This window comes from Impatiens glandulifera, chromosome 4 (assembly GCF_907164915.1).
Source record: "Impatiens glandulifera chromosome 4, dImpGla2.1, whole genome shotgun sequence".
NCBI classification, from domain to species: domain Eukaryota; kingdom Viridiplantae; phylum Streptophyta; class Magnoliopsida; order Ericales; family Balsaminaceae; genus Impatiens; species Impatiens glandulifera.
In genome coordinates, this window is record NC_061865.1 from 8,921,811 (window position 1) to 8,991,710 (window position 69,900).

At 28.2% G+C, this 69,900-nt stretch overlaps 6 protein-coding genes across 8 annotated transcripts; 2 read left to right on the forward strand and 4 right to left on the reverse strand.

Moving 5' to 3' along the window:
• The first annotated feature begins 9,012 nt into the window (after positions 1-9,012).
• LOC124934660 (RNA polymerase II C-terminal domain phosphatase-like 4) lies at positions 9,013-9,684 on the forward strand. The gene has a single exon (XM_047475180.1). It carries the CDS (start codon positions 9,013-9,015, stop codon positions 9,682-9,684), a length of 672 nt encoding a protein of 223 aa, XP_047331136.1.
• A 6,431-nt stretch (positions 9,685-16,115) lies between these two features.
• On the forward strand, positions 16,116-29,525 carry LOC124933634 (AP-2 complex subunit alpha-1-like). 2 transcript variants are annotated; one of them, XM_047474067.1, is made up of 27 exons: positions 16,116-16,494; positions 17,372-17,503; positions 19,189-19,314; positions 19,573-19,635; positions 19,708-19,805; positions 19,910-20,117; positions 20,276-20,347; positions 20,422-20,514; positions 20,709-20,810; positions 20,914-21,011; positions 21,986-22,067; positions 22,214-22,302; positions 23,622-23,727; positions 23,821-23,886; positions 24,397-24,503; positions 24,581-24,685; positions 24,796-24,916; positions 25,058-25,238; positions 25,366-25,601; positions 26,476-26,556; positions 26,681-26,845; positions 27,763-27,849; positions 27,965-28,090; positions 28,269-28,349; positions 28,445-28,516; positions 28,621-28,700; positions 28,987-29,525. In XM_047474067.1, exons 1-27 carry the CDS (start codon positions 16,363-16,365, stop codon positions 29,114-29,116), a joined length of 3,039 nt encoding a protein of 1,012 aa, XP_047330023.1. In that variant the 5' UTR covers positions 16,116-16,362; the 3' UTR covers positions 29,117-29,525. The 2 variants fall into 2 exon arrangements, with proteins under 2 accessions (XP_047330023.1, XP_047330022.1); XM_047474066.1 differs by having other exon boundaries at positions 16,118-16,494; positions 25,058-25,237; positions 25,362-25,601.
• A 2,898-nt stretch (positions 29,526-32,423) lies between these two features.
• LOC124934661 (RNA polymerase II C-terminal domain phosphatase-like 4) lies at positions 32,424-33,143 on the reverse strand. Its single transcript, XM_047475181.1, has one exon. The coding sequence runs from the start codon at positions 33,141-33,143 to the stop codon at positions 32,424-32,426; it is 720 nt and encodes a 239-aa protein (XP_047331137.1).
• A 5,423-nt stretch (positions 33,144-38,566) lies between these two features.
• LOC124934662 (RNA polymerase II C-terminal domain phosphatase-like 4) lies at positions 38,567-39,304 on the reverse strand. The gene has a single exon (XM_047475182.1). It carries the CDS (start codon positions 39,302-39,304, stop codon positions 38,567-38,569), a length of 738 nt encoding a protein of 245 aa, XP_047331138.1.
• Positions 39,305-41,370: 2,066 nt separating this feature from the next.
• LOC124934275 (zinc transporter ZTP29) lies at positions 41,371-46,589 on the reverse strand. The gene is made up of 12 exons (XM_047474779.1): positions 46,196-46,589; positions 45,601-45,659; positions 44,818-44,910; positions 44,640-44,729; positions 44,468-44,546; positions 43,518-43,573; positions 42,690-42,746; positions 42,567-42,607; positions 42,297-42,364; positions 41,939-41,995; positions 41,744-41,861; positions 41,371-41,656 (listed from the first exon to the last, which is right to left on the reverse strand). Exons 1-12 carry the CDS (start codon positions 46,257-46,259, stop codon positions 41,611-41,613), a joined length of 828 nt encoding a protein of 275 aa, XP_047330735.1. The 5' UTR covers positions 46,260-46,589; the 3' UTR covers positions 41,371-41,610.
• A 12,667-nt stretch (positions 46,590-59,256) lies between these two features.
• LOC124934314 (zinc finger A20 and AN1 domain-containing stress-associated protein 8-like) lies at positions 59,257-60,923 on the reverse strand. Of its 2 annotated transcripts, XM_047474829.1 has the most exons (3): positions 60,744-60,923; positions 60,409-60,486; positions 59,257-60,072 (listed from the first exon to the last, which is right to left on the reverse strand). In XM_047474829.1, exon 3 carries the CDS (start codon positions 60,050-60,052, stop codon positions 59,525-59,527), a length of 528 nt encoding a protein of 175 aa, XP_047330785.1. In that variant the 5' UTR covers positions 60,053-60,072; positions 60,409-60,486; positions 60,744-60,923; the 3' UTR covers positions 59,257-59,524. The 2 variants fall into 2 exon arrangements, with proteins under 2 accessions (XP_047330785.1, XP_047330784.1); XM_047474828.1 differs by lacking the exon at positions 60,409-60,486.
• Positions 60,924-69,900: the final 8,977 nt, after the last annotated feature.

Consider the following 69,900-nt stretch of genomic DNA (forward strand, 5'->3'; position numbering starts at 1 on the left):
AAGAATGCCAAATTAAGATAAATGAGTTTTAAATAAAGTATTTTTATTTTACTTTTAAAAAAATCAAGTATTAATTTATTCAACAAATTTAAAATTTAATATGAAATACAATTGAATACTATTTTTTATAATATAACTATTTTTAAAATATTTAATTTTCCTAATAAAAGTTTAGAAATTAAATCAAGTCGATTTTAGGGCTTTCGTCATGCTTAAAAAAAAGTGTATATATATTTGCTAATTCACCTCGTCTTGGTTTCGATATCAGTACTTTCTATTAGTTTTTTTTGCTCGGCCGCACTACGACATCTAGTTGGCATCGTGTTAATGGATTCCTCACCGACATATATGAATGATGGAGCGCCTTCACAATTCTTGTTCGATTACGCTTCATGTAGGTGTAGGATAAAAAGAAAAACATATCAATTCGAGTCAATAATTTTAGGGTTACATTCATTTTAAAGATTTTGTTTATTTTTTTATATGATTATCGCTTCACTACTTTAATTATACTCACATTTTTCTTTTGTTTCATTTTCTGTACTGATTTTTTTGTTTGTTGTATATGGAACCATACATATACTCTTTTATGATAGAAATCTAAGAAATGAAAACATACTCCCCCATCTACTTCATTGATTCCAAATTCATCAATTAGTTGAAAAACTTGAATATGTATGATTGTTCTAAGCAAATCTTGAAAGAAAGATGTATATTGACCCCATTGATCTGATTACAATTTGGGGGATCTACTTTTAAAACTTAAGATCTTATTGTTTGTTTGTAAATTTGTGGTTTTATTTTTTTGTTGTTATTGGAGGATTTTAATGTTTTTGTATCTTATTTGACACATCAATTTGATTTTGTTGACCACTTATAAGCATATATTACTTGAACATCACTTTTTGGTGTTGAGATTTTTTTTCTCCTCTTAGAAATGTTTTGTAATCTTCACCTTTCAAGTCCGGATCGAAGAAAAACATTGCGATTGTTTTCATAACGACAAATGCTTATTTAATCGGATGTTCCAAACCTACTACAATCGCATATTTCATTATTGCCGATTTCTTCTCCCATAACATAGTTAATTCAATAAACATACTTATTCTCATTCTTACAACTTCTTGGACTCGAGTAGAGACAACTAACTACTTCCCATTAGGGCACTCTTCTACCAATAGAACTAGCTCGAGTGGCAATCCAATGCTTTTCGCTTTTGAATTTGAAAACTCAATTCATAATAGATTACAAGGCTTAAAATCGCGAAAATTTAACTAAAATCAAAATGATATCTTCAATCTAATAAGTTTTACTATATAATGTATATATGCAGGTCCTGTCACACAACATCCAATCACCATACAAAAAGGAGAGGTATGACTTCTAATATAATATGTCCTTGTAATTTTTTTTTCAATATTACAATTATTTATGTTAATACATATATCTTTGTTTCAGGACATAATTGAACCAATTCTAAAATTTGCTATTAGCATTCCCCAATTTGTTTCTGTTTTGTCTGCCAATGGCAAGATTTCATATGCAGAGATAAACTCTTTTGGTTGGTCACTAACATATTGTAATGAGGTTTGTAAGATTTCACAATTAGTTAAAATCTTGTAATAAATATTTTTTCTTTTTGTGACTCGAGTTTTTTCAAGGAGCTAACACGCAATGATGGTCCCTACTTTAAATCAGAACGTTCTATTATATAATATTCTGTACATTGAATTAATATAGGAATTGTATGACTTGGTACAAATTCATGGTGGAATATTTCATATGAACCCAGAATTTGGTCGTGTCGGAGGCAAATTGAATGTTATTTTTCGTGATCCTCTTGGAAATAACATCAGTGGCAAGGTTTCTGGTCCTGTTGTTGCGGCGGAAACTATTCATGTAAGTAAAAAACATATACTTTTCGTTTTAAATCAAGTGTGTACTCGGAAATTCACATGAGTTGTTTTGTGTGATTTGTAGATTGTTCTTCTGAGTTGGAGGAAACAATCTTTGGAAGATTTGCAACCTGAAGAAATAAAGAAGGAATGATTATGATTATTGGTGGTAACTTGTGAAGGCTTTTTTATTTGTAAGACTTGTTCTTTTTAATATGGGTGTTTATTTAGAACCCTCTGTTATGCTTCCTTTTGAGAATTCAAATAATCTATTATGACTAATTTCTTTTGATAAAAGAAATTGAACATTTTGGTATGATGACTAATTTCTTTTTATTTGAATATCATAATTTATTGTTGTTCTTCATAGTTTTAAAACAAATGTATTTTAGGTTAGTTATTCTTGTAGTTCAACTAATAATGCATTTTGCCTGTCTAAATTTTGATTTTTTTTACTTCATGGATACAATTTTTTTTTTAATTTGCTTATTTAGCTTGTATTAATCAAATTATTATTTTTCAATAACAAGCAATTTAATAATATGATCCAACAAATTATTAAACAACCATAAAATAAAATTTAAAATATAGTTATTTTTTTTTATAATTGATGATGTTATAATATTATATATCTTAATTTTTTTTATAAATAAGATACATATTTAAAAAAAAACAAACTTTAAAATAAAGTTTTAGTTATCCCTATTATGCGTGCCTTCAATTTCTATTAATTATGATTCTTTATTATTTTTAGTTTAAACTTAAATCCTTTGTTATAAAATTCGGAATGTATTAATAATTGAATTATTTAGAAATTTTATGAGATTGTTTAAAGAGATATTGATTGACTAAAATGGATAATTTTGTTATTATTTATGTTGAATATTAAGATATCTTTTATATTAAAATTTAAATTTTATAAAAATAAAATAAAAATATTTTAATTCATAAATGAAGTAATTTAATGTTTCAATTATAATTATGCAATAGGTATTTTTCTAATTATTGAGTTTGTATAATATATTGTATTATTTGAGAAAAACCCATATTTTTAAGGGTTATATTAAATTATTTTAAAATGTTACAAAAAAAAATATTTACCACTATAATATCACATGTTCCATTCTTCGGATTGTTGTTATAATTACAATTTAAAATCCTCAATTGTTCTATAATTTTTGAGTAATTTTTTTGTATGGTTAATCACTTATATTTATATATTTGAAATAAATATATTAGAAACTAAAATAAATATTTAATTTGATCCAAAAAATATGATACCTTTAAATTATAATGTTTTTTTTTTTTTAGTAAAAGTCAAAATAAAAATTTCTAAGTCAGATTTTTTTTTGGTATGGAAAGCGATTGACTTAAGTTCACTATTTCTCCTAGGCGAAAGGCCGTCAATTTGGGTTAGGTTCGTTGGGTTGGCCTACCCTGTCAAATAATTTAGACGGATTGAGTTGAAATATTAGTAACCCATTTAGAAGTGAGCCTACACGGGTCAGTCCGTTCGGGTCGTGGGCCTAGGTGGGTCGGACTTGGGTTGGCCCACGGGTTGGTAAAAAATGTGTAAACTCTTATTTGTACTCGCAATTGGTTACATGAATATGCTTTCGGTAATTTTATTTACAAATTTTTAATTATGTTCTTGACTTATTTGTGACTTGTTACTTCATATATTAGTTTATTTTGATTTGAATTTTTAACTACTTTTATTTTTGTGTATTTTATATGTAAATAAAAATTAAGAAGGCAATGTAATAGTTACATCAATATTATCCAAGCAAGAATCAAATGTTCTAGATGATGTTGATGCAAACATTGAACAGAAATGCAATGAAGGAGAATGATTTGATATAAATTATATCTCGATTGATAATATTTAAGGAATGTTGACTTTACTGAAAAATTTATTTTATGAAAATTTTCAAATTTTAGTTTGTCAATTAATGTGTAACGATAGATAAAACTATTGTTTGGTGTGTATTATGACTATTTGATCATGTTCTTGAACTCTTGTTTTCTAGAACTATTAATGATTTTTTATTTGTAGTGAGATAACCCGCGGGTTGGTCCGTCTAACCCGCAACCCACCTTGGGTTAGGTTGAAGATTTTCAGCCTGGCGGGCCGATCTGCCGTCGACCAGTCAAACGATGAGTTTTGATGGGTAGGTCCGCTCTACCATGGGTTAACCCGTCTGACAGCTCTAGTCTAAAAGCATGTTTCAATTTTTATTTATGAATTTTCTCTTAAATTTTGTTTTAATTTAAAATTTAATTTTTACATATTAATTAAATCAGAAATCTATTCATAATTAATATTAACTTTGCAAACAGAGTAAGATTTTGTTCGGGTTTACATAATTGTTTATTAAAATAGGTATTTTTATGAATAATGTAACTAGTATGAATTATAATATGGTTAATAATAAAATAATTTGTTAATTAAACATATTTAATTAGGTATAGTGGTTTAAATATATAAGGAGATTTAATATTATAAAGATTTTGTTCCATAATAGAGTTTTAGTTTTGTTATTTTGTTAGTGTTAAAACACAAACAAGCTGACAAATTCTTTTTACATTGTGAAATACCATAGTAGAACTCAATTATACAAGCCAAAATTTCTCTCTTTTAGTAGAAAAAATCGTTCGATAACGTCGAATAGATTTGTAAAAGAAAATCAAAAAGTATAAGCTATATCTTATTCTCGATCTCGACAACACTCTTCTTTACACAATTAACATAAAAAATTCTGACAACGATGAGATGGGATAAATCTTTACAAAAAAGACTGTACAAGAAAACCTATTACTTCTTGAAGACATTAACATGATTATGAAAATTCGACATTTCAGATTTGATTTCTTAAAAGAGAACAACAATTTATTTCAACTATGAATTTACACACTAAGTATTATAAATTACGCGAAAAGAATGGTAAAATTGTTTGATCCAGATTAGGGCTGCAAACTAGTATGAACTGGAGCTCGAGCTTGACTATTTACCTACAAGTTTGGTTCGACTTGATAAATTTGAACTAAAATTAAATTTTTAAATATTTGTGAAGAAAAAACATTTATTTTAAATTTAGGTTTTAATATTTTAAAAAATTATTTATTATCAAGCTCGAAAGCCATCGAGAAAATTATTATATGAGCTCGAACTCCACTCGAACTTGGTCAAAATCAAACTTAAGTGACCTTTGATCGAGCGACTCACAAGGAACTCACGATTAACTTGACTCATTTACCACCCTAATTCAGATGAAACATTCTTCGAGTATAGGATAATTTCGCTGGAAGATTATACGATTATGGAAAAAAAAGGACTTAACATATCGTATTTGCATAAGAAAAGACGACTTTGAATGTAGACTACACCCTTTTGGTTTGGATTCTGGAGTAATCATGAGAGAACTACACTTTTTGGTATGGAGTAATCATGAGAGAAATTTAATTGTTGATGGTTTTAATTTATTTTGGGAGTATTCTATTTTGATTTAATGGATTGGAGTTAGAAATATTTTAACGCGGTTAATTTGTGTAATGTAATTGAGAAAAAAAAATATTTATGTAATCATATTTTGCGTGTAAATTTGTGTCTTTTAATTACTTATTTATATAATTGTAGAATACTTTAAGTTGTTTATGGGAAAAATATAAACAAAATTTTTATATAATATTTAATTTAATAAAAGAAAATATATTTATATGAAGAGAAAATATATAATATATATAATTAGAGGGAAAATAATAATGAGTAGTAGTTGTTTCATAATATATATATATAGTTTTTATAAATGATAATATATATATTGAAAGAATTGTTAAAATAATCTTGATTTTTTTATGTTCATGTATTTATGAAAAGACATGATTACTAAGTAGACAAACAATAGTTAGAGAACAACTAATAGAGAAGTCCACTTATTTTATAAACATATCATAAACCAAAGGAAAAATATACACATTCCAAAAAAAATTTTTTTTTAACAAAAGTTAATCCCATAAAAGAGAAAGAAAAATATACTATTAAATTATAAAAATACTATTAAATTATGAAAAATTAGATCTAAAATGTTAAAATGTTTTTAACAATAGTTACAAGAACATACCCTTAAAATAATATATATATATATATATATATATATTAATTTCATTATATATAAAATAGACATTAAACTATAACGTTTCACATAAAAAGTTATGGAAAATAAAAAACTTTAGAGGTAACCACTAAAATGCAAGAGTCTTGTTCTCGTGCGAAATATCTGCATATTCAATTTTTTGATTCGAATTTTTTTTTCAAACCCTAACCATCCAGTGTTCCTCATCAATGAGGGTACAAAATTTCCTTTTTAACAGAATGAGACGAACAATTTCTTTGACGAGCATAAGGCGAAATTTTTCCCTATACCTCCTCAACTTTGCAATTCCTCCAAGTATAAGTATGCAATTCTACAAATATCTATTAAATATATGAAGAACTCTTTAGAATTCACAAGAAGGGCCTCCATAAGCTTCATAGGCCTCAAACCTCGCAATCCAAGATTGATGATCATATCAAAATTGCGAAAAAATCAACTTACCGACACATTAAATTTAAGAAATATGTTGGAGAAGAGCTAAAAAATGTTAACTCCTTGTACATATCTAAAAGATTATTTTGAATCAAATAATTCACCAAGAAAAAATTATCAAAATAGAGACCAACTGCATTTATAAAAAAAATATTGTTTATATATATAAATAAATAAATATGTAATATTATATATAAATATAAAATGATGAATGTAGGTGTATTTATAAATAAAAAATTGTTTATATCTTGAATAAATATTTAATAATAAATTCAATTAATATAAATAATTTTTTTAGATGATAGATGATAAGAATTATATATAGGGAAAAAAATTAATAAAGAAAAAGAGAATAGGAGATAGAAGAGAGAAAATACATGTGGATTATACTTGGCGGATTATACTTGGCGTGAATTATTGTGGTGTCTTGTTGATTTTAAAAGAAGATCGATTAAATACGTAATAAACGATTAAATTATCGAGAAAAAATGCAAAACAGTGAACAACGGACAACGGATTGTTGAAACATAACCTAATGAAAATTCAATTATTGAAATCATGATATTGATAGAGAAATTGAGAAGATTACGATTGAGACCGAGACTAAACAATTTTGGGTTATAGCAACTTAATTTTATACTCTTCTCCCTTCATATTGAAAATTCTCTTTTCAGTTAGATTTGATTGAACTAAGATTATTTATAAGAACTTTCTTTTCAATTGTACCTTATTAATCTAAAATTATTTATTTGGTTGAAGAAAAAAAGTCTGATTGATTTAATTTCAGTTATAGTTATACGTTAGTTAGTTTGAATAGTTTGATGTTGTTTCAGATTTTTATAATTAATATTTAATGTTAAACTTAATTAATATAGATAAAAAATTTAGGAGAATTCATTAAGTTTATTTTATTTGAAAGTAAGTTTTATAATTAATATTTAATAAATATATGTTAAATTGTTGATTTTTAAGAAATAAAATTAATATTTAATGTACATCTCAATTTATATAAATATTTTCTTTAGATAGAATTCATAAGGTTTATTTGATTTGAGTGAATCTGATTTTAAGTATTAAAATATTTAATAAAATATATATATATATATATGTCAAATATGTAATTTTTTAAATATAAAAATGATGATTTCTCTCATATTTTATATATATAGAGAGAGAGGTGCATTTATAATAAAAAATATATATATATTTATATATAAATATAAAAATTATAAAGGTAGGTGCATTTATAAAAAAAAAATATTCATATTTATATATATATATAAATAAAATAAATATGTAGTATTATATATAAATATAAAAATTACGAAGATATTTGTATTTATAACAAAAAAAAATTATATATATATATATATAAATAAAATAAATATGTAATATATGAAGTTAGGTGTATTTATAAAAAATAGTTTATATATATATATATATATATATATATAAATAAAATAAATATAAATAGAAAAATTATGAAAGTAAGTGCATTTATAACCAAAAATTATTTATATATATATATAAAATAAATATAAAAATTATGAAGGTAAGTGCACCTATCACAAAAGAATGATAAAATTTGTTTATATCTTTAATATTTTGAATTAATATTAATATAGATAATTTTTAAATGATATATATAAAAAAAAAAAAAATTACTTAAAAAAAAATGTGAAAGAGAAATACCTAATTATTTATTATTTTATTGACTTTAAGCATATTTATTTATTTTTATTTTTATTTTTTATATATATATATATATATATATATATATATATATATATATATATTACTCAATAAGATATAAAAAAAAATATGTTAAAATGACATTCTAACTTATTAGAGTTAATATAAAACAATATATAATTAAAATCTTAAATATAGTTAAATAGGATTCTGGTTGACTAAAAAAAGCGAGTAAGCAACATAGTTGTGGATGGATGCAGCTAATTTTATTATTTTATTTATTTAATCTAATTATTTGAGTGTATTAATATTGTATTTTTTTTATAGAAAAACCCTCGTTTTTTGAAGGGTTATAGTTTTAATTATTTTAAAATAACATAACAAAATATTATAATATACTGGATTGTTGTTATAATTACAATTTAAATCCCCAATAGTCTCTACGAATTGTGGAGTGATTTGGTTTATTTTATGTGCAATGATTAATATGTATATTTTAAATATATTAGAAAGTAAAATAAATATTTAATTTTTTTTGACCAGGTTTATTTTTAGGGTGAATAACATCATCCTGAAAATATGGCTCCTTCAAATTAGAGTGTTTAAAATAAATTAAAAAATTTGAATTTCAAATTTTAGAATCTTTATTATAAAGTCTAGATTTATATTCTCTATTTCATTATTCATTCTCCACCTAAGAAGAGACTAGCAATCAAATTTCTAAAGGCAACTAAGAAGAGACTAGCAATCAAATTTCGAAAGGCAATCTATACTACAAAAATATGGAGAGAGTTGAACTCAATTATATAAATCAACATTTCTCTATTTCAATAGAAGAGATGACTCAATTCCGGCAAATCGATTTGAAGAATAAAATCAAAGAGAAGAAGTTACATCTTATCCTCGATCTCGACCACACCCTTCTCCACTCATTTAACATGGAAAATTTTGGTAAGGACAAGATGTCAGAAATCTTTACAACAAAAGATTTGCAGAAAAATCTTTTCTTCTTCAATGAATTTAACATGGTGACGAAACTTCGACCTTTCGTGTTCGATTTTTTGAAAGAGGCCAACAATTTATTCCAACTTTGGATTTATACAATGGGTACTAGAGATTATGCGAAAAGAATGGCGAAATTGATTGATCCAGATGAAACACTCTTTGGGTGTAGGATAATTTCGCAGGAAGATTGTACGATTAGGGGACAGAAAGGACTTGATGTCGTATATGCAGACGAGAAGACGATTTTGATTGTAGACGATACTGTTTCGGTTTGGAGTAATCATTTGAGAAATTTAATTAATGTTAATCGTTTTAATTTCTTTGGGACCAGTAAATATATGAAGGAAAGAGAATTTGAGGATTATGAATTGTCAAATGTATTTTATTTGCTTAAGAAGACTCACACAATGTTTTTTGATCCTAAGATTGGAACAACGGAAATCATTGATAGAGATGTAAGAGATTATTTGAAGCTGGCGGTAAATGAAATATTTTCGAATATGTAATTTTTTTGATATATTCTTAGTTTTATTTGTATCTCATTCTAATTTATAAAGAAGGAGTTTATATAGTGAATTTTAATATATTTTGAATAAATTATTTTGAGATCCATTATATTATATTTGTAATGTGTAGATCCAACTTAAATGATTTTAATGGAGAAAATGATGAATAACATTTGTTGGTGAAGAAAATTTATTTATTTTGAGTTACTTATTATATTCATACATATTGTTATCAAATATAGAAAAAGAATCTGTGCTCTATTTTGATTTAATGGATTTAAATGGTTAATTTGTGTATTAGAGAAAAGAATGAAAGAACTACTTATTTAATCATATTTTATATTTGTTAATATAAAATAACATATTATTCACCGTTACATTTTTTTTTTTACATAATCTCAAATATAATCAATATAATTCTTGTTAATTAAAAATTAAATGAGTAAGCGACCTAGATGTGGATGAATGCAACTAATTTTATTATTTTATTTATTTAATCTAATTATTTGTTTGAGTGTATTAGTATTGTATTTTATTTTAAATCCATGATTTTTAAGGGTTATAGTTTTAATTATTTTAAAATATCATAACAAAATATTTACCATTATAATATCTGGATGATGATATAATAAATTATTTAAATAATCTTGTTAGGTTAGATTAAAAAAACCATATTTTTAGATAAATATATTTAAAATATACTAATATATATTAAATAAAACAAAGTAAAGAGTATTGTATTTATAAATAACTAATTGTGAAATTGATTACATGATATATATATATATATATATATATATATATATATATATATATATATATATATATATATATATATATATATATATATATATATATATATATATATATATATATATATATATATATATATATATATATATATATATATATAAAGATGGTGAATTTTTAAAAATTATTTAACTAATCCCAACAAAAAAGTAGTCTTCCTAAATCTAGGCATGGTTTTAATTTCTCTTAAATATTGTTTTAATTTTGAAATTAAATTTATATATTAATCATGTAATTATTATTACGAAAATAAAGTAAGGATTTGTTCTGTTTATTTTTATAAATATAGATAACCGATATCAAACACTCTTAGAGCTTGTATGATCTTGGGTTATTGTTTTTTATAAATTATTTAAAATGATATTGTTTGATTAAAAATAGTTAATTTAGAATTATTTATATTAAATTATTAAAATTAAATTTTATAAAAATTAAATAAAACAAAAATATATTTATATTTAATTCATAAATTATGTGATTTAATTATTAATTAAAACCTAAAAAGTATTTATTTAATTAGTATTAAAACTAACAAAACAATATATAGAAGATATAAAAAATTATAAAAACAATTATTATATATATTAATAATGTTAATAAATAAATAAAATTAAATGATATGATTGATTAAATAATAGATGATAAGATTGTAATTTGTTTTCATAAATGATTTAAATAATCTAACTAATATTTGTATTTTACATTGTGAATTATTAACTTAAGTTAATTATATTCTCTAAATCTAGGCATGTTTTTAATTTTTATTTATTGATTGAAATGAATGAGATTATTTATATTAAATTATTAAAATATTTTTTAATATTTAAAATTTATAAAAATAAATATTATATTTATATATTTAAATTTATAAATTTAATGATTTATTAGTTAAAATTATAATGATGAATTAAATTTATTTATTTTAAAATATCTTTGACAATATATTTTATTTGAATAAGTCTAGACATCCTAAATAAAATTAAATAATCCCATTAAAACTTAGATCTGAAAGAAAACTCATGTTTTATTTATTTATTTATTTACTAAAAATAATATATTTTACTTTCATAATCCATAATATATTGTCATAAATACTCTCAAATATTAAATTAAGAGAAATTCTATGACCAAGTCCAATCCTAACTCCAGTATTAACTAATGGTCAAGTATTAAATAAAATATTTATTTAATATTACAACAATACAAAAATGTGAAAGATAGAGAAATTTATTAAACAAATCTTTTATATTAATAATATTTAAAATAAAATAGTTTTAAAATTATTAATCGAAATATTTTATTTCCAAATAAATTAATAATATGTTTTTATTGATAAATAAAAATATATATATTATAATTTCAAATAACTTCAAAATTCAAATAAAAGTAGATTCTCTATTTTAAAGTATAGTTTTAATGGTTATTTATCCTCTTTAACTCTTTATTCATTGAGTCTATTTTTTCTCTCAGTTAGTTTTGATCTCATAATTTAAGTTTTCATGATATGATGATCATATTTCTAAAGTCAAGTTTTGTTTAGGTTACTGGATAAAAATGGTTAAACTCAACTATATAAATCAAATATCACCAAGAACAAATAGTTTTATATGGGCGAATTGATTTGGAGAAGACAATAAAAATAGAAAAAGTTATGTCTCATCATCAATCTCCACCACATTCTTATCTACACAATTTTCAACCTAAACAAAATTGATAACAACGAGATGAAACAAATCTTTTAAATAAAAAACTTTACAGAAGATCCTTTATTTCTCAAAGACTTAAACATGGTGACAAAACTTCAACAATTCATGTTTGATTTCTTGAAATAGGCCAACGATTTGTTTGAGATCTATATTTACACATTGGGTACTATAAATTATGCAAAAAGAATGGCGCAATTGATTGATCCATATGGAACACTATTCAGATGGAGGATAATTTCGCGGGAAGATAATACGGGGGAAGAAAGAACTTGACGTTGTACTCGAAGATGATAAAGTAGTTTTGATTGTAAACGACACCGTTTCAATTTGGAGTAATCATGAGAAGAATTTGATTAATGTTGATGGTAATTTTATGTTCTTTGGGATTGAGAGATTGATGCAACATAGAACAGACTACTTCTCTAGTTGAAGAATAAAGTATTTATGAATGTTTAATATTTTATTTAGAGGATTGGAAGATACTCTTATTTTTGTTTATCTCATTTTAATTTACAAAAAGATGTATTTATTATATCATGAATTTTGATAAATTTGATATGAAATGTTTTAAAATAATTATATTATATTTGTAATGGGCTGATTAGAGACGTCAATTAGGGTCAATTGTCAATTAGGGAGGTCAGTTGGGTTGGCTCGTCCCGCCAAACAATTTAGACCGGTTGAGTTGAAATATTAGCAACTCATTTGGAGGTGAGCTTACACGGGCTAGCCCGCTTGGGTCACGGGCCTAAGCGAGTCGGGCTTGAGTAGGCCCACAGGTTGGCATAAATTTTTTTAAATCTGATTTATAGGCTATTGATGATGATATTTAAAGAATGTTGACTTTACTGAAAATTTTATTTTATGAATCTTTCAAATTTTAGTTATTTTGTTGAACTATTTTGTCAATTAATGTGTAACGATAAACAAGACTCTTGTTTGGTGTGTATTATGACTATTTGATCATGGTCTTGAACTCTTGTTTTCTAAAACTTTTAATGTTTTTTATTTGTAGTGAGGTAATCCAGCCCAACCCGCAACCCACCTTGGGTTGAGGATTTTCAGCCCATTGAAATGGTGGGCCCGCTCCCGTCGACTCGTCAAACAATGGGTTTTGGTGGGTAGGCCTGTTCCGTCATGGGTTAGCCGTCTTACCGCTCTAGTGTAGATCAAATTCAAATATTTTATTAATATATTTTTTTAGTTATTAGATAGTAATATGCAACCAAAAAAAACTCTTATGCATTCCAATTAATTATAGAAAAACAATGTAGATATACCGTGTTGTAGTAAAAATATATTTTTAAAAATGTATCGACAATATTTTAACCAAAATAAAATTTTAAGTTATTACCACCAAATGAATTCAGAAATTCAATTTGACACATGTTTAACCTACCAACTTCAATTAGATGTATATATAAATATCTAAATACAACCAAAAATTCACAATCTCCATTCACTTCTAACTTCGACATATTGAGATTGGTTGTAATACTAGTATTAGTATTTGTCTATCTTATAAACTGAAATTTAAAATGTATAATGTTCATAATTTTGATTAATGCTTAACCAATAATTCTGAAAAAAAAATGTGAGTTGAAGTAGACATCTTATGCAAGACTAAACAGAAATATGTTAATGCATTCCATGAAGAAATAATATTTTCTTCTCTAATTGTCGATTTTATCTTTAAGCAAATCTATTTCCGGTAACGCATTATACAATATTCAAATTCAACGCAACCACTTTGTTGTAGGTTACCCTAACAAAATTTAGAAGATAATGCAACTACTCACCATTCAAATAATAAGAACTATAAAATAATGCCTACATACATAGTCACAAATATTATACACACCATCAATGATGTAAAACCTGGTCATTTTAAAATACCCCTTTAGGCATAATACATTTTCACCCCACTACATTGTAAAAAATAAAAACTTATGTTCAAAACCTAGCCTATTATAAATGATAATCTACTACCTAACAAATGACAATGGTTTTCCAATCATCTTCGAGTCCAATACATATATAAGCTCTTATCCTCATTTATGATAGTCAAGATCCATTGGTACCGGCATAAATGACAATAATTAACTAGTATGTAGTAAGTTTGATAAATTAAAATCTTTATGTAGTCTTGTATGTAGTGTTGTATTCGATTATACAAATGTTATATCTATTCAATGTTTCAAAGCGAGTGTTGTTGGGATTCACAAATGAGACATATTCATTCTTATTTTCTTTATTCAAGCATTTGTAAAGGTAAATGTACTCAAACAATAAATATCTCGGTTAGTTAAACAAAAAATACGTCAACTCGAGCAACACTCATTTTAATATTTTCTACTAGATAGATGTAAATGTACTCAAATACAAACTTTCTAAAATCAATATTTTTTTATTGAAAAGATAATTAATTAACAAATTAATTTGAAGTTTGATTTGGAGATAAAGAAAATATTTAGTCAATTTTAATATTCAGACCACTAGTTTGCAATCTTCTTATAGTTAACTAAAAATATAATTATAAGAAAAAAAAAATCCTAAGAAGGACTAAGGAGAGAAGATGCACCATCTAGATAAATTGTAAATTATATATTTTTTTAACCATCAAAGAATATTTAAAAAAATGTTTCATAAAGAAGACATAAAATAAGTCCCTCAACTTTCTAAAATAAAAGAAAAAAGTATGACTTTTGTTGAAAAGATATGACATTTTGCTCTTTGAATGCTATTTTGCAATGTGGTATGGATTTGAACAATATTTAGATGATATTCTCTTTATTAATATTTATATGTTAGGCTTAATATATTTTTAAATTTTGTTAATTTTCCATAGGTATCAGCTATACCATATTTAATGAAAAATATTTTTTTATGATAAAATTCTATAAATTGATGTTTTTTTATGATGTACATTTACATTAAAAATTCACATTATTATAAAATATTAAATTTAATACTCTTATAAAATATAAATAATAAATATATTATTAATGATATATATTAAAAGATGTTTATCAACACAAAAAATCATTCATGTCCCATATTTATTCAATCACTAGTCAAATAGGATAAAAATTGCACCAAACAATACAATTTAGATAAAAAAAAATGTGTAACAAATTATAGTTGTCATCCTTAATTTAAACATTTAAATATTTATTTTTTAAATAAAATTCTATAATTGAATTTGGTGACCTTAATAGGTTACCTAGTTTGTCTCATCTTAGAACATATTTTGTTCTAGAAAAGAATATAAATTATCTCTTCCTTGTGGAAAATAAGTATCATGTTTTTTTTCTTATATTCTTTTCATAGACGAGATACAGTTTTTAATTTACTGAAATTCATATTATATTAATATTTTGACTAATGAATTTTAAAACATTCATATTTAAAACTCTTAATTCACATTAATATTTTATTTATTTATAAATGTCACTAGAAATAAATATAAAAATTCGAGTTGGAGTGAACTTGAAAAAATATTATGATGACTTAAAAAAATTATTTTTTTTATAGATAACCGAGGGTGGATAAAAACAAGTTGTATTTTTTAAAAAGTTATATAAAAGAATAATGTATTAAATTAAAAAAATTAAGAAATAAGAAAGTAATATTACATTTATACCGTAAAAAAATGTATTATTTAAGTAGATAATACTTTTTAAATAATAAAATATACTTTCGTATAACTTTAACTATAAAAACTCTAAATTTTAATATTTAAAATAATTTATATTTTAATTATTGAGTTCTTCTTTAAAATTTAAAAATAAAATTATGTATTATATTTTTAAAATAAAAAATTTAAATGAAAAAATTGGCATGTAAAACTAAAAATTTGAAATGATGATGAATAATAGTAGTAAGAAATAGTAAAAGTCGTCTCCAGCTCATCAGCTGTTGTTCGATGGCTTCTCGAACCCAACCAAAACAAGGGAAAATCTTCAGTCCACCTTCATCTCTCTTCTTTCTCTCTCTTTAGATCATCAACAGTCTCGTCTTCTCACTAAGAATTTCACATCGATCTTCCAACTTTTCTCATAAACTCGATCCCAAACGTGAAAACAAGTGAGATCTAGTGAAGGTAAACACCAGGCAGTCCTGTCCACAGCAGCGGCATCCTCTCGGTTGGATCTGAGAGGCGATGGCGTTGTCAGGTATGAGAGGTTTATCTGTTTTCATCAGCGATATTCGGAATTGTCAAAACAAAGAGCAAGAACGTTTGCGCGTTGATAAAGAGCTTGGTAAAGTTCGCACTCGTTTCAAAAATGAGAAGGTTAGGGTTTCTCATTACAACTTGAAGTTTTTTTCATTGAATTGTATCTGTTCGAAACTATGTCATCTACAGTTAGCTTAGTTGTTTAGGAATGGTAGAATGTTGCTCTCATTTCCTGTTTTAGTGTATAGCTTGAACTATGTAATGGAACTGAGGCAATTGAACTGGTTTCTTCTCTCCAGCTACTTGAATGAAGTAGTAATTCATCACTTACCTCAAATCCATAAAGGCTGAATTCTGTGCGATCAATGAATTATGCCTTTATGTGTGACATTTCTCCAACAACCACATCCATTTTCTTCTATCTTAGCCTGTACAAGAAACTACAGAGAAAAGAGAGTGACTCCAAGTCCGAGTCCTACTCTCGATATGAGATAGAGAACAAACTTGAATTTTAATATGGAAATTTTTAATTAAACAAATGCAGTAGTTGATTTGTCTCGACATTTGAATAGCCTTAGTTAAGCTGCTCAACATCCTTCAACACTAACCTATCCAACTAATGCAATCACATTCCATTAGTCAATATATAACTCTAGACATTCATGATTTGTAATGTATTTTATGCTTGAGAATCATTTCAAAGAAACTAATGTGTCAAATTCGAAGGTAGTTTAATGAAAATTATTAGTACATCTTCAGAAAATATGTAAATAGGTTTAAAACTTCATTCTCGGTTTGTCTTGTAAGCAATATTTTAGCAATGTACTATTCTCAAAACTTAGCTATATGATGGTTTTTTAACTGCAATATGTTTGACATGGTATTGAATAATTTTCTTTGAGAATGGTGATCTATTTCCACAATAGTAAGAAATTGGTGGAAGACATTTAACGATTCATCCACGGAACTTAAATTTTTCTTGTCCGATTGACAGGGTTTGGCGCCATATGAGAAGAAGAAATATGTTTGGAAAATGCTTTACATCTATATGCTTGGTTATGATGTTGATTTTGGTCATATGGAAGCTGTTTCTTTAATATCTGCCCCAAAGTATCCAGAAAAACAGGTAAAATGAATTCTGATTTGCTAACAAGTTTGTCATTCTTATAATATAGTCAAAGTTTGAGATGCTTTGAATGTATTGACTCAGAGAATTTGGACTTTTTGACACCACTTTTCATATAAACATCGGATCCATACTATTCTTCATGTGATAAATTTGAAATACTACCATGTAATCTGAAGATTGTGAAATGCCACCATGTAACCTGAAGATTGTGATCATATTATAAGATATGATCCCAACAATAATCTTGAATGTTAAAGAAAATGTACCATGATAATAAACCTGAAGGTAGAGAACACTAATAATATTCTTATGTTAGGCAGGAGGGCTTGTCAAATGTAAATTGTATAAGGGCTAGTTAAGATTTAGATAAAAGTACATGTTACATAAGATAACATAATCCCAACAGCACTGCCAACAAAACTACCCTTTACAGCAGTTGGTTGGTTTTCTTTAGGGGAAAGTCCATCATCCCTTAGACTTAGAGTGTGTGATCAGGGATTTTAACAGACTGGAAGATACAAGTCTATTACAGTGCACATGTTATCATGTGTTGTTGATGAAGATGTAGTGTTCTGATTACTTTAATCATCCCTTTTCCATGTAGCTTTTATCTTCGTTCTCACCTCTTATAGCTCTTATTTTCGTAATGTCAACAAATGAGAAATTTTCTGGAATATTAATCATATGGATTAGAGTGAGATCATGTCCCTATATATATGTTTACAATTATAGGATATTTTCAGATGACTTTAAATATAAGGATAATCAAATTAGTATTAATAGGATTATATAAATATAAAAGTGTCTAAACACCTTTTTCTCAAGCATATGTTGGTACAAGGAAAATATCTGGGGTAATATGGCTCAATAATAGCGCAATACATCCTTCAACTTATAAGTGAACGTAAAATCATACTTCCAGGCAGGATATAAGAACCTTGCCTATGACACAACTAGATCCTATCAACGTAAATTGATCTAGTCCAATATGATAAGAGTTGCAGTCTCATAGAAGATAAAGGACCATGTTTTCTCTTGCAAGAAGCAGAATGAAATCAAGGTGATCAATAAAAGAACCAAATTGTATTGATTAAAAACAAGAATTGAGATTATGCTATATTGGGGGCAGTGCAAGCTTGATAGGTGCTATGCCAATGGCTACAAATAGAGCTAGCCACAAGTCAAGGTAGTGGAAGGGAATTGATTCTGAGACTGTATCAAAACGTTTTAGGTGATTTTATTGATACAAAGCTGTAATAGTCAAGGGATATGCTAGTCTGAACTGTCTAACAATATTTTCGTAATTTACTTGGTTAACAACTGTTGCCTTAGACATAGTGTGGATACAGGACCCTAGGCTCCTTTTGTGTGAATTAGAGTGACAAATTCCTTTTTCAAGTTTAAATCTGGAAATAAAAATGATTATATCTACTTATCCTAATGCTTAAGTCGTTTGGATTCCAATCTTACCTATTAGACTGAATTTGGTTAGATGTTTGTTTATTTGTATTTGTACAGTAATGGCTGGGTTCTACACTTCACATATGTGCAGGTTGAACAATAATGTAGTTAATTCTGAAAGAACTTGCATTGAATGGTTTATATGTATGCTATGCATTTCTTTATTTGTCTCCAGAGCCTCTATTTTCGAACTAACTTCTATAGTCATGCAAATATTGCAGGTTGGTTACATTGTAACATCATGTTTACTCAATGAGAATCATGATTTTTTGAGATTGGCCATTAATACAGTCCGCAATGACATTATTGGCCGCAACGAAACTTTTCAGTGCCTCGCACTCACACTGGTATGGTTCTTATATCCTGTCATGATATTCTGGTCCACATGTTATACATCAAAATGTAAGTATATCTAAATGTTTTCCATAGAGTTTCACTATGGCGTGGTACATTATTGGGTCCTTATTGTCCTTCACTTTGTCTTCTACTATATTCTTAAAATTCTATAACCTCCTAAATGATGGTTATTTGTAAATTATAACCTAGAGACGGTGTCTAGTCATTATTCATAGACTTAGATAGTTTTATTTGAACCTTTTCCTCAGGTTGGTAATATTGGTGGTAGAGAGTTTGCTGAATCCCTAGCTCCAGATGTTCAGAAAATTCTTGTAAGAAAAGCATATGCAGATGTTTAATTTTTCTTAAGGTATTACTGGAAGTAACTGACTTCTTTTACTCAGATATCAAGTAGTTGCAGACCACTTGTGAGAAAAAAGGCAGCACTATGTCTTCTTCGCCTGTTTAGAAAAAATCCTGATGTTGTCAATGTAGATGGCTGGTATGCAGTTTATGTTCTTGGTGGAAAGTTCTAATACTATTTATAAAACTTTCTCTACCATTGACTTTTTTTTGCATTATTTCCTCTTTGGGTTTGTTTTACAGGTCAGACCGGATGGCACAGTTATTAGATGAACGTGATTTGGGTGTTTTGACATCTTCAATGAGTCTTTTTGTTTCTTTAGTGTCAAATAATTATGATGCCTATTGGAGCTGCTTACCTAAGTGTGTGAAGACATTGGAAAGACTGGCTAGGAACCAGGATATTCCTCAAGAATACACTTACTATGGGATACCATCACCTTGGCTTCAGGTTTCTAGAATTTATTTAGGCTGCTTTCCTCGTTATAATAGCCAAATACCAGATATAGAAATGTTGATTTTAAAAATAGTGATTTTTGATGTAGTTATTTTTAAAATGATATATATGGCTTATAGGTAGTTGGCCCTTACTGGTTTTTGTCATTTCAGGTTAAGACAATGAGGGCACTTCAGTATTTCCCAGTCATTGAAGATCCCAGCAGCAGAAGATCATTGTTTGAGGTCTATTTTGGCCTCTATATTTACTGCATTCTTACCCAGTTTCATCATTCTAAAGGACATATTTGCTGATTTAGGTTCTGCAAAGGATTCTCATGGGAACTGATGTTGTGAAAAATGTCAACAAAAACAATGCATCCCATGCAGTTCTCTTTGAAGCCCTTTCTCTTGTAAGTACCTTTCCATTTGAGCATTATACAGGAGAACATGCATGATTAATCCCTTTCTCTTGTAAAGCTTGACGAAAATTGGGTAAAAGTTTGTTTTAGTTGTTGACACTTGGCACTATCTCTTTTAGCCCGCGTTTTCAGATCACAAAAATAGAAATGGGAAGAGCTCTTTGATAATTGATATTTGTGAACAGGTCATGCATCTGGATGCGGAAAAGGAAATGATGTCTCAATGTGTTGCATTGCTTGGGAAATTTATAGCTGTTCGTGAGCCTAATATTAGATACCTTGGTCTTGTAAGATGCAAACACTTACCTTTCTTGATTATAATTGGGAATGTTAGACTACATTATGTTGCTTTTTCTTCCCTCTGATAGCTTGACGTGGCAATTCATGCAGGAGAATATGTCCAGGATGTTGATGGTTACAGATGTGCAAGACATTATCAAAAGACATCAAGCACAGATCATCACCTCATTAAAGGATCCAGACATCAGGTTAGTTCTAGACGCAACCCTGCCTTGATGTTATACTCTCTCTTGAAGCTTAGGTTTAGCTGTTGTTTTTAGTACTTATATTGTTGTACTTGAATTTCTGTGTGCTGATATTCTTATGTTATGTTTCTATGTTACTCCAGCTTTGCTTATCCTATTTATTAACTTCTTTTTGCATTTCAATTTGAGATTTCCTGCATTGGTCCTGTTCATTAGACCGCTCTATCATTGATGCGTAGTTCCTCCATACCACGGTATATCATGAAGGGGTTTCCTTTTGTGGACCTTTTAGGCCTCGATGGGCGGTTAATGTTGATATCACCTAGACATGTTTCATATCTGATTGAGGATCCTGAATGCCACTTTCTGAGCATGTGTGAACATGTAATCCATAATAGTAGTCCCACATCAAGGAGGTAAAGGAGTATTCTAGTGCTACAGACAAAGTCTCTGTGTTTCCTTCTCTTCCTATTCTCTTCATGCACAAAGGAGTTGTTTCCCATGTCTTTAACATTCTATTTGGTGAAACCATAGGTCTGTTGTTTGATCAGTCTGAATAATCTTGGCGTCATTGAAAGCAGAAACTCAATTCTTCAGTTGTAGATTGTTGATTGGCCACCTCGAATTTGGAAACTAAGCATGGAAGAGAAATTGCACATTTAACTAATTTCATTTTTGAAGTCATATATTCATTGTTTCAATTGCCTGAAAATCTAAGTGGTACCCAACTGTGAATAATGCTTTGTTGTTCAAGACTACTTCTTTCCCAGTTAACAGAAATTAAAAAAGAAGCGAAGTTCACAATTGCTTTATATCTACTTAATGTGTGCGGTATTTCTTTTTTGTGTTAAGTATTTAATGTGTGTTTGCATATGTACATATATACATATTGTGCTAATCATTATTGAAACATGTAGTAAAATTAGACAAAATTTAGACTACCAATTCTAACATTGATCATAATTTGGATTCATCAGCATAAGAAGACGTGCCCTAGATCTTCTATATGGCATGTGTGATGTTTCTAATGCGAAGGACATAGTTGAAGAATTATTGCAGGTAACCACTCACCAGGAGCAACAGCTTACTCCTACCTTGATTTAGATAAACTCTCATCTTCAACATCAAGACATTGCAATTCCCTTGATGCACGAGATGTTTCTAGAAAAAGTATGAACTAATATTTCTACAACTCTCTTTTTCAGTACCTCAGTACTGCAGAATTTGTGATTCGTGAAGAGTTGTCACTAAAAGCTGCCATTCTTGCGGAGAAATTTGCCCCCGATTTATCATGGTACTGTTTTCTAACTCAGATGAAATTCTTGAATTGTTCAATTTGTTTTTGTGTAATTGAAGAACTACATATGCCCAAGACACACCACATGGTTAGTGTATTTAGAACTTCACATACAAACTATGGAACACAAAGTTCACCATGTAAATCTATTGACAGTGCTGAGGATTTTAGTCAATAGCTGTTTTTTTCCTATGGTTTCACATAATTATTTCCAAGTTTGTGAAGTTTTCGGCATTGGCATAATCAAGACATCATAAATATTCATCATTTAGGATACTCTTAATCTGTCTAGAAGTACATAGAATGTAGCAAGTTAGGGTGCGATTGGTAAAGGGTACAACGCTGTTTGGACAGTACAAGTAACATCGGTAATTTGTTTCTAGGTACAAACTTATTCCCCTTATGTTACTTATACCTCATTGATATAAGCATGTTCATAGCTGCCCTTAGGTACAAGACATTTTTTACACCTCTTTATTTTATTTCCAATTATATTTAATTATTTTTGAAAAAGTGAGACATTTTTTCATTTATTATTATTTATAATTTAATATTATAAGATGCATAAAACAAATTTCATATTTTATTATTAAATTTACCATATTATTAAAAATATATTAATTATAATTAAATAAAATAATATTTTATTTTAATATTATATAGGTATTATTTATGAAAAAATAAATTAATAATACCATTATAATATTAAAATATTTTTATTTGTTATAGAATGATATTTATTATATTAACAAAATGATATTTGTGACACTATAATTTTTTATAGTGTAATTGGTTATGATTACATATCATTATATTAGTATCATATGTTATTATTATATGATACTTTACACATATATAATATGTATATATATTTTTATTATATTTTATCATTATTGATACTATAATTTTTACTAATATTATTATACAATTAAACAAATAATAACATTAATTGTTATTATCATTATAATGATTATATATAGAAAATAATAAAAGTTGACCTTTTATAAAAAAAAATAAACAAATTATCACTTAAATTGAAAGGGAAAAAATGTCTTATACAACTTACTGATTAATTATAAATCCTATACAACTTATACTCATTAATTATACTTGCAACCAAACAATAATAACATATACAACTTGTACTCCATACAGGCTGTACTTTCTACCAAACACACCCTTAAAGTTGTTTGAACTTCAATAAGCAAGAGAGTCAAGCAGTTTTGTGGCTACTGGAGTGAAAATTGATTGTGTTAATGGTTGGATTGAATTGTATGGTTTGTACTTCAATGTATCTCACCCCCAATTATTTTCAGGTATGTGGATGTGATCCTTCAGTTGATTGATAAAGCAGGTGATTTTGTTAGTGATGATATATGGTTTCGTGTTGTGCAATTCGTTACAAATAACGAGGACCTGCAGGTAGGTAAAAATCTGGTTGAAATGAATGTGTTGTGCCTGTAGTTTATAAAGATAATTGACTGACAAACATTCTTCATTTCTCTGTCTTGTCAGCCTTACGCGGCAGTAAAAGTTAAAGAGTATCTTGACAAGCCTGCTATACATGAGACAATGGTCAAGGTGCGTACAGTAGCATTACTGGTAGACAAGACTTTAAGATTCTACTCTATAGAATATATGTCAATGATCAAAAGCAGGCCAAGAAAGTTTATGTTTATTTTTCTGTTTTGTTAGAGGTGAAGTATATAAACTGTGTTTATATATCTTTTACTATTCAGGATTTAAAAATATTTACCAGTTAGCCAAGGTTCTGAATTCCTTACAGAGTAATGTCTTCATGTCCGTAAGGTTATGGGTCCGAGTCTTAATATCCTGACCATTTAAAAAAAAATAGAGTAATGTCTAAGATAAACAGAAAAGTTCTTTAACTAAGATCACTTAGTGATGAAGAAAATTAGAAAGATTCTTATTGTGCCTTATAGTGATGTGTCAAGCAATGTTGTTTAACTATGGTATTATACAATTCCCATGTCTTTCACAATGTCAATTGCATAGTTAGTTGAGGTATTTTTCCACATTCCCGTGATAAGTGTGTAGTCTTTAACTATTGTACACACTTCATTGAAGCAGGTTGGTGCTTATATCCTTGGAGAATATAGTCACCTTCTGGCTAGTCGTCCTGGGTTCAGTCCAAGGGAGATTTTTAATCTTATTCATGAAAAGCTTCCCACTGTTTCGTAAGAATGATTTTGGTTTTCTGCTTTTGAGATTGATGGTTTTATCATTTATCCTTATGGGAATTGTATATAATCAGGATTTCAACCATTCCCATCCTGCTTTCATCATATGCCAAAATTTTGATGCACACTCAACCTCCAGATCCGGAATTACAGAATCAAATTTGGATGATCTTCCGCAAGTAAGATTAAAAAACACTGACCTGGGAATATTTCCCTTTCATTTTCTTTGAGGTCACACAATTTATCCTCCCTCCTCAATATGGCTGAAGAATAATGTCATTGTTTGTAGATATGAAAGTTGTATTGATGTTGAGATTCAACAAAGAGCTGTTGAATATTTTGAGTTGAGTAAGAAGGGTGCAGCTTTAATGGATATATTGGCTGAAATGCCAAAATTTACAGAGCGTCAGGTATACAAAGATGAATTTACTTGTAAACTAGTCAGCTATTATTTCTCTCTATTTCATGATGCAATTTATTTTATTTTTTAATTTCTACAAGTCAATTGAACTTAGTCTCCAACTCTAATGCCTCTTCAATTCCGAATTCAGTCTGCTCTAATAAAAAAGGCTGAAGACACCGAGTCTGATACAGCAGAGCAAAGTGCTATTAAGATGCGAACACAACAGCAAGCTTCCAATGCTTTGGTAGTAACTGATCAACCCCCTGTTGCGGGAACAGTACCTGTCAGCCAGCTTGGCCTTGTAAAGATTCCTAGCACAAGCAACACGGTGAGATAATATCCTCATGGTTTCCTGAAATCTCGACTTGAAATTTAGGTTAATGCATCATTGATGGTGTAATGTAGTCCTCAATTAAACTTGGATATTATTGAAAATCTGCTTATGCTGACAGGATCATCGACCAGGAGATCAGGAACTGACTCATACCAATGGGGTGTTAACCATAGTGGATCCCCAACCTCTTGATTCTTCTGCTGATCTCCTTGGTGATCTCTTAGGTCCATTAGCGATTGAAGGTCCTCCAGATAACGGTTCCACTTCAGAGCATAAGATGATGTCTCCACATGAAGGTATTCCAAGTGAAGATGCTTTAGCAATTGCAACTGTTGGTGAGCAGCCAAATTCTGTCCAGGTAGTCATCAACTCATATATTTGTGTTTTGACGATTATTTCCTTACTAGCAGTTTCTCAATGTCTATTATTAAGGTTTGAACATCTGGCATGGAAACAACATTTCCATGAGAATACTTAGCTAGTTTCTCTATGTGCTTTTACAAAATTGATTGATCTGGTGGATCTTGTAAAAGGATGAAGTATATTATTTGTTTTAAACGGATTATATCCTAATTCTTGATCATAACACTGATGATTATATGCACTATTGTTGATTGAGCTTTTTATTGTGCATATTGGTACCGTAACACTAACAACAATAACTTGATAGCATGTTTGTTAAACATGTGATTACAGAACATTGCTAATCACTTATATAACTCATGCGAGTTCTTCCTAGAAACTGCTTTGTTGCATTGTTAAAAGAAAGCAGAACCCATATATATTTCCAAGATGTCAAGTACTTATTTGGACCTTCAACTTGTATAATTGTCCTAATCAAGAAGCTATTTTTTTTTTTTGAATTATTGTTGGCAGTTTCTTAACTAGACCTTAAATGTGTCTCCGGTGTCAAATTGTAACCCCTAATATGTTCAACATTGACTACTTAGTGAGAGATCCTTGATATAAAGGATTTAGACCATTGATACATACTGTTTTTTAGCACTTACTAGGTCCACTGTGGATCTGAACCAGGTTTCAAAGAATTGAGTTTCAAGTTAAAGCGCTCGCATAACAAGTGTATCTAGCACTATCACGTTATTGTCAATCATTTCTAAATGAGCTTGATATATATTCTCAACCAAGAGGAAATATACTGCAGAGAATATATGGTTGAAATGTTGTTCAGTATGCTAGAAATATTGATTGGGTTTTATGTTAAATGCTTGCAGCCAATTGGAAATATTGCTGAAAGATTTAGTATTTTGTGCCTCAAGGATAGTGGTGTGTTATATGAGGATCCTTATATTCAGGTATGTGTCCTCACGTAGTAGTTGATTCATTTACAACCTTTTTTGGTTGCACATGGTTCTTTTCAGTTTGCTAAAAAGATATTGCATTTAAACCTTTTTTTTTCATTTTTTGTTCTGTTTACAGATTGGTATCAAGGCAGAATGGAGGGCACATCAAGGACGCCTACTGCTTTACATGGGAAACAAGAATACTGCACCACTTGTTTCAGTTCAAGCTTTAACGCTCTCCCCCTCTCATTTGAAGATAGAGCGCTCGTTAGTGCCTGATACTATTCCCCCACGGGCACAGGCAAGACAGTCTATTTTAGTTTTCAAGTATATCTAAATACATTTGAATTATCTCAAAGATAAGTCAAGATTTAATGATAATAAGAAAAAAAAACTCATTGAAGCCACACTAGGGCCACTTTAAGTATCACCAACATCTTCCCAACATGCTAATATATATTATTTTATTACCCATTCTGTCTTTATTTCCAATGATATATGTTCAATTATATGGTGTTTTGGAGGATTTAATGGTGGTAGGGTATTATAGACTAGGAAGCACCACGATATGTATGAATATTGGTATGTTAGGAACATAAGACTAAAGATCTTGTCTGAAATAGGGAATACATAGTTACTTATATAATATACTCTAATTACTTCCGATCACCCTTTGGTGGAAAATATGTGATGAAATAAATATGAGAATATTTGAAGGAAAGACTCAATTAGGATAGAATTAAAGGATGATTTTTCACTTCTTTCTCATCTTTTTAAATGGTGGGAACCTCCTAACCAAGGTTGATAATTATCTTTAACATCGACCATGAAATGATCAATAATTTTTTTTAGGTTTCGGCCTATTTTTTTTATTGTGTTTTGATTTATCATGATTTTTGTTTATGTTATTTCACATTGACAAACTTGGATGTATTTTTATGTTTTTCTTTCCTATTTGTTGCTTTCCTTTTGAAGTATTTAACACAAATGTATTACAATTACTTTTTAAAAAAATAATAATATAATTACTTGCTACTACACTATTAAAATGTTTAAGAATAAAGAACTTTTATTTTTTCCATTAAAAAAGAGTTGCATGTATTATATTATTCTTAATATTCTTTTTATTCAAGTCAATAGAAAAGTAATCCACAATATCTTGCTACAATTTGCCTCTACACTTTCTCAAAATTAGAATGTTGCTCTTCATCTTTGTAGGTGCAATGCCCGCTTGAGATTATCAACCTTCGCCCGAGTAGAGATGTGGCAGTTCTTGACTTCTCGTACAAGTTTTCTTCGCATGTTGTATGCCCTTGTTACTACAATGTCATGTGGATATTTTTTGCAAAAAAAGAAAAGAAAATAGTAATGTGGATAGATTCCTTGTTGTTGATCATTGTCCCTATCTATCTCTCTACAGGTTAATGTCAGACTTCGCCTTCCTGCTGTCCTAAATAAATTTCTTCAACCTATATCATTGAATGGTGAAGAGTTTTTCCTTCAGTGGAGATCGCTTTCTGGGCCTCCTCTAAAACTTCAAGAAGTGGTAAATACATTCATCTACCAGTTATGTCAATTGTACACTTAACAAGCCTTTTTGAAAAGTGTACAATATCGTTTTGTACAATAAAAGTGAGAAGTTTTCAAAAAAAAAATATAGTGCTATGTTTTATTTTTGTTGTATATCCAACAAGTTGTTTATGTTAAAGTTTGACATGATATAGGTTAGAGGTGTAAAACCAATGCAACTTAATGATATGGCCAACATATTCAACAGTTTCAATGTGATGGTTCTTCCAGGACTTGTAAGTTGATTTTCATTCAAATTCCTTTTTCCTAAAGTCTCGTGTAGGAAAAAACGAACAAACTATTAGGGTTCTGTTTGATTTTTAATTTGCAGGATCCAAATCCTAATAATTTGGTCGCAAGCACAACTTTCTATTCAGAGACTACACGAGCAATGCTAGCCTTGGTAAGACTGATATTTTTATTTTAACCATTTATGATGAAGAAACAAATTTTAAAGAAAATTTGTGTGTTTACTTATGTGTCTCCTTTCTTTGCCCTCCCCTTCAGGTAAGAATCGAAACAGACCCAGCTGATAGAACACAGCTGCGTATGACCGTTGCTTCAGGAGATCCCGCCCTTACATTTGAGTATGTTTTTCAGTTCCTTTCACTTTTATGCTAAATGACCAAAATATCCTTGGTATTTAGTGGAATAATTTAAGGCCTTGTTTGATCTGGGGTTAGTTATTTGAAAAATGATGTGATGAAGAAAATGGTAGTTTTCGCATTATATTTTATTACCCTTTTTAAGTCTTTTTAACTCAATAACCCAACTTTTCATTACCAAAATTTCAAAAAAAGGCTTAAATGTTGGACTCAAAATCGGCATTCTCAATATTTATATCTTTACATTGAAATGGGTTTTTGAATACAGATTGAAGGAGTTTATTAAGGAACAACTGATTAGCATTCCTTCGATTCCACGAGCACCTGAACCAACACCAACACAGCCTCCGCAAGTGGATTTATCAGATCCTGGGGCTTTGCTTGCCGGTTTGATGTGATAATAATATATTTTGGATCTTCGGAATTAGTAAAAAAAACAGTCATTTTATACAGAGCATGAGTTGGCCGGCTAAGTATTATAGTTTGATATTATTTCTACTTTGAGCCAATTCATTTCACTTCATTCATCAGGCATTCAATATTCTTGCCCTCTTCTTCTTCGGTTGGTTTGTTTGCGTGTTTGCCATTGTTTTATACATATATAGGGTTTTATGTTATTATATTGTGTTCGGGTTCTGTATAATAGGATTAGGGTGTGGAGAACTTTTTTGTTTGAGAAAATCTATTTCTGTAAGTTCAAATAAGAACAATTCACACTATTGCAGGCATGAATAGGCTGGGTATAATTTGAGTCCATTGTGTTGTAATTGTTAATTATTTCTTTTAGAATCTTTAAAATTATTATTCGTGGGTGGTGCTTTTTTATTTATTTATTCAAATTACATATTCTATATTAGATTCTTTTTTCTATTTGGTTGTGGTAATGCAAATAAGGCATAATATTTAAATTACATAAAATTAAATTTTAAATTCCCAAGTTACATTGCATCAGCAATAGCCATTTTTCCTACTCCAACTTCCCAGGCTTCACTTTCATCACTTTTTTCATTTACACAATTACCATCTCTTCTTGCTGCTTTACATTTAGAAGCTGCTTAGGCCGAACTCTAAACCATGGATGTTTAAGACATTGTGCAGCTGTTGGTCTCTTCTCGGGTACAAAATCTTCATTTCCTTAGCATCTTCCTCACTCATACCGTATTTCTCAATGAGAACTTGACTCATAGTCGAAAAATGCAACTCTTTAATATGCCTCAAATCACCATTCCTATTGAAGAAATCCCGCGAATAAGACTCCCTAAAGCAATCTGTCTTCATCAACAATGAATCTTAAAATTTTAATAATACTAAAATACCCTATACCTTGAGTGGCATCATCCCAAGAAGCTCCATCATCAGTGCTAAATGATCCTACACAATAAAGGGATTATTCATCAAGTCTAAGAGCTAAAAGTAGTTTAAATTGTATTCAAAGAGTGTATAATTACTCGTCTCTATCATAGTTGTCACCTGAATGAGGATCGAAAAGGACATCACCAGTGGCCAGCTCAAAGCAAATACAAGCCAACGACCAAAGATCAGCCGAAGTTCAATATCTAGATCCAATAAGAACCTCGGGACACCTGCATTCTCTCGTTTGTATATCAGATGTAAATTTTTTATACGTCCAACAAGCATTTCCTAAATCCACAAATTTGCATTTCAAATTAACCTAACAATAGTTTTTCCGATGTGAATGATTGAAAGTTGGCGATGCAATTAATCGAGTCCAGTAAGAATATGAAAGCAAATTTCTTTAACCTTGTTTATTGGAATGCCACAATAGTTTGAATACTTTATAAGGGTTAATAGATTATCACCCAAGAATTCGAAGATCATGCATACATGTTGACCATTTGGTCCAGAATGCTTAATCAAAATATGCACAAATTCCTCTTTTATATATATATATATATATATATATATATATATATATATATATATATATTCTAAGTACTACCATATATATATATATATATTCTAAGTACTACCGTAGACTCTCACAATTGTTTTGAAATTACTTCCTAAACTTCATTCTCAAACAACGGCGCATGTGATTTGTTTTATTTTCAGACAACGATTCTAGACTAAGACGATGACGAACTTGTTATTCATTCGTCTTCTCCATATTTAAATATTGTGTGTTATGTCTTTAAAATCATCTATAAAACCTAAAGAATATCGATATAAATAATATGATATGAATCATGAAATATAAAATATAATATTTTAATATAAAACCTGCAATATATTTAAATCGACTGACTATTAATTTGAAGACGAAATGAGTTTATTAATCAAAATATGCTCTAATCAAAATCCGAGAAATACAACCTAGTTGAAAACTTAGGTGATCAATAGTTTCAAATTAATATCAAGAGGATTTAAATTTCGATTATAAAATAAGAAATGTTTATACCTGAAGTTATGTTTTTCATTTTTACTCCTTGAGAGAAGTTTAACTATTTTAAACAAAAATATATGTATAAGGAGCAATTTTAAACAAAGTTAAATATATAATGAACAATTTCAAACAAAAATAAATATATAATGAACAATTTCAAACAAAATCATGTATAAATAAATATTTAAAACATAATTAAATGTATATAGAGTATTATACCTTTGAAAAATAATATATATATATATATATATATATATATATATATATATATATAAATATATTAATTGTTAAGTAACATTATTTATAACTAATAAATTAAAAGTTTTAAATTTAATTTTTTTAACATTCTAATTTTAAGGAGTCATATTTTGAGGGATAATGCTAATCACCCTAAAAATAAACTTGGTCATAAAAAAATTAAATATTTATTTTACTTTCTAAATATTTATTTTAATTTAAATTATAATTGTAACAACAATACCGAGATATTATAATGGTAAATATTTGTTTATGATATTTTAAAATAATTAAAACTATAACCCTTAAAAAAATGAGTTTTTCTAAAAAAATAATACAATATTAATACACTCAAATAATTAGATTAAATCAATAAAATAATAAAATAATCAGCTGTATCCATCCACAACTAGTTTGCTTACTCACTTTTTTTTTTTAATTAACAAGAATTATATTGACTATATTTGATATCATGTAATAGTGCTTGTATATTATATTATTATCATCTCTTTTTGAGATATTTTAAATGAAAAAAATAATATATAAGAGATCAAAGTTGAGAATTTCTAAGCGTAATAAAAATGTTTATATACCTAGTTATATACAAAATGTGATTAAACAAGTAGTTTTTTTTTTCTCCATCAAGTTCTTGGTATACACATTACAAAATTTAATAGTTAAAATATTTTGACTTCAATGCATTAATTCAAAATTGAGCACGCTTTATTTTATTAAATTTGATGGGCGTATATATGAATAATGAGTAACTCAAACTAAATATTTTTGGTTGCACTAAAGTTTCTATTGCATTTTATTAACAATAGTTACCTTCTAATAATTCGAAAAAATAGATTATTAATAAAAACATGTTGCATATACAATTAGGTTGCCTAAATGATTATGTAGGCACATTACATATAAGATGGAAAAGATTGGTGGGATATCATTGGGTGGAACTCACTCGAAGCAGGAAATCGAATAAAATAAGCGAGACGAGATATATAATACAATGATATAATCAAGACATTGATTTTTTTTGGATAAAACATTAAACTTGAAAATGTTCATTCTTCTTCTTCTAGAGCGAGCTTCAAATAATCTCTAACATCTCTATCAACTATTTCCGTTATGTCAATCTCAGGATCGAAAAACATGGCGTGAGTCTTCTTAAGTAAATAAAGTGCATTTGTCAATTCATCATCATCGGATTCTCGTTCCTTCATATACTTACCCGCACCAAAGAAATTAAAACCATCAACATTAATTAAATTTCTACCATGATTACTCCACACCGAAAGAGTGTCGTCTACAATCAAAATCGCCTTCTCGTCTGCAAGTACGACGTCAAGTCCTTTCTTTCCTGGAATCGTACAATCTTCTCGCGAAATTATTCTACACCCGAAGAGTGTTTCGTCTGGATCAATCAGTTTCGCTATTCTTTTAGCGTAATTTCTTGAACCCATTGTGTAAATCCATAGTTGAAATAAATTGTTGGCCTCTTTTAAAAAATCGAACACAAAAGGTCGAATTTTCGTCACCATGTTAAGGTCTTCGAGAAAGAATAGGTTTTCTTGTAAACTTTTTGTTGTAAAGATTTCTCCCATCTCGTCGTTGTCGAAATTTTTGATGTCGATTGTGTGAAGAAGAGTGTGGTCGAGATCGAGGATAAGATATAGCTTCTTCTCTTTGATTTTCTTCTCCAAATCGATTTGTCGGTATCGTACGATTTCTTCTACTAAAAGAGAGAAATGTTGGTTTATATAATTGAGTTCTACTGTCGACATTTTATAGTGTAAACAAAATTTGTTCTTTGAAGATAGCTTATAGATTGAAGAATGAAGATCGAAGAATAAAGAATGAAAGAATGATAAATGAAGTTTGAACAATGACACCAACAAATCTAGATTTTAAAGGAGGAATTCTAGAATTTTCTAATTCGAATCTTGAGGGTATTTAAATTTATAATCACTTAATTTATTTTATTAATAATTACAATTAATTTCTTTTGAAATGAAAAGGGTTTAATTAATAATTTTAAAATTACCTTTTATATTTATATTGTTTATTTTATTTTATTTTTTAGATTTCTCTATTTTTTTACATTTTCGTTTGTTTTAATATTAAATAAATACATATTTATTTGATACTTAATGAATATATAGTTAAGTTTTTCTTTTACTTTGTTAGATTTAATAGTATTTTATGGTCATATAGTATGGATTATGAAAGGAAAAATATTTTCTTTATTCAATAAATATAAAAAAAAAAAATTATTTAAAGACGAACATAGTCTTACTCTGTACAATTAATATTAATTATGAATAGATTTCTAATTTAATTATTAAATTAAAACAATATTTAGGAAAAAAATCCATAAACCCATGCCTTCATTTTAGGAGAAATAGTTAATTTAAGTCAAAGCTTTGCAATTAAAATACAAATAATTTATAAAACATTCACAATCTTTTTTATTTATTTTCTAATAATCATATTATTCAACCTATCAACTAAGATATTGAAATATTTACTATTTATTTTTATGAAAAAAATTATATATTTATTCCATTTAATATTTTATAATAAAAAAACTCTTCTTTTTTTTTTTTAATTCTTCTTCCCCTCCATTTACAAATTACAATTGAAGCTTTTGAATATCTAAAATGCTCCCCAAATTATTCCCTATTGTTAATTTTAAAATGATTAAAATTATATGCCTTAAAAAATGTAATTATATTTGAGATCATGCATGTAACAATCAATTATAACGGTGAATTATATACTATTTTATACTAATTAACTCTAATCTTTGGACATAATTTTGTCATTAAAAAGTTTGTTGAGTGAGAAATTAGGTTATTAGAATTTTTAATAAAGTGAATTATTATAAGGTTTTTTAAATTTAAAATTTTGATTTTATATAAATTAAATATGAGTGTTTTTATATTTATTTGATAAATTAAATAACTAAATGATTAAAAAAATACAAGATTTTATATTTAGATTTTTTGTAAAAAATAATTAAACCAACCTCCCAAACAAAAAACTCTTCTAACTGAGTTATAATTATTAAGGATATGTTAAATTTTGTATTACAGGAATAGTTAGTTTTCAAATTTTATTCTATATTTATACAAATAAACTGAACAAATCCTTAATTTATTTGCATAACTAACATTAATTATTAATAGGTGATTAAATTGAATAATATATAAATTTAATTTCAGTTTTAAAACAATATTTAAGAGAAATTAAAAAAACATAAGCCTAGATTTATGAAAACTAGTCAACTATATTTTATTGGAATTTTAATTAGTTAAATCATATTTAAAAATTCACCATCATGTAACCAATCACAATTAATAATTTATAAATAAATACTCCTTATTTTGTGTTTTATTTAATATAGATTAATATCTTTTAAATATTTTATCTAAAAAAACGTTTTTTTTTAATCTAACATATCAAGATTATTTAAATAATTTATTAAATTATTCAAACAAAACCGGACCATTATCATATATAATATTTGTTATTAATCATTTTAATTTATATAAAAAAAAAGAATATTGAAACCAATATTTTAGTCGGAAAATAATTTAAATCAAATCAGTTCGATCAATACAAATCATAATAATATTTAGTAAACATGAGAAGTAATTGAAACAAAACTAATATAAAATAGAAGCAAATATTAAAATAAATATATTTAGGTTTTAATTAATAAAAACAACTAAATCAATTACCCATTTATTTTATCATTCATGGAATTAGAGAATTACATAAAAAAAAAATTATCAAACTGTTCCAACTTCCAGCTTTAATAATATATTTTAAGAGATTTTCAAATGAAATTAGGTCGAAATGGCAGGCAATTTTATTTTCTTTATTTTCACTAAAACCAAGAAAACTTAATTTCTTCAAACTCATATCTTCGATAAAATTATTTGAAGAAAATATAAGCTCTGCAAATAACATTTAACAACCATCAATTATAATAAATCGATCACAATTAATCAATTAATGTAAGATTAACATATATACATTGTTAATTTGTGTAATGTATATACAAATTCACACGCGTTATAAAATTATCTATACATACCTAGTTATATACAAAATGTGATTAAATAAGTAATTGTTTTCGTCTTTTTCTCCACTATGATTTTCTTATATACATTATACAAATTAACAATTAAATTTCGATTTCAAAATATCAAAGTAGAGCACACGTTAATTTGCTAAATTTTATAGGATATGTATGAATAATGAGTAACTCAAGATAAATACATCTAGTTACACGCTAGTTTCTATTACATTACATTTATTCTCTTTAGCGTCTAATAACTCTTAAAAATAATTAAATTTGTTACATATATAATTAGGTTGCACAAGATAACAAGATAGATCATAATTTAATACAAAATGCTATTGCACAACTATATTTCCACCATCTTCTCCATTAAAATCTTTTAAGTTGGATCTACACATTACATATATAATATAATGATCTCAAAATATTTTATCCAAAATTTACTAAAATTCACTATATAAACTACTTTTTTATAAATTAGTGTAAGATGCAAATAAAACTAAAAATATATATCAAATCTTCAAAATAAAATAATAAAATTAGTTGCATTCATCCACAACTGCTTACTCAATGTTTTTTAATTAACAATAATTATATTGACTATATTTGAGATTATGTAAAAAATGTGACAGGTGAATAGTATGTTATTATTTTATATTAACTCTAAAGAGCTACAATGTCATTTGAATATAATTTTTTCATTGTATTTATTATAAACTCATTAAGATATTTTAAATCATAAAAGAATGATTTATAGAAGATCAAAAGTTATAAATTCAACGAGTTTAATAAACATATATATATACATATCTAGTTATATAAAAAATATATGATTAAATAAGTAGTTCTTTCATTTTTTATTTCTCTTTTACACAAGTTAACCGATTAAAATATTTTCACTCCAATCCATTAAATCAAAATAGAGCACGCATTATTTTTCTATATTTGATGAGGGTATGTATGAATAATGAGTAACTCAAAATAAATACATTTTTTTCAAGCGACAAGTGTTATTTATCATTTTCACCATTAAAATCCTTTAAATTTGATCTACAAATTACATATATAATATAATGATCTCAAAATATTTTATTCAAAATGTATTAAAATTCACTATATAAACTACTTCTTTAAAAATTAGAGTTAGATACAAATAAAATTAAGAATATATCAAATCTTAAAAATAGAACATTACATTTTCGAAAATATTTCTTCTATCGCAAAATTCAAATAATCTTTTATATCTCTATCAATTATTTTCGTTGTTTCAATCTTATGATCAAAAAATTGTGAGTCTTCTTAAACAAATAAAGTGCATTTGACAATTCATAATCTGAATTCTCTTTCCTTCATATATTTACCGAACCCCAAGGAAATTAAAACTATTAGCATTAATTAAATTTCTCAAATGATTACTCCAAACCGAAACAACGTCGTCTACAATCAAAATCGCCTTCTCGTCTGCATATACGACATCAAGTCCTTTCTTTCCCATAATTGTACAATCTTCCCGCGAAATTATCCTACACCGGAAGAATCTTTCATTTGGATCAATCAATTTTACCATTCTTTTCACGTAATTTCTCTTACTCATTGTATAATTCCAAAGTTGGAATAAATTGTCGGCCTCTTTCAAGAAATCGAATACTAAAGGTCGAATTTTTGTCACCATGTTAAAGTCATTGAAAAAGAAGGGATTTTTCTGTAAACCTGTTGTTGTAAAGATTTTTGACATATCGTCCTTATCAAAAATTTCAATATTAATTGTGTGTAGAAAGGTGTGGTCGAAATCGAGGATAAGATGTAACTTCTTCTCTTTGATTTTATTCTTCAAATCGATTCGTCGGTATTGGTATCGAGCCATATCTTCTATTGAAAAAGAGAAATGTTAATTTATATAATTGAGTTCAACTCTCGACATTCCTAGTATAGTTTGTCTTTCGAAATTCTATTGGTTATTTTTTTTTTGGTAGAGAATGAATAATGAAATAGAGAATAAAATTTATAGTTTATAATAAAGATTTTAGAATTTTTTAATTTGAATTTTGAAATTAATTAAAATTATATTTTATTCATCAATAAAAATATATCACTCATTTCTTTTAAAATGAAAAGGTTTTAATTAATAATTTTAAAATTGCTTTTTATTTTGTTTTTAACATTATTAATATAAATTATTTTTATAGATTTCTCTATTTTTTACATTTTAATTTGTTTGTTTTAATATTAAATAAATAAATATTTTATTTGATATTTAATACTTATAGGTTTTTCTGTTTCTAAGTATTTAAAGTCAAATAATTTAGATTATGAAAGGAAAAAACAATTTCTTTAAATAAATATATAAAATAAGATTTTGGATTATTTAATAAATTAATAATTATTTATTTATTTACCCTACCATCTAGTTGAATTCTTCTTCCCCTCTCCATTCAGAAATTGCAAATGAAGCTTAAATTGTTAAATTGATCCCCAGATTATTCTCTATTGTTTGTTTATCCCTTATACTTTCACTTTCTTTACCTTTTTTATTTTCTCCACGAGTTTTCAGAAAATCCCCATTGTAATTTGAAAAATAATATATATATTAATTATTAACTAACATTATTATAAATAGTTTAATAAATTAAAATTCAAATAATTAATATTAATTATTCATAGATTTCTAATTTAATTAATAAATTAAAACAATATTTAAAAGAGAATCCAATACTAAAAATTGAAAACTTGCATTGATTTAGAAAAAAAAATATCTAACTAAATCAAAGCTTGGCAATTAAAAAATTAAATAATTTATAAAACACTTACAATCTTTTAATTTATTTTCTAATCAATCAACTAATATATATCTAATAACTAAAATTATTAATAAAAGTTACATATACTATTAGGTTTTAAAGGGATGAAGAAGATAAAAGTTACATATATCCATTAATATTTTTTCAGCATAATTTGATAACACATTACAAATATAATATAATGATTTTGAAACATTTCATCCCAAATTTATCAAAATTCATGATATAATTAATACATCTTTTGTGAATTAGAATGAGATATAGAAAAACAAGAGAATCTCAAATATTCAAAAATATTCTTTCTTCCTTAACTAGAGAATTACATTCGAGGGACATTCGAATTATTTCTAACATCTCTATCAATTATTTCTTTTAAATAATTTCTAACATCTCTATCAATAACTTTCGTTACATCAATCTCAATATCAAAAAACCTAGCATGAATCTTCTTAAGCAAACAAAGTACATTTGCCAATTTATCATCCTTTGATTCTATTTCCTCCATATCTTTACCCGTTCCAAAAAAATTAAAACCATCAACTTTAATCAAATTCTTCTCATGATTACTCCAAACCGAAATTGTGTCGTCTACAATCAAAATTGCCTTCTCATCTGCAAGTACAACGTCAAGTCCTTTCTTCCCTGGTATCGTACAATCTTCGCGCGAAATTATCCTCCATCCGAAAAGTGTTCCATGTGGATCAATCAATCTTGCCATTACTTTTGCGTAATCTCTAGTGCCCATCGTGTAAATATAGAGCTCGAACAAATCGTTGGCCTGTTTCAAGAAATCAAACACGAAAGGTCGAAGCTTTGTCACCATGTGTAGGTCTCTGACAAAGAAGATGTTCTTCTGTAAAGTCTTTTTTGAAATGATTTGTTTCATCTCGTCGCTATCGAAATTTGTTACGTTGGTGATTGTGTGGAGAAGTGTTTGGTCGAGATCGAGGATAAGATATAACTTCTTCTTTGTTATTGTCTTCTGCAAATCTATTTGTCGATAAAGAACTATATGTTCTTCCGAGAAATTTTTATTTATGTAGTTGAGTTTAACCATTGTTATACCTCAACCTAAACAAAATTTGTATATAGAAATTTGATCATGTAAACCTGAAATAAATAGATCAAAACTAATAAGGAGATAAAGTAGGCTCAATGTATAAAGAATTAAAAAATAAATAAAAATCTAGACTTTAAACGTGAATCTAGTTATATTTGAATTTTGAAGTTATTTGAAATTATAATATATTTTTATTTATTAATAAAAAAAATATATTATTAATTTTTTTGAAATGAAATTGGGAGAGACGGTGCATTTTATTTGGTTGGTTTTTTTACTACGTACCAATTTGAAAATTCCCTTATGCCATATTTAAAAATATATATATTATAATAAAAATCATGTAAAAAGATATTTTAATAAATTAAATAAAACATGATTTTTTTTAGTTTTTATGGTATTATTTAATATTTTTATTGAATTAGGATGGCTAGACTTATTCAAATCAAATTTATTGACAAGATTTTTTTTTCAATTTTCTAAAAAATAGATCTATTTTATCATTATCCTTTTAACTAATAAATCATTTAACTTATAACTATAAATATTAAAATATTTTAATATAATAATCACAAATTAAGTACTCAATCAATAAGTAAAAATTAAAATCATATCTAAATACCTAGTAATATACAAAATGGTATTAAATAAATAGCTCTTCTAAAACATTTTCAAAGAAAAATTATTTATTTACATAATTCATAAAAAAAAATAACCCAAGCTCTAAGAGTGTTTGACAGACTTATTTCTGTTAAGTTTAAAAAATGCTCAAATGAAAAATTAGGTTATTTAAAATTTTGATAGAGTGAATTATTATAATATTTTTATATTTAAAAAATTAAATTTGTCTAATAAATTAAATAATCATAAAAATAAGATTTTATATTGTAAAACAAAACAACCTCAGAAAATTAAGGATATGCTAATTTTTTTTTATTAAGGAAATAGTTAGTTTAAAATTAAATCTATATTTTATACAAATAAACTTAACAAATCTTACTTTATTTGCATAACTAATATTAATTACTAATATATAAATTTAATTTCAAAATTAAACAATATTTAAGAGAAATTGAAACCATGTCAATTATTTTCAAAATTAAAACAATATTTAAGAGAAATTGAAACCATGTCAATTATTTTCAAAATTAAAACAATATTTAAGAGAAATTAAAAACCATGCCTAGATTTAGGGAAAATACTTAACTTATATCAACTACTTTTTGTTAGGAATAGTTAAATCATTTTTAAAAATTCACAATCTTTATTTATATAGTAATTTATAAATGAATTTTTCTTTATTTAAATAATATATATATATATATATATATATATATATATTAATATTTTTTAAATACTTTTATTCAAAAACACAAATTTTTTAAAAACATAACAAGATTTTTTTGAATAATTTAAATTATTCAAATAATCCGAACACTATTTAGTATACTTAGGCCTTGATTGTTTAGATTTTATATTATAAATAGCATAGTTTTGAAATCCGGTCCGTTTCGGACCGGCAAACCCGGTGAATTGGTGGTCAAACCGGGCTGAGTTGATGAAAATATCATAAATGAATTCAACCCTGTTTAACTCGACCGGGTTGGACCGGAAATCCGGAAGCCCGGGTTAATCTAGCGGGTTTATATTTTTTTTTTAACTTTTTTTTTTTCACACTAATCAATCTCTTTCTCTCCCCTTTTTTTTCTTATTTCATGCAGGTACATTGTGAATTTCAGAATGTCTAAGTTCCACCTCTTGCTTAACCATTTCATCCTATTTTTATTATACTAAAAAACGATTTAAATTGGTATTGAAAGACATTTAAACCTAATTTATTATCTAAATAAAAAAATAATATAATTAATTTGATGCATTTTTTTTGTTATTTTTATATTATTTATTATTATATAAAACCAATAATAATTCAGATTATTAGGATTTGGTTCAAAACTATGATAAATAGAATTACAAAAACATGGTCAAACAAAATCCATTACCATAAATAATTTTTGTTATTAATAATTTTTTTCTTTTAAATATTGAAATCCCATTAAGAGATATAATGAAAATCAAACCATTTCAATACAAATCATGACAATATTTAATCAACACGAGAAGTAATTGAAACAAGATCAATATAAAAAATAAGCATATTAAAATGAAAAGATTTAGGTTTTGATTAATAAAAACAACTACTTATTTAGAATCTACATAAAATTTTATCAAACTGTTCCAACTATAACATATTTTCAAATGAAATCAGACCGTAATGGCACTAGAATTGCGAGAAAACTCCATTTCTACAAACTCATATCCTCGGGTAAGCTTGTTTGAAGAAAATATAAGCTGCAAACAACATTCAACAACCATCAGTCAATCATAAGAAAACGATGACAATTAACCAATTAACGTAAGATTAACATATTTTTTTACCTTGCAGACATGAAAGCCATTCCGAAGAACACAGCCTTCACAGATTGCTTCGGCCCAGCATAATCGAAAGCCAGAGGTAGCATTTCGTGCAACGTTAGAAAAGCCATTACACCACCAACTGCATATATGATCAAAATTCTAAATACCAAATAATCAAAAAAGTTGAAATAAAAATTTAATAATAATAATAATGACCTGATCCAAGAAGGCCCTCAAGAATTTCAGGATTCAAGCTTCTAGGAAACAGATAAGCTGCAATATGAGACATTCAACTATAATAAGAACTCAAAATATCAACTAAAACTTGATGATGGGTTTTTGTAAGTGTAAAGCCTCGAACCCGGTACCCATTAAGAAATAGACTATAAATATTAAATACCCGAGCAAACCATTGAGTCACTACAGCCCAAGTTCAATAGGTACCCATAAAGGTATCTATAGTCTATTAGTCTCACTCTTATGAGTAGTTCATATTTATTGTGTTGAGACATCACAGTAAATGATTGTATAAACACATTCCTATTTTATAGAACAATATAGAGAAGCCTCTTACCTACAATAATTACGCCCAGGGGCTCGGCAAAGCCAGAAAGAGAGGCCAGTTTGAATGCCTGCCACTTACTATAAAGCATTACAAATGTAAAATTAAACAACGAAAGCATCATTAAGATCATAATTTACAAACAAAAAATGAGACAAACTCTACGAGATTGTGAAAATTTCTATTTACTGCAAAAACTATCAATCTTCATGTTTCCTAGCATCAACATAAGTAGTACAACTTGCCCAAATGATAAACGAATGTGCATCTTAGAATTCTCACCTTTGTGTTGCAAAATAAACTGGAAGTGCAACAGCAACACCCTGAGAAAGAATAAATATGAAATGTCAGAACCAGGAATTATACAAGACCTAGTTTACATAATAAAATACTAAACAAACATACCTCTGGAATATTGTGCAAAGCAATGGCCAGAGCCAAGTTCAAACCCACCCTAAGTCCCTGCACGAAATGAAGTAATTGATTAATGGAATTATAACATTCCTAATATCACACTATTATATTGTGATAGTGCTTTTTTTAGAACGCTAGGTTCCGCAACTCCTTTAGAGTGCGACTAATCCCTCCAGGTTAAACTCGTAGCTCGTAAACACACTAAACCAATTTAACTAGACTTAATAGTGTTTCTCATTCTTCAATTCAAGAATGTATATCACCGTATTGAAGGGGCGGATTAGCTAAGAATCATAGTTTTCATGAAATGTAAATCTCAATGATTTCCTTATTCAATTTTCTTAAATAGTATATATTACGTTGCAAGTATTCAAATATAATATTGAATAACAGTGTCTTCAGGTAATCTTCCATGTAAGTAGATGGTCTATATAAGAGTGAAATCTTAAACTAAACCACACATCTGACTTATCATACGTTATGTTGAGTGTAAGTGCTGACAAACATTGTCATAACTAGAAAGGAAGAAACCATTCAGATGTATTATGATTAATATATGCTACCACTTAAATTCTAACTGGGATTAATACTGGCCATTGCGACGTACAATGATAAGGCCATTGGGTATCAAAATTGTGGAGATTTAGAGAAATTACAAATAATAAATGACTTTTTAAGTGTGAAATATGGGATATGGTTACGTTTTTAGTATCGTAAATCATGGACTTCGGGTGGTAATCGCTGCTTTGTCTAAGGTATCATTAAAACATAAAATTCTCAGGTTATTACTGCAGTAAATTAATGAAAAATGATGAATACCTTCATCGATCCAAGGAATACGGCCATGCCTTCAGGGAAATTGTGCAAACTTATGCCTGCAATATAAATATCCGTTTTAGCTATGAGCGGACTAATGAAAACAATTTATCATGATCATTGCATAGACAGTTCAAGTACAGAACTTCAGATTTCAACTCTTTAAAGAAGCATATGAATCTTCACATAATCGCAAGAATACAAGGAGATAAAATAAAGAGACTGATCTTATAGTAGGGTTCAACACTCTGTATACATAAATAGCATCTACCATATGCACTGTGTTACACCTTCACTATTTATCCGAATAGAAACAAAACATAACTTGATGGTTGCCAAAAAAAATAAAAAGAAAGGTCAACTTTTATATTAAAGAAGTATCTCAGAACGTATTGTCGAAGTTTGATTCCTATTTCTAAGAGGTTGAGGTGTCAGTTCAATTCCCAATAAGAACACCTTAACTGAAGTGGGGGTCATGTAACGGACATAGATGTTGATGGGTCAGACGTAATGTACCAGACTTAGTCCATTAGTAGAAGAATTATTGTTAATTACATTTTATTAGTTTACTATAAATAGAGGAAGTAGATAGGTTAATTGTAGCAGATGCTATATGTTGAAAGACAAACTGTTTCTCATCTCTAACCATTCTCATCTATATTATTCTCTTATTCTCATCTCATTTCTCTAATAAACCCTAGATCTGTTACAGTCACGGAAGTGAGATGACGTTGTTCAGATGTTGCTTCAATAAACAACCATAGGAACAACAATCAGGCAATGGCATCACTTCTACATTATCCGCTTTGTATGTGTGTTACAAAGGAATATCCAAAAATATTTAAAATATACCAAAAGGTATAAATAACCAACAATTAGCAGATTGACACTTGAACAGTTCCAACCAAAATGGGCTGCAAAAGGAGCATGAATTAAAGAAGAAAAAAACAGACCTACAGCTGTGATGATTCCACTATAGTGAACTTGACGACGATGCTTTTTCATCATGTCCTTGCCCCCATCCCCATTATTCTGTTCTTTGTGAAATTTTTAGTTTATTTTATCAGGACGACAAACCAAAAAATGTGTATTTACATCGTGATGCAGATTAAAAGAACTGATCACCTTTTTATTTTTTACATCTGGAATTGGTGCAAGCGATGGTTCTGGAATAAAAGTGGCAATAATACCAAAGAAAATCACACCAGAAAAGAACTGGGTAGCCAACTTATGGTCAGATAAATCATGAATCTACCTTTAAAAAAAATTGTCCATGGTTTAAATAATGATAAATATTTCTTACCCAGATATTTCCTTTCAAGAAGCCAATTGAGTTAATAGCATTGTGTGCAAGGTCAAAAAAAGAGATGCTAAGCATAAGGCCTGCAGCAAAACCCTGCATCGAGGACACTCAAAGTTAATGAACCTGTTATATATAAAATCAACTTCCATGATAACTCATCCAACAAAATTACTAAAACATAAAACCCTCACCATTACCTTTGTAAGATCACTCACTAAAGAAGTGTAAATCAAACTTAATCCAATTGATATGCACCTAGATGTATAAATGAAACTTAACACAACTGAACCCAACTAAGCCATTCACCAATTAATTAAATTCAGCTATATGAATTTTATATCACTATTAAGCTCTAATCGTGTTTTCTTTATTAATGTCACACTCAACATATTCTCTCATTTTGTAAGGTCAAGTTTTTCCCTTTTCTTTTAAATCAAAGTTTATTCTCTTGAGGAAGCCTAGCACGACCCCCACAAGTCATGTCCTCACTTCTTTAAGGCGTTCTTAGTACGAATCTCGATCAATAAGACTTTTGGCCTCTTAGGCAAGACTATTTCCACTGAGCTACCCTAGTTGAGTTTTTAAGGTAAAGCTTGAATAAATGAAAGAATAAAAAGGTTGTGAATCCAAATTACACCCAACATATCCTTTTCAGTTAACATCTAGAATTGTTTTCTATCATTCCCATTGAACAGGCACGGGCGCTCGCAGTAATTTGTATCCAAATGTCAGAAAAATCACTCTTTTCAATATGAGGATTGAAACTTGTAAAATAAGGTTTACCTGTAGAAGCCCAAGCATCTTAAGATTGGGGGATTTGTTGAGAATTACAAAGAGAGCACCTGCTCCACATGCAACCATAAACTATTAGTTCAGAAAACAAGTAAAATCATAACCCAGATACCTGGAGACTCCAGTCCTAGTTAAATAGCCATATGGTACTTCTCCAGTTTTAAGAATAAGAATGATTCATTTAGTTCATTAATTTTTAATCTCCAAATGAAGGAAGAAGCCAATAAATAGATCAGCAAAATCAATGGATTTCACATCTCCAAAATCTAACCATATAGAAGCCATTTAAGAGAAGCTATTTGCATTTTGTTTTCTTTCACTTCCTGCTCATCTACTTGGGTGAATGTTTACTAGATGACTGGCCATTGTTTTCATTGTAGAACTTCATTTATGTCCTTAAGAACTATCCAAACTACAAAAAGATAGTTAACCCAGATGCCTAAACAGATTCTTAGTGTGACATTTTGCAAAAGCAAAGCATAAATCATCTAGAAATCAAACAAGTGTTGGGATTCAAGAATCAGCTGTAAAAGTACACATATAATCTCAATTCCAAGAACACAGGAATCAGAATCAGTTCACTCACCAAGTGATGTGCTGAAGCCACCGACCAGTGAAAGAGCTAAAGCCACCAAAACTTGAGAATCCATGATGATTTCTGCCCGGTATGATAATTGTAACAACAACAACAACAACCGGGAGAAAGTAAAAGGAAAAAAGGGTTAATCGAGTGGGGCAAACAACATTCCTAGGGTTTGATATAGAGTTTGAAGAAAAGAACAATTGGAGGATGTCGTTGATCGGTCTCAGAGTCAAGGATTGAGGATTTGCGTTAACAGGAAATAGAAGTTATACTAGTACGGGAATGAAATGAAATTGAAAGAGAGACTTGAAAGTTTTCGTTTGTCCAGACTCCCCAGTGAAAATTATGCAACCGAAGCAATATATATATATATGGTGAGAATATCTACAGGAAGAAGAAAGAGATAATTTTGGATGTTTGCTGCAAGCAAACCTTCGAGCTTTTTGTAGGTTTGTGTGGAGAGAAACCTCCTCAATCCAAAAAAAAAAAAATATTACAAACTTTCGGGTTTACGGGTTCGGATTGACAAGTTAAAGGGTTGAGTGATACTAACTTAAATCGGACATGTTTAATAATTTGGTCAAAATATTTAACATGAACCTAGTATGTTTATTTGTAATTATCCGAACCCGATATGATTGACTCGATGAAATTGACTCAATTCGAACCTAACTCGATTTAACTCGATGTAATTAATATCACATCTCTATTTTAAATTAAAATGGTATTAACACAATAAATAATGAAGCTAAGTTACAAATTCAATTATAAAAGATGAGTGAGCGAGTAAAAAATGTCAAACACAAAACTTTATAAAAAAATATTATAAACGAGTTATTAAACAACTTAAAATTGGTTCAAAACGGGTTGTCGGGACTATTTTGGGTCATTTAAGATTGAACCAATTTTAACATGTTTATTAATAAGGTTAAATTGGTCTACCTGATTTTGACACGAACCTAAACATAAATTATTTTGACCTGATTTTTTCATGTTTTTTTATTCGGGTCGTGTTTTCGTACCGGATTTAAGATTGTCGGCCCTAGTTATAAATATATTTATAAAATAATTACATTTTTTTTTAATTTAACTCATGTAATGCTAAAAAAAAAGTATTTATACCCGGTCAAACAAATATGGACTAAAAGAACAAAGGTATATATAGTATTTGGGTTTTCATTAAATAACCTTAAATTAAAGTTAGGATTATGATTATAAAAATCTTGTTAGTTTTACTAAGGAATCAACTTTTGTTAAGGGAATTTTACTTTAATTGCTTTAATGTGATATTTATCTATAATAAAACCATTAATAAGCTGCTATATTATTTTTAGATTTTAATATAAAGCATCAAAATTTGTTTTTTATATATTACATTAACTAGGAAAATTTAATATGTATTCAATGTTTAAAATTCTTAAAAAAAAACGAATAATATATTAAAATAAAAAATAAAACGCTCTCATTCTACATTTTATTCACTTCGGTAAAACAACTTATTTTCTCACATATTTCATCACATATTTTTTCCGAATGAATCTCTCATCTCGTAACTTTATACTTTCACTTTATCAATCAAATATTTGATTTATATTTTTTAATAATTAGCATTGTGACCTCACACTTTGGTCAATCAAATATTTGATTCATATTTGTTTAACCATTTTCAAATGATACCGACATATTATTCATCGGCAAATCACATCTCAATCACACTTGGTTAAAGGTTGTACTTATTTTGTTAGGTTGCAAGTTCGAAACATACAAATAATATTTTTTATTTTATTTTTAACCGTTTTAAATTTATGGGCGGGTCAACCCACAATCCGACTCAAGTATCCATTTACTCTCACATATATATCCAAATTAACCACAGCTCTCGACCCGACAATCTGGACACTTTAAAAATTAAGCATCATTATATATATATATATATATATTAGTTAGTTAAAAATTTGAACTTTTATTGTTAAAATATCTCCACACTTTAAAAATTATGTATTATATATATATATATATATATATTATATTAATTAGTTAGTTAAAAATTTCAACTTTTATTGTTAAAATGTATCGACACTTTAAAAAGTAAGCATCATTATATATATAGATTAGTTAGTTAAAAATTTGAACTTTTATTGTTAAAATGTCTCGCGTTTATCAAATTTGGTGTTGAATCTTAATTATAAAGTGTTGTTAGTCTAGTTGGTTAAAGGGTTATATTTGTTTTGTTAGGTTGCAAGTTTGAAACATACAAATAACATTTTTAATTTTATTTGTAACCGTTTTAAGTTTATGGACGAGTCAACCTACAATCCGACTCAAATATCAATTTACTCTCACATATATATCTAAATTAACCACAGCTCTCGACCTAACAATCTGGACACTTTAAAAATTAAACATCATATTTTATATATATATTTCATAAACTATATATCACATTTTTTAAATCTTTCAAAAGTTTACAAAATCTTAGGACTTGTATAAAAAAAAATATTTAGAAGTTGACTAAATAATAATTTTATATTTTTAGAAATGTTGAAATTCACAATTTTTTCTCACCTAATAATTACAAACAATTTTTTTTTAGATAAGAGGTGGATACCAACCTTAAGTTCTTGGGTTCGAGCCCGTTAGGCGGCAAATTCTGCGCTGGTTAAATGGTTAAGTATGTTTGCGGGCTACATACTTAATCCGAAAAAAAAAATTACAAACAATTTTATGTTATATTTGAAAGACATTAAAATTTTAAATTTATTTTAGGGCTTATTCTATTCTATAATATCTTATTTCATCAGTTTTTGAAGGTTACAAAACTATTATTTGTATTCAATATAATTTTAGTACATAGTAGAATCAAAAATAAAAATATTTTACTAAAGTTATATAATTTTCCAAATAAAAGTTGAGTATAATTTCAATATATATAATGATGCTTAATTTTTAAAGTGTCCGGATTGTCGGGTCGAGAGCTGTAGTTAATTTGGATATATGTGAGAGTAAATGGATACTTGGGTCGGATTATGGGTTGACCCGCCCATAAACTTAAAACGGTTAAAAATAAAATTAAAAATGCTATAGGTATGGTTTGAACTTGCAACCTAACAAAATAAGTACAATCTTTTAACCAACTAGACTAATAACACTTTATATTTTAAATTCAACCCAAAATTTGATAAACGCGTGACATTTTAACAATATAAGTTCAACTTTTTAACTAACTAATCTATATATATATAATGATGCTTAATTTTTAAAAGGTCTGGATTGCCGGATCGAGAGTTGTGCTTAATTTGGATATATGTGAGAGTAAATGGATACTTGGGTCGGATTGTGGGTTGACCCGCCCATAAATTTTTTACCGTAATATTTTTTTCACGATTTTTTATATTATTATTAGTACAAATGCACGAGATACATGCTAGTTCATATAGAAACTGTTTACCTATCGAGAAAATAAGATAACCTTAGAAAACTAAACATTATTATAATTATAATAAATAAAAAAGTTATTTTAAGATAATGTCAATACAGTTAAACTTCAAATAAAATAAAAAGAATACATCATTTAGAATATTGCAATTTCACATTTAAAATATAATATGATTCTATGATAGGATGATTCATGCCTCCATTCTAATGGAGGTGGGGGTCTTGCCTTTTGTATATTTATTAATTATTTTTTATTTTAGGTTTATTCAAGTGTATTATAAATTATACAACTCTTTAATAATTATATTAATTAATTTATTTTTAATGTGGAAAATTAGTCCTAATATTTATTTCAAACTAATGTGTTTTAAATGAAATAATTATATATTATTAAATAAAATTTGGTATGAGATGCAATTTTTAAAGTTACAATTTATAAATAATATATAGTACTTTATAAGGTTATTATTGCTTAACTTGAATTATAATTTATTTATTTTTTTTGTATAAATTGTGTAAATAGTTTATAATTTTATATGATAGATATTAGAATGGAGTGTAAGTATAAAAAATAATTTTAATTTTTTAATAAATAAAATTATGAGTTATTATTTTATATTATGAATATTTAAATATTAATATTCTTTTAATTTATTTTTTATTATAAGTTATTGTACCATTATTATTTAATATTTTAATTATTAATAAAAAATTAAAATAAAAAATTATTATAATATAAACAGTGAATTATATTTATTTAATTTAAATGTTATAACTTATTGTATAAAATATAAATAATTATTTATAATTTAATTAAATTATAGAAAAATTATAATAATAAATACACTTTTGTAATAGTTAAATTATTATATTATATATATATATATATAAAGAATATTACTATTATTAATAAAGAATATAATCAGAAATAAGAAATTAAGTGGTAAAAACAAGATCTTGTACTTACAATTTTATACCTTATAATATAAATTTGTTAAAAACATTAGTGGTATAACTTATATTATACCAAACAAGGTATGGTTACTTTCTTTTATAAGTATTTTTGTTTCCCAGTATAAACTTAAATTTCAGTAATGTGTTATATTAAACTTTTTTTGATTAAAATTTTGAAGTACCCATTATTCTGTGATTTGTTTCTAAAAAAAATAGAGTTTGAGATATCTTGTAAAATAAATTCATTAGATATGATTTACATTACTTAGTTTATTAATTAAAATATAAAAATATTATTTATTTTAAATTATTAATTTTATTTTATTATTATATATTAATATCTTTTATAAGAAAAAAATTACCGTCGCAAAATTATCATTTTTCTTAAAAAAAAAAATCAAATGCAAACAAGACCTTGCTTAAACTATGAAATGTTGTCAAATCATCTAATTTTTATTTTTTGTATTTTTTTTTTAAGAAATAACAAAAATATATGAAGTTAAAATTTATAACCATTTAATTGGTTGAGATTCAAACGTTAAAATACCAGTAAAATAAAGATCTTATTTTGTGTGTAGATATTATAGCAAAATTTAAATAGAACAAATAATTTCATTAAATGTAAAAAAAAGATCTTGTACTTAAAGCTAATTACAGTTGTATATTTTATAATAAAATTTGTATATTATCCATTATATTAGTTTTAAGTCACAATTTTTTTTAAAAAAATACAAAAATCAAATATTCACGTTTTAAGTTGGAGTTATTGGGTCAAAAAATAAAATAAAAAATAAAACCTTGATCTTTTTAATTTTAATTTTTATCTTATTCGGCCTATAACTAATATTGGCAATAAGGCAACAATGGTTATAGTCTTAAGCAATTATTATCCGTTATACTTTCTTTTATAACTAACATTTTTTTTTGTCAATATAAACTTATATTTCAATAATATGTTATATAATTTTTTTTTGAATGAGATTTTGAAATACCCATTATTTTGTGATTTTTTTCTGAAAAAGAGTTTTAGATTGGATCTAGAGGAAGACAGGAAGTCATATTTTTATAAAAACAAATTAACAATTCACTAAATATGACTAGATAATAAATGCTTAAGACTATGAAATCCTGTCAAATCATCTCAATTTTATTTGTATTTTTTTTTAGATTCAAACCTTAAAATCACAATAAAACCAAGATCTTATTTTTGCATATAGAAGAAATTAGAGCCAAATTTAAATAAAACAAATAAATTTCATTAAAGGAAAAGAACCCTCAATTACATCATAATAACAAATAATTAAATTAAATAACTTAAAAATAACAATAATAATAATCTCAAATTAAACATCCCATTACCCTCACCTCACTTAAAGAAAGATCCCAATAAAGGAGAAGAACACAAGAGAGATAATCGTCTGAACGCCGGCGTTAGAACTGACAGAGAAACCGGCGCCGGTTTCACTAGCCGGTGCCGGTGCCGGAGCCGGAGAAAAGTCACCTTCACGAGCCTCAACTACGGCCAAAAAGATACAAGCCACGGCGAAGATAGAAAGAAAAACAGATCTTGAAATTCTTAGAGCTGCCATTGTAATGGTTTTGGGGAAGAAGATGAAGATTGGAAAAAGATTGTAGATTTGTTGTGAGAGGAGAAGAGGGTGAAGGATGAAATTTATAGTAATTTCTGAAGAAACAGAGATTTTGAATTATTTTTTTATGATTATTAGAGAGAGAAAAAAAAGCTTCAACGGTCAAATAAAATTTATTAACGTTATTGATTGTCTGAAAAAGATACACGTGGTGGGTCCCACACTAGGTTTAAAGGATTTTGTCGACTTGTTTCATTTTTTAAAATTTTATCATAAGGGCTTGTTTGTTTTTGAACAAGATTATTATTTTGAAATTGTTTTTTGTTTTAGTAAAAATATATAATTTGGAAGATTTGAATTTATTTAAATAAGTTTTATTTATTTATCTTGGAATTTGGAATGACAATTTAAATCAAATGAGACATGTAATATAATGAGAATTACTATTTAATAAATTAAAATATATATCATAATTATATTTTCTAAATATTTGATTGTTATCCAAATTATTTTTGATGTATTATCTGATTAAAAAAAATTATTGAACTTTTAATTATCGTATTTCTTTGATGCGTATTATTCATGATACTATTATTATGATTTTTCCGAGATTCATTTAGGAAAGACGTAAAGAATGTCGGGAGTTAATTGTTTTTTATTATTATGATTTTTCCGAGATTCGTTTAGGAAAGGTGTAAAGACTGTCGGAAGTTAATCGTTTTTTTCGAGTATTTACGAGCTCGATAAATTATTGAGTATTATTTTTTTTTCTTTTCATATAATGTTTTCAACTGTACTTAAACGATTTATTTTTTTATTTTTAATATATATATATATACCTTTTTATAAAATATAATTAAAAAATAAATATTTATATTTCTTTTAAATAAAAATATTGATTTTTTTTAAGTGGCACCATAGAACAATAAATATATATATATATATATATATATATATATATATATATATTATTAAGAATTAGAGTAAATATTTAATTGATAAAAAAATTAAAATTGTATTATATTGATTTTAATTTAGGTAAACTTTTAAAATATGTTTCTTAAATTTATATAAGATTTTTTTAATTTTACTAATTATAAATAATTTTAATTTTACAATTTTATACAAATTACATAAAAAAACGTAGAGATTTAAATAAAAAATTTATGATTATGTACATATTTTTTAATTTCATTTTTTTTTATTATTTTTTAATATATATATATATATAAATATATAACTAATATTGGGTAATAAATAGTTAACTAATTTTGATAGTTTTAAAATACACGGTCTGCCCAACGGTCCGATCGCGATATATGTACGATTTTTGTCTTCAATGCCCTTACCTTTCGAATCGGTCAAAATCCGGTACGACCTAACACTTAACAGTTAACCGTTAATCCGAAATCGGAACCGAAATTTTATGATGGGAAAGGTTAGCCAATACTTTCCCTTTCTTTCTTGTACCTAAATTTCAATCAAATTTTTGAGATTTTTTTTTTCTTTTCCATTTCATCTGAATTTTATTTAGATCATTGAGAGATTGAACTCTGTCTATTGGGAAAGCAAAAACTTGGTTCCATTCGAAGTTTGTTTTACACTTAAGAAAAACTTGGTTCCATTCGATTTGTCTATTGGGAAAGCAAAAACTTGGTTTCATTCGAAGTTTGTTTTACATTTAAGCAAAAATTTGGTTCCATTCGAATTTGTTTTACACTTAAGCAAAAACTTGGTTCCATTCGAAGTTTGTTTTACACTTAAAATGTCATCTATGTTATCGTGTACTCCTCATCTTGTTTGTTACCGTGTACTCCTCATCTTTGTTTGGTTACTCTCATGACCTTGTTAGAAAGATTATAGATTTGTAACAATTAAAGCAATGGGATGATGTAATTTCTTCTACATTTCATATAAGGCATGAGCCTCTATTTATGTACCTAAATGAATCAACTAGAGTTAATATTGTATTTACATATAATGAATTTGGTAAAAGGAACATACAGAAATAAAAATTGTACAATCTAGTAAAAAGAAAAATATTGTTAGGGCACCATGTGAATGATTAGGGAGGTGTCGACCTCCAACTGTTCTTCCTCCATGTGAGACCGTTGGAGAAGAGATTATATGTATGACACCCTACTGTAAATCTGATGAGATTAAAAGGGATACTATATTAAATGTGCACACTCATGATAGTACAATAGGGACCAAGACACAAATAAATAAATAATTTTTTAGCACCACTAAGTTGTAACATAGTGAAATCCAACAAGCCCAACTTGAGAGAGTTTTTGAAAAAGATTAAGGTTTAGTGCCTTTGTAAATATGTCCGCCAGTTGGTTGGAAGTGCTATCATACGAAGGTATAATGAAATCCTCCTTGAATTTATTCCTTAGCAGCTTTGTTGTCACATTACAAAGGAATATGCATGGCAGGTTGAATCTGAAAATTAGTCAACAAATTTTCTAATTGGAGCCAATGAAGCTCACAACAACAACAAGACTATGATATTCAGCCTCAACAGTCGATCTCGAGACGGTTGTTTGTTTCTTGGTTTTCCAAGAGATTATAGTAGAACCCAAAAATATACAAAACTCACTCAAGGAACGATGAATGTCAGGGAAAACTAGCTCAATCAGAATTATCAAAAGCATAAACTCTTAGAATATTTGAGTTAACATAGAATAAACCAGGAGAGGGATCAAATTTTAAAAACCTAACTAATTGGGTAGCACCTGTACAATGATGTTCCACAGGACGAGACATGAATTGACTTAATTGTTGTACCCCATATGTGATGTCTGAACGAGTGAAGTTTAGATATAATAGCCGACCAACTAATCGTTTATAATGTTCTGATTCAGCAAAGGGAGTACCTTCATTAGCTGGCAGTTTGAGCCCTCTAGGAAATGGAGTTTTGGAGGGCTTAGCACCAATAAATCAAATGTCTTTTATAATGTCTAGAGTGTATATTCTTTGGTTAACATAAATTCCTTCAGGTAATTGAGCAATCTCAAGACCAAGAAAATATTTTACCGACCGAGATCTTTAATAGTAAAACATGTGTGAAGAAATTCTTGACAACTTGAATTTCTGATAAATAATTTCCTGCTACAAGAGCATCATCAACAGATAACAATAATGATGTGAAATTAGAGCCACTAGATTTTCTAAATAAGCAACTGTCTGCAGATTGTTTAAAACCAAATGCTAGCAACTTGTTACAGAATTCAATATGCCACAGACATGTTGCTTGTTTAAAACCATATAGGTTTTTTACTAGTTGACACCTGACCAGGTTTAAGAGTAACATAACTAGGTGGTGGTTTTAAATAAACCTCTTCATCCAAAACGCCATGTAAAAAGGAATTATTTATGTCGAGTTTGTGAAGATGCCAAGATTTAGAGGCTGCAATTGCTAATAATGTTTGAACCATTACGAGTTCAGCAATATAGGAGAAGCTATAATGGTAGTCTATCCAATGTTCCATTAGGATGAAGCTTAAGTTTATATATCCATTTAGAACTAATGACTGTCTTACCTGGAGAAAGATCAGTTTTATACCAAGTATTATTCAACTTTAGAGTTTCTAATTCAACAGTCATAGTATGCCTCCAATTAGAATCATGAGATGTCTATCTATAAGAACATGGTTCCTGCAAATCAAATATGTATTGCATGATGAAGTTTGAAAAAGGTAAGTATTAGGTGTATGTGGAGATGTAAATGGTTTTGTTGTAAGTAATATTGGATTAGGAAAATTAGACATAACAAAATCTTGCATCCACACAGGTTTAAATTTAATTCTAATACTTCGAAGAGGATTACATGTGGAATAGTATCATCAATTAGAGCATCAGGTGGTCGTGAAGATGTAGTAGACAATGAACAATGGTCTACTACAGGAGTTACTGCTGGAATATGTTGAATAGGAAAAGCAATATCACCATTAATTGAGACACAAGGAATATGACTCTAAAAAATGATTAGTATCAATGGAGGAAAAACATGTTCATGAAAAATAACATCTCTATTAATTGAGCCAGTATCAACATTGAACAATATATATGTCTTTTCTCCATGACTAAGACAAAGATAGATATATTTAGAAGCTATTGGATCAAATTTGTCTTTATGTGGTAAAGTATTAGTTTCATAACATTTACAACCAAAAGTCTTTAAAGAAGCATAATATGCATTCTTACCATGTAATAGTAGATATGATGTTTTCCAATTGAGTATTTTAGTAGGCAGAATGTTAATGAGATAAGTGGAATGAAGAATAGAAAAATGCTATAAATCATTTCTCAAATTGAATTGGAAAACAAGAGCTCTTGCTATTTGTAATAGATGTTTGTGTTTTCTCTCTATAACCCATTTTGTTGTAGTGTATAAACACAACTTCTTTGGTGAACAATTCCAAACTTATTTAGAAGCATTTGACACTAGTTAGAACATAATTCAGTGTCATTATCAGTACAAATGGTTTTAACAGTTTTGTTAAATTAAGTTTGTACAATTTGGATAAAATTTTCAAAAATAGAAATTCCTTGGGTTTTGAAACTCAACATAAATGTCCAAATATATCGGAAAAAATTGTCGACAATTGTTAGCATAAAAAGAGTATTTATGATTGAAGTTTTCTGATAAGGTTCCCATATATCGACATGTAATAACTGGAATAAAAAAGTTGATTTTATAAATCTAGATGGGAAAGAAATCCGATGTTGTTTAGTTTTCGGACAAATATCACATTCGAAAACATCATGCAAAGCAGATTTTGACATTGAAATGAAAGGATAGATATATTTGATGACATCAACTGAAGCATGTCGACAAAGTCGTTTATGACATACATTTAGGAAAATGAAAGAAGTACTGAAATCTGAACTAAAACTAGACTTATGATTAACTTGGATGCAAGAATTGTTAAAAAAAAATAAAGGTTTCCAAATAGCTCTCCTAATCAACTATCTCATTATTGTTAATTTTCAAATTCAAATTCAAATTATGGTGAAAAATAAATTAGGGTGAAAAATAAATTTCAAATTCATATCCTTTGATAATTTTGAAACAGACACGAGGTTATGATGAAATGTGGGAATACACATAATATTTGTGAGTATTATCTTCTTTGTAAGATAAACATATCATGTATGGGTTACGATTTTGGTGGTATTATCAGGTAAAAAGACATGAACAAGTTTAATATGTGTTATGTTTTTCGTCACAACATATATGTCTACTGGCACTACTATCTAAAATCCAGCAACTAGCTTTTATATTAATATTATTCACCATGTATCTTGAAGAATGAATTTGGTAAAAGAATATACGAAAATGAAAAATGTACAATCTAGTAAAAGGAATAATATTATTAGGACACCATCTGATTGATTGGTGAGGTGTTCTCTAGCTGTTCTTGCTCCATATGAAGGATATGTATGACACCCTACTTTAAATCTGATGTGCTTAGAAGGATAATATATTATATGTGCACACATGATAGTACAGTAAGGACCGAGACACAAATAAATAAATATTTCTTAAAGATTGGTGGTGGAAAAATATAAGTCTTCAAGTTTGAGAATTCTAATCCAACCATCATTTTTCACTTGAACATAGTTCACTGTAGTTATATCTCACACACTTGATTGTGGAACTAACTTTGGAATATCCATTATTGGCTAGAGCTACGCGCCGATCTGCTTAGGGTCTGAAGATTTTTATACTCGACAATTGTATATACAGATTCAGGTATTAAGCTTCGGGCTTGAATTTCTCTATTTTGAATTCAGATTAAATAGAGTTTCTTGCAAAAATGGTTTCTTAGTTTCTTCTTTTTGTATGTAATTTAAATATAACTTATCTATTGTATTGTAGTTCTTTGATTTGATTCAAACGCTTTTTGACAATTGTTGGATGTGGCCTCGGGAATTACGTAAAACACACGCTTCTATTATTTGAATGGATTATGCCTCGTTTAATATTTAACATATCATTTTGAAGTAACATAATTCTTACTTATACTTGGGTATGACTATATGTTGGATTAATAAGTCACTTTGAACCAGAATCTCACATGAGAAGGTTGTTTGTGAGGGATTTGAAATCTTGAAATTGACCATAAAATGTTTATTGATGGTTTGTAATGCATATCAAGAAATAGATATCCCTTCCTAGTTTAGCGATAACAAGAGGTGGATATCCCCATGCCTCCATGAGGTCTTGGGTTTGAGCCCATCAGACGATAAGTTCTGCGCCTAATTAAATGATTAAGTGTGTTTGTAGGCTATGAGCTTAACCCCGTGAAGATAAAAGTTTTATTTTTAAAAAAAATTGAGGAAGAAGATGGAAAAGTATAATGGCCAGTGACAAAATTACTAAACAGTTCGATAGGAACTATTTTCAAAACAATGATAATTTCAATAAATTCTTAAATTTACAAATTTAAGTTTATAATAAACTCTTATTTGATCTACTTTGTTAACTGTTTTCAGTAAGAAAAGTTTATAATGAACTCTTCTTATTTGATTTAATTTATTAACTATTTTAATAAATTCTTAAATTTACAAGTTTAAGTTAATAATTAACAATTTGTTCAATTTTATGTTTATGTAATGACCAACTATTCTAAATAAATTCTCCATTTTACACCTAATATCAAATAAATATAATTTATAATATAAATATAATTTATTTGGCCGAATTATTAAATTCGGGCTTTTCATTGGATTTTTTTTTTTCCAAATCTCGTTATTTGTTTTTTAACAAAAATAAGATTTTGTCTTAACGAATTTCAAACCATGTTAACTTATTATAAATGATAAAAAATCAATGTCACTAATTTAATTACCACATTTTAACTAAGTAAGAGTTTTAATTCTTAATTTTTTGAAATTTCGGTCATTAAACTTCGCTAATTAATTTAAAATTAATGACAAATAAAGATGTCAAATTGCAAAGATTTTGCCAAAGAGTCCCCATTTTGACAATCCAGCCAAATTTATAATGTCTAATTTTGATTTCAAATTATCAACTTCACAAGATAAAAATAGAATCATTCTTGTGAGATTATGAGAGAAGAACAATTGAATAAGATTCATTCATATATATATATAGATGATGGTCTCTCCAATCTCCACATGATTTAGTGTTTGAGCACAAGAACTAGTACAAACCACCAACCACAACTTTCATGCAAAATATTAAACACATAAAAATCTGTGCAAAAAACTAAACTTAAAACATCCCAAACCAAACCAACCATTCTTCATCCTTTTTCCCTCAAACAAACTCCAAACAAACCAGAACAAGAACAAAGAACAAGAACAATCATCATCATCATCATTAGATCTTATCCAGCTTATCTGCCTTGACAACTGGATTAGCCTTTGCAATCGCATCCTGTCCGGCAACAACATAATCAAACGGGCACTCATGCTTATCAGAATATCGGTGAGACCCACAGAACATATTCTCGCACCTACACAAGAATCCAGTCAATCCCACCCGTTTCTTGCATGTAAAGCATCGTTTAGGCCCTCCCTTTCCCTTTGCTTCTTCCGTAACCGCCACCATCTCTGCAGAAGACACAGAGCCTTGACTCACAGATAAGACTTTAGAAGAAGATTCAATTGAAACCTCCACTTGAACATCAACAACAGCTTTTAAGTTGTTGTTGCTGCTTGTTGATCCGTTAACAATGTTTTCAATAGAAGAAGCAGCTAATAGCTTAGCCTGTTGTTTCAATATCATATCTTTGTGGCATTTCGAACACATGTTCATGGTAGCTGCACTTCCAAAGAAACCACAGTTGTTGATGCATAAAATGGGACCTTCAGGTGAAGCCTCAAATCCAGTCTTATCATGTTCCATCTTTATTCTTTTTCTACTCTCTGCAGTTCAAATACATAAATGAATATAAGACAACTTCTGTTTTGACCATCATGATTTCAACCCAAGCATTCTTATTTTTACTCAAGATGGGTTATGCTCCAACTTCATTTTGTTGGTGTATTTGTACTTAAAAACAATCATCTCTAATCCAAGGTATGTACAGAATTGGAAAACATGATTCAGGTATAAAACCCATTCATAGTATTAGTCAATCATCTCGAATTTGTATAGCAGAAGACTTTAGGAACACTACATGAAAGCAAGAACAAAAATTTGATAATCTGATTTCTGTGACAAATTTGAAGAAAAAGATTTGTATAAACAAAGGTCCTTACTGATAATCCAGTTTGACTGTAAATCTGAAAGACATAACAGAGAACTTTGTCACTTTAGATTGAGGACATACTGTAAATCTGAAAGACATAACAGAGAACTAGTAACAAGAGATGATGATGATGATAAGACTGAAACAAATTAGATATAATAAATGGAACAGAGCAACAGCAATGGAACATGTTATAGAATAGAAATGAAAGTTGAAGGGTATGAAGAAAGCATACATACCATGATATCTAGTGGGCAAATCGGAAATAGAAATTGGATCTTAAGAAACAGAAAGAAAGAAGAATGAATGAAATGAAAAACGATTGTAAAAAGATGAAACCCTAACCTGATAGAGTTGCGATCACCTTAATGTTGCGAAATAGAGAGATTCAAAGGCTGAGAGATCTCAAAGTAAGGTACTTCTTCTTCTTCTTCAAGGAGAGAGATTCTCTCTCCACTTGGCCCCGGGCCCGACGACGATCTCCCTTAATCCCCTTTTCTCTCTCTGGATTCTGCCACCGAAGGGAGAAAGGATATATACACTCATGAACAATTGTGGATTCTTAAATTTATTTTATTTTATTTGCTTCTATATATATAATTATATTATTTTTTAACATTTTTTCGTGAAAATAAATAAATATTTGAGTCGGATTTTGACTTAACCCGCACATAAATTTAAAACAATTAAATTAAAAAAGTAAAATAAAAAATGTCTCGAACTTATTATTGACATTGATAAAGTTCGAGTCGAACACCATGTAATATTGACTTCATGGTTTGTCGAACTTTTTGAGCCTATTTTTTCACTTTTTTTTTCAAAAAATTATATGTCCTTAACATATTCTCTAATGAATCTTATTAGGGAATGTCAAAAGTCAAAACCCTATCTCTTCCACTACACTCCTCTTTTTCTCTTTATATGCTTTTCTTAAAATGACGACATCTTCCTACTTTCAGGATAATCGTTTTTCACCATCAAAGTTACTACAATAGTACTATCTTTTCTTACGCGGTCAATATATCTAGAGATCAGGTTGCTCAAGTTGTTGTTGAGACATTAATCCTTTTCAAAACTTCTCATAAGGTTGTCGAGATTATTGCTCTACCCGATGCTCCTAAGTCCTAACAAGTCATTCGATCAATTGTTCAACTCAATAAAGCATCATTAAAATTCCTTATTAGTTAACTTGTTCAGATAAGTGTATAATCACCATATGATTACTGTTCTTTTTTCATTTCATAGATGAAATCAACCAGATATCGCTAGTTTATATTACTAAAATAAATTAAACAAAATTAAAAGTAGGAGGAGTGGGTTCTCAATGTTTCATTCATGAAATGTTAATCTGAATAGCAGGGTTATGGAGAATGGGAATGATTGATTGCATTGGAGCACATAATTTTGTCTAGGCTCCATCTTCGGGAGATGAAGATTATGTGCTCAGGGTTGTGTTACGATCCCCGAATAGAGCCAACACCCTCCAATGTCCAATTAAACACTTGTGCTAGATATTGTTGCGGAGTTTCTATTTTTTGTTTAATAACTCTATTTTGATTCTATTTTTTGTTAATTCTTTAGCAGTTGTTGTAATATTTGTAACTGAATATTCTAAGGTATTTCAACTACTATATATGTTGAACTCACTTTCCCAGTAGGGATATATCAAAAGCTTTTTGAAATTTCTTAATCTCATTTTGTATTTTCTACTATTAATATTCTTTTCTTATATTTGTTTCCTCTTCTCCTATATATTCTTGAAATTTTTCTTCTCATAATTCTTCTGTTGCATTTTGATCATAGATTTCTCACTCGATTATTGAGATCAAGAACGCTTAACATAAGTTACAGATTTAAGTCGTAACAACTTGGTATCTGAGGCAGGCAGTTTTGGGATGATAGAAACTCGATAGCAAGATGGGATGGATGCTCTTAAAACTTTAATTGAATGTCTAACCCAATAATCAACTTCTATGCAAGCTACCTTGCAATGGAACATGACGAAATTGAGTAATAATATGGACAAGAAGTTCAATGCCACATAAGAAAGATTGACATCCATAGAAGGTGATGATAAGTTTGGTCTTAGACAAGATACTCTTGCTAAGCCCTATGATGATTATGTTACCATGGCCCACCCCGAATAGACCCTTCCATCTTGGCCAACAATATGTTCCTCCAACTCGGCTCACGAAGGTTGATATCCATTGGTTCGATGTGAGATGTGGAGGGATGAATTATATCCGTTGAGCAGTTCTTTAGGGTGGACATGACTAATGATTTACTTTCATTCACTTCATTGGTGAAACAAAAATGTGGTATGGGTCATATCTTCAACAAAACAACCATAAAGTATCTATGATATGAGAGGTGTTCAAGAGAGACCTTTTATTACAGTTCAGGCCTTACATACTTGACACCCCATGAGACAATCGATTAACTTGAAACATGTTAGTTTGGTTCAAAAATACAATCTCAGATACATATCAATTTCCCAAAAAACTGTATACATTGCCGATGGAGTATGTTATAGACTACTATTTGTCTAGGTTGAGGGAGGAAATCGCAAACTATATCAGGCTGTGATTTCTCGGATCCTTGAATGAAACTATGTCGATGGCAAATGTCTAAGAAGTAACATATAGGTCCCTGATGAGCAACAGACACTTGTACAGTGCTGAATCACCGCTTCTACCCAAACCAACAAATATTAAACCAGGTAAAGCGCCAATAAAACCCCATACTTCAAGCCAAGCTCATCCAATTCGTCTTCTTTCAGCGTAAACATGTGTCACATTAAGCAATTAGACCCGGCTTCAATGAATGAAAAAAGAAAAAAAGGCCTACATTACACATGCGATGAGAAGTGGGAACCTAACCACAAAAGTAAATCAAAGTTATTAATGGTCTCGGTTAATGATCAAGAAGACTTACCATATTTCCAAACACCCACTCTAGAGCCAGTTTTTATGATCCTACTTTACAGCCTACGGTAGTGGAAGAGAATTTCATTTATTTACATGCATTGACCAGTTCTAAAACATTTCAAACACTCTAGATTCTTGGCAAGATTGGGAACCTTTCAATGGTGATTCTGATTGATACATGTAACACTCATAACTTCATAAATAGTAGGATAATGAAGAACATAATCCATGACATCCTGCCCACCCAGGCGTTGTTAGTTCGAGTGGTAGATGACTCAACATATTTTTCTCCAGTTACTGCCAAGATCTGAAATGATCTATGGAAGGTAAAGATTACCAAACAAACATGAAGGTGTTTACCATGACAGATTATGATATTATGTTGTGTTGTGTGTCTGCGTTCATACTCGTATCTTGCCCTGCAAAAGACAGAAATTGAACATTTAGCTAATGATATGTTGGACAGGGGAGTCATTAGAAGAATTCATAACTCTTTTACTGCTCTTGTGGTGCTGGTTCGGAAAAAGACTTATTTTAGAGATTTTGTATCGATTACAGACGGCTGAACTTAGTAACCATCAAGGATAAGTTTCTTATCCCTATCATTGAAGAGTTGATGGAAAAATTGCGCGGGTCTAGAGTCTTCTCTAAACTGGATTTGCGTTTTAAATTTCATCAGATAAGGATACACCCAAGTGACTACCACAAGATAACATTCTGAACTCACGAAGGCCTATACGAGTTTATGGTGATGCCCTTTAGTCTAACTAATGTTCCATCTTATTTACAAAGCTTAATGAATACAACCTTGAAGCCATTCCTAAGAAGGATCGTGCTAGTATTTTTCAATGACATCCTGATGTACAGCCCGAGCTGGAATGAGCATATCTCCCATCTACATTAAGTCCTTTCAATTCTGCAATAGAACAAATTATTCCTTAACAAGGGAAATGTAGTTTTGGGTGTAAGAAAATTTCCTACCTAGACCATATATTAGATAAAAATGGAGTGACTATTGATCTGGATAAATTTGAAGCAATGAGTACATGACCGATTTCAAAATCAACTAAGCAATTGAAAGGATTCTTAGGTATGACCGGATATCATATGAGATTTATCCAAGACTACGGTTCTATAGCCCGACCCCTTACTACCCTACTAAAAAGAGGACAATTTGCATGGAATAAAGAAGTCGAGGAGGCATTCTTGTTATTCAAGCAGTGTATGTTGTCCCCTCTAGTCCTAGCGCTGCCCAACTTCAAAATTCCCTTTGTGGTGGAAACTGATACTAATGGAGCTAGAATTGGTGTGATATTGATGTAAGAAGGACGACCCATCTCATTCATCAACAAGGCAATTGAACTGGCCAAGTCTATTTGACCATGTATTAAGTGGCGTCGACGTTTCGGTTGTGTCTTGGAAGTTACCATCATCCACATACGAGAAGGAGATGATGGCCTTGACTTTTATTGTGGAGAAATGTAGATCTTATTTTAGGTGCAAGCAGTTCATTGTAAAGACAGGTAATGTAGCCCTCAAATACCTACTCAAACAAAGAGTGCAGACCCCAGCCCAAAAGAAATGACTTTATAAATTGGTGAAATAATATTTTGTGGTTCAATATATAAGAGGGAAAGAGAACCTGGAGACAAACGCGTTGTCTAGGCGGATAACATGAGCTCATAACTGCCTTAATTGCAACAATGCATTTAGGAGTAGAGAGGGGTCATTTGGGAACACTAGTCACCCAAAAGAAGATGCAGCTGGTCTACTCCTAACCTAGGATGCTAAAGGATATTAGAGAATTCGTCTGTACTTACGAAGTGTGCCAGAAAAACAAATCAGATAATTCAGCATACAAAGGTCTACTACAGCACTTAGCGTTTCCCAACTGGTTTTGAGAATCGGTCTCCATAGATTTCATCAAGAGCTTACCCAAGTCAAAAGGAAAAAGTGTTGTACATGTGGTAGTAGATTAACTATCGAAAATTACCCATTTTATGAGTTTACAACATCTCTTCACTATCTGGACAATTGATTAAACCTTCGTGGCCAATGTTTCAAAGCTCCATGGAATGCCAACAACCATCATTAGCGGTCGGGACAAGGTGTTCTTGAGCACCTTTTGGAGGGAATTCTGGAGGATACAAGAAGATCAGCAAGCCTTGTCCATAACTTATCATTTCAGACAGATGGTCAGACCAAGATTGTCAACAAAGTTCCTAGTGAATTATCTACGCTGCATGGTTAACCAAACTCTAAAAGATTGTGTGCATTGGTTGAGTTTCATTGAATGGTGGTACAACACCAATTTTTATACATCCATACAAACAACCTCTTTCGAAGCAATATACGGATACTCTCCCCTATCCACACACCATATGTTGTAGGAGACACTAGAGTGGAATAGGTGGATGTGTCATTAGCAGCAAGGGAAGCCACACTTCAACTCTTGAAATTTCATTTACAAAGAGCCTAGAACCGTATGAAGCAGTTGCATGACAAAAAGAGAAAGGAGTTCACTTTGTAAGTAGGAAGTTGGGCATTGGTGAAGTTATAATCATATAGACAATTCTAGAAATACCCTACAGTTGCAGGACAAGTTCTAGGCTCCTTCCTCTCATCACAACAATCATTCTTCCACCATCAAAATTACTACATTGGTACTTTATTTTATTTGGTCCTCATCTCCCTCCATTGGTTTCTTAATTAATGAAATATATGATTTTATAGATCCAAATTTGCATCAAAGAAAACTATCAGACTCAGACGAGTTGATCTGAAAAGAAGAAAATATTCGTTGCAATTTTGGAACAGTAAACCTTTTAGTTGCAGTAAATAGGGTATAAATAGATTTATTCTTATAAGTTTTATATCAATAAATGGGGATGCAATAAGTTAAGTGTTCAATTCAGCTTACATATTTCTAAATGTATTTGGATTAATATTGGTGGCTAAGTTTCAAGCTGATAAGTATATAAGGAAATTTGAAATCATTACACCATTGTAAGGCCTGGTCGATTGAAGAATGACCCACCAATTCGAACATAGTTATGAAACCCAATGGTACTCTTTACGCGATCAATATATCGAGATCAGGTTGCTTAAGTTATTGTTGAGACATTAATCCTTTCAGAAACTTCTTATAAGGTTGTCGAGATTATTGTTCAACTCGATGCACCTAAGTCCTAATTAGTCATTCGATTAATTGTTCGTCTCAATAAAGCAACACTAAAAGTTCATTATTAGTTAACTTGTTTATATAAGTGTATCATCAATATATGATTACTACGTTTTTTCATTTCATAGTCAGTCAAACATCGTTAGTTTATAATACCGAAATAAAAGAAACAAAATTAAAAATTGGCATTCAAACTTGAAAACTATAATAAAACATTAAAATTGCAAACAATTCCTACTTTTAGTTATTTTTCTTCATTTTAATCTTTTAGTTTGAAAACTTAATTTTAATTCAAAATTTTCTAATCGAGTTCGAGCTCAAACTTACAAACTTGTTCAAGCTCGAGTTCGAGCCAATTTAATAGAAAATGAATCGAGCCGAGCTCGAGCTCAAACCAGCTTGAGTTCGACTCAGTTCATTTGCAACCCTAATTTACACCCTAACCATATAAGTACAACACTTTAACTAATTAGACTAATAATGTTTTATATTTTGATGTCAACATAAAATTTAATGAATGTACAATGTTTCGATATAAGTTCAACATTTTAATCAAATAAGATAATAAAATTATAATTTAAATTTAATATAAAAATTGATAAATGAACGAAATTACATTTATATAATTTTAAAATTTTGTATTAATTTCTGATAAATAGTTTTAAGATTTAAACTACATTTTATGAATTAGGTAACACATTATTTTACATTCATAACATGCATACTTTAGTTCATATATTTTTAGTAATGAGTGTAAAACACCAACTTTTATTGTTAATCTTCATTTCAGTATAAATGAGTATATATATCATGTTTATCAATATACTAATTAATCAGTTCGTCAACATAAAATTTGATGAATGTACGTTATTACTAACAAGTTCAACATTTTAACCAAATAAACTTATTAATAAAATTTTATATTTTAAATTCAACATAAAGTTTGATAAATAAACGACATTGTGTGTATATATTTAAAAATTTTGTATTAATTTCTAATCAAAAAAAATATATATATATATATATATATATAACGATGTTTAATTTCAATTTGTCATGAATCGAGATTAGGGGTGGGTCAATCTAATATACCTTAATTTTTTATCCATACCGTAAAACTTCTCGAAAATTTTTCTATATAAAAAAAATTATAATTTACCGTACCTTGATTTTGGTATACCTTAATTTGGGTACATAATTGATATTATACATTTGACACCTAAAAAACGTATTTACTTAAACAAAAAATCAATTTAGTGTGGATACTACAAAAACGTTAAGACCAAATTAAAAATTAAAGATATTTATCATAAAATAAAATAAAAAGTTATTAACGTGATTAGTGACTTATCTGCATCGACCAGAATATCTAATTAAAGTTCTAAATCATGTCGAAGGTCCGTCGGAGCAATGAAGAACATATCCAAAAATATTCAAATTTCTTAAACACAATAGAGTCAAACTAGTTCCATTTTATCATAAAATCATTATACAAACATACATGATGCAAGTCTTAGATTAACATATTGCTCCAGCCAAATCATAATATTTTTTATATTTTTGGACCAATTTTGTACAGTCAATCAAACCTCGTCACAATATGAATTTCTTCTCATCAATAACTTACAAATCATTCATATAACATTTTAGATCATCTCCTTTAAACTTGTTCTTTAATGAGATGACCTACAAATTTAATATGTATTACGTTTAGTCTATTTTTGATCCACTAGATAGTTTATAGATCATCCTAGGAACATGTACAAGCAGTGGCGTATCCAAGGGATGCAAGAAGGGGCTTAAGTACCCCATGACTTTTGTGAAAAGTTTGGGTATAATTTATACAAATTATTTATTTAAGGGTGAAGTTGAATATATAATAAAATTAAGAACTTATTTAAAAAAATCAATAAATAAGAGGCTAATTTCAAAACATTTAATCATATAAATTATAAATTTATAATTAAATTAGGTATACAGACTCCTTCGGCAATCCTGCGCCCTGACCTGAAATCTTTCGTCATCGATCTTGGAGACGGCACAGTGATTTGATCTTTGGTAAGTGGTAAAGTTATAGGTTTATCTTATTATTCATCCATTCTTCATATGCATAGGTTATAGGTTTATGTTATTATTCATCAATTCTTCATATGTTCAGTATTTTATTATTTATCTATTGATTTCATTCTGTTTCTTTAGAAGAATTAGAACTGAAGAGGTTTTTTTGTTTTTGTTCTGTATTTCATGATTAGATTATTGCTGGAATTAATTAGAACTTAGGGGAATTAAAACTTAGAGGTTTTAAATGTTGTATTTTTTTTAAACAATCATTCAATCAAGAAATGATAAACAATAATCAAATTTGATAGATTTTATTTAATTTTTATTTTAATATAAGTAATGGAGAAGTATTTAAAACGAAGTATTGACTCTTCTAGAAGTTTTAATGAAGAAAGTAATAAGAAGAAACCTTATTGCGTTCAATTCAACCTGGATGAGGTTACTAGTGATCCAGGACTACACAAACCGATTAATGAATTTGATATTTCCATTAGAGATCAGATTCGAAGAGAATATTTGATTAGAGGTCCTTGTCAACCATTTGATCATAGCTATCCTCAAAAACAATTTGGTATAGAGCATAGAAACTTTCAAGATGCTTGGTTTAAAAGGTTTTCTTGGTTAGAGTATAGCATTTCAAAAGATGTTGCATTTTGTCAATCAATCTAACACGACCAGGAGATACTCGTTGGGGTTCACATTATATCACTATTATTTGTTTGATGTCTTTGTGGATTTCTGTTTTAAAAATGCTAAAAAATGTGTATAATGATGGTATTAATGATGATAGTAATGGTATGGCAAGAGAATTATGAATTTGTGTTTGTGATGCATTTTATGAAATAATTGTTGGGGATCGTAAATGAATTGTCACTTGCTTTACAACAAAGGGATTAAAACATGGTACTAGTTGTTAGTTTGATCAAGACGATGAAAGATAGGTTACAGAAATTTAGAGGGGAAGGATGGGAGAAACATTTGGACGACGTCAACACATTTTGTAGTCAGTATATGATCCCAATACAAAATATGAAAGAAAATATGAGAACTCGTGGTCGAAGCACCAGAGGTAATGGGCAAATGATTAATAAATTTCATCACTATTTGTGTTGGAATTTTTTGTGAGGTATTAATTTTAATCACTCGTGGTCAAATAATCTATTGAATTTTATTGTTTTCTAATAGCATTTTTTATTCGCTTTTTTATAATAATAAATTCTTGATACGATGATTGAGATGAACAATCGATTTTCGGAATCAACTACGGATGTAGTTACTCGCATTGCTTGTTTAGATCCAAATCACTCATTTTCTCAATTTGACATTGGTAAGA

Excerpts from the sequence above, each read along its gene's own strand:
- LOC124934660 (XM_047475180.1), top strand. The coding sequence starts at position 9,013 with ATGACTCAATTCCGGCAAATCGATTTGAAGAATAAAATCAAAGAGAAG.
- LOC124933634 (XM_047474066.1), top strand. The coding sequence starts at position 16,363 with ATGGCGTTGTCAGGTATGAGAGGTTTATCTGTTTTCATCAGCGATATT. Across the intron at positions 20,515-20,708 it reads TCTTTGAAGCCCTTTCTCTT|GTCATGCATCTGGATGCGGA; the intron begins GTAAGTACCTTT and ends ATTTGTGAACAG. Across the intron at positions 22,068-22,213 it reads TAGTTGAAGAATTATTGCAG|TACCTCAGTACTGCAGAATT; the intron begins GTAACCACTCAC and ends TCTCTTTTTCAG.
- LOC124934661 (XM_047475181.1), bottom strand. The coding sequence starts at position 33,143 with ATGTCGACAGTAGAACTCAATTATATAAACCAACATTTCTCTCTTTTA.
- LOC124934662 (XM_047475182.1), bottom strand. The coding sequence starts at position 39,304 with ATGGTTAAACTCAACTACATAAATAAAAATTTCTCGGAAGAACATATA.
- LOC124934275 (XM_047474779.1), bottom strand. The coding sequence starts at position 46,259 with ATGGATTCTCAAGTTTTGGTGGCTTTAGCTCTTTCACTGGTCGGTGGC. Across the intron at positions 42,747-43,517 it reads TATTCCTTGGATCGATGAAG|GGACTTAGGGTGGGTTTGAA; the intron begins GTATTCATCATT and ends CATTTCGTGCAG. Across the intron at positions 42,365-42,566 it reads GTTTATTTTGCAACACAAAG|TAAGTGGCAGGCATTCAAAC; the intron begins GTGAGAATTCTA and ends AATGCTTTATAG.
- LOC124934314 (XM_047474828.1), bottom strand. The coding sequence starts at position 60,052 with ATGGAACATGATAAGACTGGATTTGAGGCTTCACCTGAAGGTCCCATT.